Here is a 69,487-nt window from a genome sequence, read left to right as displayed (position 1 = left end):
GCCCATGGCCTGTGGAACCTTGCCATGAGAGTGTTATCACGCGCTTAATTAACTGAATCAAAGGACCAATTAGGGTGGTATGCTTGAGCTACCCGTAATACTAATACTTAATTAATCACTAGTTTGGCCATATCTTAATATTAAAATATCCACTGACATGGTAGATTTTCATATGTGGTGATGAAGGAATAGAAGCTCTCAGAATATTTAGAATAGAGATGGCATTTTTGGATCCAGGGATGTTATTTCATTATTTCCTTAGATTAAAACCTGAAAAGGGGTCTATTAGTGGCCCATGACCGGCTTCATTTCACAAAGAAATATTATTGGCCACCATTTTTAATCAAAGTTAAAAAAAAAAAAAAAAAAACTCGCACAGCGGGGCTCTCTGTTCCATCCCCCATTTTTAGCACAGAGAAAAAAAGTAACTTGCAAAAGCCGTTGGGATGGATATCGACATTGCTCAGAATCTTCAGAATTTGAATGAGCAAGTATAAATCCGTTTTTCTCATGATATAAACAAATTTTTTGAAACTGTACGTTGTTTATTTTGAAAGTACGTAGCGCTAGCTTGAAGCTTCAGTCATGGAACTTGGCTGACGATGACCAAGGTCAGCCGCTTCGGTTCGGCGACTGCAAAACGTGCGGTTCTGCGTCCGCGACTAACCAGCTGGAGCTCTTTAACTAACCAAGTCATTGCCATGACGCTTCCTCCATTTGAAGTTAAAATGATGTTTCCGAATCTAAAACCGAACCGCCTCCGGATCTTGACGGAATCTGTTGATGTTGTCTTCACTTGAAGACATAGCAGCCGAAAGAATTGAAGATTCTTTGGCGTGGGTAGCCACATGTTTCCTTCATCCTATGTGTGCATGCATGTGCAAAGTAATTATACACATGCAAACAAACAATGGAATATAGCAGCCGTATGAAGCCATTGAAAGAGAAAGAGAAAAAAATGTAAAAGTATAAAGGAATGAAGGGAAAGTGAAAGGAAAAGTGGAAAGTAAAAGAACAATTCTTTTCCCTTTCACCTTTTCTTTTTGACTTCTCTTTCTCTTTCTCTACTTTCTGCCAACTTCATTTGTAGCTGGATGAAGAAGTAGAAGTCGAGAGATAGACAGAAAGGAGAAACAGAGAGAGCAGAGTGAAGAGAAGGGAGAAACATAAATTGAAAGCCATCTTTGAATACTCTGAGAGTTTTTCCTCTTTCTTTGGAGACTTAGCAATTTCATAGTTGAAGCTTCTTAAGCTTAGTTGTTGGTGTTGTTAAGTATTGTATATGAGAAGTAAGAATTCTTCTTCTTCTCTATTTGGCTAAAGAGAGAGTTAATAGGTTTGGGTGTATTGGGGATTTGGGTAGAGAGAGTTGTTCATAAACTCTAATTGTATGTTTCTCCAAATTGATCATAGTGGAATATCTTGCCGGCTCCGAAAGTGGATGTAGCTCAATCACACTGATTGAGTGAACCACTATAAATCTTGGTGTTCTTTGTGGTTTGTTTATTAGGTGTTTTTGCTTTGTTTGTTACTGTTGAATTCATATCAATACCTTGTTTGTTACGCTTCCGCACAACAAACTGGTATCAAAGCTTCGGTTCTGAATTCGGGAGTTGTGTATTGATTGGATTCAATGGTTGACACAAAGAAAAATTCGAGTTCGGGTTCATCGTCGACTACTAGGCCATCAATTGGCAATGCCAAATTTGAAGTTGAGAAGTTCGATGGAACAAACAATTTTGGCATGTGGCAGTGTGAGATGATGGATGTCTTGTGTCAACAAGAATTGGATATAGCTCTTGAAGACAAACCAGAAGATATGAGTGAGAAGGAGTGGAAGCAGATTAATAAGTGGGCTTGTGGTTCTATCAGATTGTGTCTTGCAAAGGATATGAAGTTCTTTATCATGAAGGAAACTTCGGCAAAAGCTCTGTGGAAGAAATTGGAAGACCAATACATGACCAAGAGTGCTGAAAACCGGTTTCACCTGAAGAGGCGGCTTTTCCGATTCAATTATCGGCAAGGTATTTCTATGTCTGAACACATCAGTGATTTCAATAAGATACTTACAGATTTGGCTAATTTAGATGTGCAAATTAGTGATGAGGATAAGGCTTTGTGTTTGCTAAATTCTCTCCCTGACGAGTATGAGCATTTGATTACAACTTTGTTGCATGGAAAAGAATTTGTGAAATTTGATGATGTGTGTAATTCATTGATAAATAATGAGTGTCGAAAGAAGGAGAAGCAATTGCAGAAAGTGACAGGTGAAGCACTTGTAGTAAGAGGAAGATCTGGAGATAGAAAGTTTGGTGGAAAAATAGGTAATTCTCGTTCCAAGTCAAGAGGCAAATTTCCTGCAAAAGATGAGTGTGCCTTTTGTCGCCAAAAGGGGCATTGGAAGAAAGATTGTCCCAAGTTGAAGACTAGAGACAAGAAGGGTTCTGAAGTGAATGTTGCAAAATCTGAAGATGATGAAGATTTTGGTTTTGCATTGAGTTGTTCATCTACCTTTGATGATGTTAAAGAGGATGAGATTGATTTTGCTTTGGCAAGCTCATCTGCACTTGATTATTCTGAGAAATGGATTTTGGATTCGGGTTGACACACCACATGTGTCCTAACAAGGAATGGTTCTCTACTTTAAGAGAACTAAATGGTGGAGTAGTTTTGATGGGAGATGATAGTCCTTGCAGAACTAGAGGGATTGGTACAATTCGTCTCAAAATGCATGATGGGGTTGTTAGAGAATTGACAGATGTTCGGTATGTTCCGAACTTGAAGAAAAATCTTATCTCTTTGGGAACTTTAGAATCAAAGGGTCTCACAGTTACATTGAAGAATGGAGTTGCTAAAGTTGTCTCCGGTTCACTTGTGATGATGAGAGGTACTAGAGATAGAAACTTGTATTTTCTACAAGGGAGTACAGTGACAAGTGAAACAGCAATTTCTGAGACTACAGATGATGCAGATACTACCAGATTATGGCATATGCGTCTTGGACATGCTGGTGAGAAAGCAATGCAGGGATTAGTGAAGCAAGGTTTGTTGAAGGGTGCAAAGACTTGCAAGTTGGAATTTTGTGAACATTGTGTATTGGGAAAGCAGACTAGAGTGAAGTTTGGTACTGCAGTTCATCAGACTAAAGGTGCTCTAGACTATGTTCACACAGATGTGTGGGGACCTACCAAAACTGCATCTTTGGGAGGTAAACACTAATATGTCTCTTTTGTTGATGACTTCTCTAGAAGAGTATGGGTGTACACCATGAAGCATAAAGATGAAGTCTTAGATATATTTGTGAAGTGGAAGAAGATGATTGAGATTCAGACAGGTCGAAAAATTAAGAGGCTCAGATCAGATAATGGTGGTGAATACAAGTCTGATCCATTCTTGAAGTTATGTCAAGATGAGGGCATTGTGAGACACTTCACAGTTAGAGAGACACCACAACAGAATGGGGTAGCAGAGCGCATGAATCGTACTTTACTGGAGAAAGTTCGATGTATGTTGTCTAATGCTGGATTAGGCAAAGAGTTTTGGGCTGAGGCAGTTACATATGCAGGTCATCTCATCAACAGGTTGCCTACTGCTGCAAATGAGGGTAAAACGCCCATGGAGGTATGGTCTGGAAAACCTGCTACTGATTATCATTACTTACATATTTTTGGTTGTGCTGCTTATTTTCATGTCAGGGAAAGCAAGCTTGATCCGAGAGCCAAGAAGGCTATTTTCTTGGGATTTAATGATGGTGTGAAGGGATTTAGGCTTTGGTGTCCAGATGTGAGGAAAGTTATTGTAAGCAGAGATGTGACATTCGATGAGGCTGTTATGGTTAATCAGAGTGAGCAGACTGATTCTCAAAAACAGGAGATGACCATAGAGAGTTTGAAGCAGGTGGAGTTTAAAGAAAAAGTTGATGAAACTCCAATTGATCCAGGTAGTCCCACAGTTGAGCCAGATGATTCAACAAATGAAGATTTAAGTATTGAAGTAGACGCTCAAGCTCAAGAGTCTCCACAGCAACATGGACCTATTGCACTTTTACAAAAGGAAAAAGAAATGCTCCAAAGCCAGCTTGGCTAAATGATATGGTAACTTATGCACTTCCAATTACTGAAGAAGAAATTCCTTCTACCTATGAAGAAGCTGTGATACATGCGGATAGTGTAGAGTGGGAAAAAGTAATGGATGAAGAGATGAAGTCTCTTCACAAGAACAAGACTTGGGAGTTGGTTCAGTTACCACATGGGAAGAGAGCAATTGGCTGCAAATGGGTATTTGCTAAAAAGGAAGGATCTCAGTACAAGGCTAGATTGGTAGCTAAAGGCTATGCACAAAAAGAAGGAATAGACTACAATGAGGTATTCTCTCCTGTTGTGAAGCATTCTTCTATTCGTATTCTTTTAGCCTTGGTTGCACAGTTTGATCTTGAGTTAGCACAACTTGATGTCAAAACTGCATTTTTACATGGTGAATTGAAAGAAGAGATCTATATGACTCAACCAGATGGTTTCAAAGTTGCTGATAAGGAAAAATTGGTTTGCAAACTGCATAAATCATTGTATGGTTTGAAACAGTCCCCAAGACAGTGGTACAAGCGGTTTGATAAATTTATGTTTGGTCAGAAGTACACTAGGAGTCTCTATGATCCATGTGTTTACTTTCGCAAGCTACATGATGGGACCTTCATTTATTTGCTCTTATATGTTGATGATATGCTAATTGCATCAAAGAGCAAGGTGGAAATTGAAAAATTAAAATCACAGTTGAGTGGTGAATTTGAAATGAAGGACTTGGGAGAAGCTAAGAAGATTTTGGGCATGGAAATTGAAAGAGATAGATCCAAAGGCAAGGTTTGTTTGTCACAAAAACAATATTTGAAGAAGGTACTACAACGGTTTGGCATGGTTGATAAATCTAAACCTGTAAGTACACCTCTTGCCTCTCATTTCAAGCTTAAATCTTCTATGTCTCCTAGCACTGATGATGATATGCAATATATGGCTAAAGTTCCTTATGCTAGTGCTGTTGGTAGTTTGATGTACTGTATGGTGTGTACTAGACCTGACATTTCACAGGCCTTAAGTGTGGTGAGCAGATATATGCATAACCCAGGTAAAAGCCATTGGCAAGCAGTGAAATGGATTCTACGGTATATTCTTGGTACTGTGGATGTTGGAATTGTGTTTCAGCAGGATAAGATGAGTCAGTGTGTTGTTGGATATGTGGACTCTGATTTCGCAGGTGATTTGGATAAGTGCCGATCTACTACAGCTTATGTGTTTACTCTTACTGGTGGAGCGGTAAGTTGGAAGTCGAACTTGCAATCTGCTATTGCTTTGTCGACTACAGAAGCTGAATACATGGCGGTAACAGAGGGTGCAAAAGAAGCAGTTTGGCTTCGTGGTTTGCTTGAGGACTTGGGAATAATTCAAGATTATGTGGATCTCTATTGTGATAGTCAGAGTGCTATTCATTTGGCAGAGAACCAGGTTACTCATGCTCGCACTAAACATATCAATGTCAAATTTCACAAGATTCGTCAACTGGTGGAGGATGGTGATATAGAGCTCCTGAAAGTTGGAACTGAAGAAAATCCTGTTGATATGTTGACCAAACCAGTTCCATTGAGCAAGTTCAAGCATTGCTTGAACTTGATTGGTGTTCGTAGCATTTGATCTTCCCTACGGGGATGTCGGAGCAGCAAATTGGTATGTGATATTCTACTTGTGATATTATTGTATCAAGTGAAGCCAAGGTGGAGATCGTTGATATTGTCTTCACTTGAAGACATAGCAGCTGAAAGAATTGAAGATTCTTTGGCGTGGGTAGCCACATGTTTCCTTCATCCTATGTGTGCATGCATGTGCAAAGTAATTATACACATGCAAACAAACAATGGAATATAGCAGCCGTATGAAGCCATTGAAAGAGAAAGAGAAAAAATGTAAAAGTATAAAGGAATGAAGGGAAAGTGAAAGGAAAAGTGGAAAGTAAAAGAACAATTCTTTTCCCTTTCACCTTTTCTTTTTGACTTCTCTTTCTCTTTCTCTACTTTCTGCCAACTTCATTTGTAGCTGGATGAAGAAGTAGAAGTCGAGAGATAGACAGAAAGGAGAAACAGAGAGAGCAGAGTGAAGAGAAGGGAGAAACATAAATTGAAAGCCATCATTGAATACTCTGAGAGTTTTTCCTCTTTCTTTGGAGACTTAGCAATTTCATAGTTGAAGCTTCTTAAGCTTAGTTGTTGGTGTTGTTAAGTATTGTATATGAGAAGTAAGAATTCTTCTTCTTCTCTATTTGGCTAAAGAGAGAGTTAATAGGTTTGGGTGTATTGGGGATTTGGGTAGAGAGAGTTGTTCATAAACTCTAATTGTATGTTTCTCCAAATTGATCATAGTGGAATATCTTGCCGGCTCCGAAAGTGGATGTAGCTCAATCACACTGATTGAGTGAACCACTATAAATCTTGGTGTTCTTTGTGGTTTGTTTATTAGGTGTTTTTGCTTTGTTTGTTACTGTTGAATTCATATCAATACCTTGTTTGTTACGCTTCCGCACAACAGAATCGCGGCCGTAGTGGGAAGAAGAACTGCATAGGAGTGAGGAAGAAGCCGTGGGAAAGCTAGGCTTTCGGCCGAGGTAAGGGACAGTTCGGGTTGACCCAGTGTAATCTCCAGTTTCCGAAAAGATCGAGGACCTGGGAAGAGCTGAGTAGACTTACATCCAACCATGTCGTACATCTTAAACGCCTCCCTCAAATCATTTCTGTCCATCGACATCAAAAAATAGTGCGTTTTGGGTTCGAGAAGAACAGAGCGTTCGGGTCGGCTTACAGAGGTACAGAGTTACAATTCTCCGTCGATATGAGTAGATGCAACTCTGGTCTACGGGTCGGGTTACAGTCGGTCGAATTCAACCGGTTGAAAACTATAGGGTTTAGCTGCAAGGGAGGGAGCCTCTGGGCGGGCACAAGTCGGCCAGGTCTTTGCTGTTCTCGGTACGCAGCAATTGGTTGCGACGGCTGAAAATTACAACTCTTTAAATTCAGCAGATTAATTCCGATGGTGCTGGAACTCAGATTTTTTTACAATTCAATAGTTTTTTTTTTTTTTTTTTTTTTCAATAGTTTAAATTTGGTCCTCAGTCGTCAAAAGAATTTTAATTTATCAGTCAATTGTTTTTTTTTTTCTTTTTTTTCTAAAAAATCTTTTGATTGGGGATATACAAAGCAATAAGAGAAAACTCTCTTACATTTGCAGGGAGGAGGTTCAAAGTTCTAAAGGGGCATTGCACCCATATATTTTCTCTTTAATCGCCATGCTGGGTTTGCTCCTTCAAGTGAAGCAGGCAGCCGGGAGTAAATCTCCATTTGACACAGATCATCTCACTATGCTGACCTTTATTGCTGTTTTCTTGATTTACATCGGGTCACTGGCAATTCTCAAGAAATTGCACCCTCCCAATTCAGATTTGGCTGAATTTCTGCTCAATATTAGCCTCTGCTTTGGATCCCTTGCTGCAGTCTTACTATTGCTCATCTTAATTAGTTCGAGCTTTTGGGTGGTTCACCCTCTGTTTGTGGATCATTTACTTTGTTAGAAACATTGTAACTAGGGAATCATACAGGAGGGCACTTCTTTATATGTGGAGCGAAGTGAAAAAGCGCTTTAAAGGCCAAAAACAGAACGAGGCAGAGAATGTTGTACCATTACAAGATGCAGGAGAACACTGTTATACAAATACAAGATGCAGGAGAAAAAAAATGTAGACGAAAACAAAATGGAGGATTGGAGGAGCAGAGTGTTGAAGGGAACCAAATGGAGGAGCCGAATGGGCTACAATGATTAAAGGTCTAGAGCATAATACGCACTGGGCTTTATTTTCTCCCACATTTCGAGTATTTTAGCTGTAGAGAGCATGATCTGTACTGGCCCCTATTGGATATGTTGTTATCTATTTGCAGTGTTGTGAAATTTGATTCAGCTGTCTTCCCGCTTTATATTAGGCAGCAAAGAAATTCATCTATATCTATATATATCGAGTTCCTCTACTTCAAAACAGAGTTGAGCCCTGATGACGCTATTTATAGTTGCATTAATCAATTACATAGGGTCATTGGCTAGTGTCAAGATACTCCAAGCCGATCAATCCAACTTGGATTTGGAGGAACTCTTGAATAAGATTAGCATCTCGTGTGGAACTCTTGCCTTGATTTTGCAATTGCTGATCCTTATTCCAGCTTTCAGATGGCTCGCCTTCATCTTCTGGGGCATATTTTTTGTGAGCGTTACTGCGTTACGACCGAGTCATACCAATACTTAAAAACTCTCCATGACAAGGACGTGATCATCATCATTAATGTTCCCACTTGAAACAGTACCTCATAAGAGAGTATTAGGTTACCACTGGACGACTTATTCATGCCTTTCACAAAATGTAGGAGCTGATCACCGGGAATGGCCACTCGACCGAGCACGAAGACATGGACCAGATCAATGGGCTAGCAGCAGTTTAATTTTCACCACACTTCGTCTTTAGATTCTTCTTCTTCTTCTTCTGTCTCTATTTAATATGTTAGATGGTACCACAGGTAAAAATCTCAATTTTGATAACAGAGAGACTGATCTCCAACCAAGACCTGAAGACCCTGTTGAACCACCACAACTATCACCACCAAGGCCCGCGATGTAAGAGCCTAGCTTGCAACCCAACTTCTAATTCACGATGCAATGAGTCGATCAATTTATAGCTACGCGACCTTACAACTTAATTCTAAACTATGTCCTATGGATTGCTACACATGTGAGTTTCTTTACCAACTTCAATACCAAAAGAAAACTAGATTTTCAATTCGAGGCTCAGGTAGATCAACAAAGGTGGCAACTGTTACGGTTCTCAAAGATGGGAATATTGGGTTCCAAATTGGACCTTGGGCTTAATGTGGGCTTGGTGGTATTGGATTCACATAGCCTCTAAGTAATATATTTGCAAAGGGACCAGAGTCACCAGACCTATGTAGCAACTGGGTCTGGTTTGTTTGGGGAAACTGGGAAAGGAGGAAGAGAGATACCATGCGATATTAACTCAAACGACGCGTCGTAGACATGCATAGAACTGAAGAGCGCCGGAGTTGGTACTGCATCTCTGTTTGTCACCAACCACAACACTGTATCAAAAAAACTACAAAACTTATACTAGCTTTCAGTTTCATTGTGGATTCATTTGTCTACACCGGCACATTATTGGCTCTCAAACATAGCCTAATTATTCAAATTAATTTGACAGCCGAATTCTAATAATAACATTTTAATTCATAAGTGAACTCAACCTAACAAAAATTTATTGACATACACTTTTTAGAGGGAGTTTTATCTGAATCAAGTCCCGGCTTGAAGTGATAACACAGTTGCCACAATTTAAAAAAAAAACTACAATACTTTACTAGCTTTTATTGTGGATTTATTTGTCTATACCGACATATTATTGGCTCTCAGACATACTCTGAACTCAGCCTAATTATTCAGATTAATTTGACAGCCGAATTCATTAATAACATTTTAATTCGTAGGTGAACTCAGTCTAACAAAAATTTATTGACATACATCTTTTGAAAATAGTTTTATCTAAATCAAGTCCCGCCTCGAAGTGATAGCACAGTTTGCTACAATTTTGAAAATATATGTCAAAAAATGTATTGACATATACCACGCAAGTTATCTGCTATCTTTTGTTTTGTTTTGTTGTAATCTATATTGTATATTTATGTTGTTGGGAGATTAGGAATGAGAACAAACTCGCTAGATAGACTAACAATCATTCATTTGAGTCAATTTCTATTAGAAAATACTTGAGCTTTGAAGTAGCAACGAGTTATTATCTTGTTTTGTGTTTAGGCTGCATTTGTTTTGTTTTTATATTTTGTATATGCTAGGAAATCTGTAGAAGTCATTCATAATAAAGTATATAGATTTTTATGAATCAATAAAAGTCTGTTGCTAAAATCAATGGTTTTAAAAAATTCATAACAGTCTATCGACTTTTTAACAGAGTCTGTGAACTTTTTAAAGAGTTTGTCATTCAAACAAATCTGCACAAATCCAAATACAATACACCCCCTTCATTGCCCTTAAATCCTTAATCTACTCTGCTCTCAACTTCAACCTCCTTCTCTGAATCTCAGTTGAAAATCATGTCAGACCTCCCCAACCCTCTCTACGATTTCATCATCCTCGGCGCCTCCGGCTTCACCGGAAAGCACGTCGTGAAAGAAAGCCTCAAGTTCCTCAACACCCCATCTTCACCTCTCAAGTCTCTAGCTTTAGCCGGCCGCAACCCCGCAAAGCTCTCCCAAACTCTCAACTGGGCCACCGGCCCAAACCCACCTCCCTCCATTCCCATCCTCACCGCCGACACCACCGATCCTCCGTCCCTCCGCCGCCTCTGCTCCCAGACCCGCCTCATCCTCAACTGCGTGGGCCCCTTCCGCCTCTACGGCGAGCCCGTCGTTGCCGCGTGTGTTGAGACCGGCTGTGATTATCTCGACATATGCGGAGAGCCGGAGTTCATGGAGAGGATGGAGGCCAGTTATTTCGATAAAGCGGCGGAGAAGGGCTCGTTGGTCATTTCGGCTTGTGGGTTCGACTCTGTTCCGGCGGAGTTTGGGTTGATGTTTAACTCGAGGCAGTGGGTGGGGGCGGCAGTGCCGAGTAGGGTGGAGGCTTATGTGAGCTTGGAGTCCGAGAAGAGAATTGTTGGCAACTTCGGGACGTTTGAGTCGGCGGTGTTGGGTGTGGCTAATGCGGATAAGTTGATGAAGCTCCGGCGGTCCAGACCTAAAAAGCCGAGGCCCGAGGTAATGAGTTTGAGTGAATTACCGAACTTTTTGGATTTGTTGATTGCTTGATTGGTTCTGTTGTTTGAACTTTGAAGTTGAAAACTTTGCTGCTATGTTCTGTTTTTGGGATAGTAATGTAGGGGAGAACAGAAATGAAATTTTATACTAGCTCAATTTATGTTATACTAGTCAAAACAATTATGGTTCATCAGAAAACAATGACAATTGAAGCTTATGTTTCTTTGTTTCTTGTTGTATCTTCCTTCGAATTTCTTACTCCGGTAATCAATGGTTTGCTTATTTATAGTGTAGTACTGTACTTCTATTTTCCACTGTAATTTTAGCCCTTTTGTTGTTACTAGCCAATAAAAATTTAAGCTCGCTTTTTTATTGTAAGTTTCTTTGAATTTCAAGTTTTCTCAGAAGCTAGCAGTACAATGGTATCCAAGACAAATGTTATTTTCTTGCTCAGCTAGCCAGAGAGGGTTTACTCATTCATTTTGTAGTTCTATATGCTGCATGATATAGGGGATTCATTGTTTATAGACTAATACCTTGGAGTTCTCCTTCAAATGTTTGCAGCTATAGACACTGAGAAATGTAGCGTTTTTGGTTAGAGCAGAAAGGAAGATTAGTATCTTAATGGGCAGGGAAGTTCAATAGGTTAATCTTTATTTAATTTTCTGTTTGCAGATTCCTGCTTCTCCTCCTTCCAAAGGACCGACTATTGAACACCAGAAAAAGATCGGCCTTTGGGCTGTGAAGCTACCTTCAGCAGATTCTACCGTTGTACGAAGAACACTTGGAGCTCTGACCGAAAATCCCGGCGGTCTTCCAGGGAGGAATGAGAGTGATGAACACATTAAAAAAAGAGAAGCCTTCTGGTCAACAGTGAAGCCAGCTCATTTCGGGATGAAGATAGGCACCAAGTCTCTGTTGGGCATTTTTCGGATCATGACAGTTGGAATCTTTATTGGGCTCTTGGGTCAGTTTTCCTTTGGGAGGTGGCTTCTCTTAAAGTATCCCCCATTTTTCAGTGTTGGATGGTTCAGGAAGCAGGGTCCCTCCGATGAGGAGGTGAGAAGTGCATCTTTTAAGATGTGGTTTGTTGGACGTGGTTTCAGCGACAGGAGTCTTGCTTCTCAGGGAAACACAAAACCTGATATGGAAATAGTAACAAGAGTTATGGGACCTGAAGTTGGCTACATAACAACCCCGATAATTCTACTTCAGTGTGCACTTACTGTTCTGAGCCAACGCGACAATCTTCCAAAGGGAGGAGTTCTCCCACCTGGGATTGTATTTGGCCCAACTGATCTCCAAGAAAAGCTACAAGAAAATGGAATTACTTTTGATGTTATTTCAAAGAATGTTATTTCTCATTAACAGGTACATACTTTCTGAGAAAATAAATCTATAGTTGGAAGTACCTATGAAACAGTAACTTATAATAAAAGAGTAGTTATTTTGCTTTCTTATTATAGTTTGGTTTCCTGATAAAGAGTGCTTAAAACTTGATGAGATTACAGTTCAATCTACATTTGATTGCGTAATTGTTTCTATTCTGATCTTAGTACTAGAGTCCATCTGTAAATGAAGATGGGTTCAGAAAAGGAAGGTTTAATCGAAACTATTTCCATGTCTCAATGAGAGCAGCGAGTCTCTTTTTATGTTACGAGGGATTCATAGGTTATTTTTTAAAGGTAAAAGTACAATAATCTTATAGGGCTGTCTGGGGCACTCGATTAGTGTTGATACAAACAAAATCAGTCCCAAGCCCCTACTCGTGTTGCTCTGCATCTTCTCTTTAGATCTCTTTTATGTTCATTACTGGAGTGTACTCTTCTATTTATTGTTTCTTAATTTCTAGTATTGTCCAATATGCTCTTTTGGCTGACCATAATTTTGTAGGGGATTGAGTAATATTTTGTCCTTAAAACTAGGAAATCTCTTCTGGAAGTTGTCGAACATTGGGACGTTCTTCTTAATTTTTATGATCTATATATATATAGTTCACTAAAACTCATAGTTTGCCTCTTAAATCGATTAGTTTTCTTCATGATGATAACAGAACAAGGGAGGAAGCTAGTCCTCCGGCTCAGGGCAGTTCTATTGGGCCATTTCACAAAGGGCTCGTCTCTGTCATCACCATCGTGGCCGTGTTCTTCAAACAAGAACCGGTAGAAAATACATCTCCAACTGTCACCGACTAGAGCTCCTATACTCATCCCGAAATCCCAACTTGGTGAATACAATTAGCACAGTGTTCAGAATCCATCATTGTCCCAGCTCTTAGATCCTATTGAAAGATAAAATCATAGCAATGTACATCAGCTTAAAGCAAGGTAGAGAAGTTTCAATGTTTCATCACTTGGTGGTGTCTGTGGAAAATGGAGGAGCAGATCAGGATTGGTGGCCGCGGGACAGAGCATGAAGCTCAGGAGTCAGGACCAGAGCCACATCAATGAGCTACCTCATGTTTGATTTCTATAGCTAACGCTTTTCCTTTGTTGCAATGATTTGTATTAGTTTGATATATTTCTGTTTGATTGAATTTGCTTCGATTGATTTTGTATATGGTCATATGGGGATGGAAAGGGAGACTCTCCGTTTCGCGGAAAAGAGCGGGAGTTATCTACTTTTGAGTTTTGTCCGGACCACGCTGGCCCACAATCGCCTTAACGGCCCACAACCACGATATACGGCCCGTGGTCTTGTTGATCGTTGTATAACTTGTATCCAAATACATCCCATGTCTAAAATACATTCGTATTGTTCAAAAAAAAAAAAAAAAGGTAACATACATTCGTAATTTTTGAGAGTAAGCGTTTAATGGGGGAACTGAGAGGGACCATCCGTAACTATGGTGAAAATTATAGGACGGTAATTTCTTTTTCAAGAGAACTAGTGGTGAAACTGTTGCTTGTCGCAAAAGCAATGCTTCAGTAAATTTGGCTGTGGGAGGTTGGGGCGAGAGCACAAGGCGTCCGCCATGCCAAAAGTTGTAGCACCATTAGTTCTCTTGTTCGAGTTGTTTCTGATAATCAAGTAGGGAGATCAGGAGATAATAAACATTATAATCAAGGATTTGCTTGGCGTGTTCATTTATTGGATAGATAACAAGGATTTTCTAAGCTTTTGGTTTCGACTGTCACTTGAAGACTTTCGTTTTTGATTTTGTCCCTCCTTCCCGGCCTTTTTTTCCTATACTGATATACAGTGTACATATTAAAATTATAAATTGAGAAATGATCCTACGAATTTGGAATGGTGTATTAAAATTTAGATGTGTAATGGTCCAATTTGCACATCCACAAATTGATTACGTTACAGTGTCGTGAACCTTTTTAGAATTGCAAGAAGAATAGCTTAACTTATGTCCTAAAGACACGCAGACATTTGAAGAACTAGAATGTTAATTAACAAGGTTTAAATATAGGGTTATATATATATATATATATATATATAAAAACAAGGTTTAAATCTGGCGGAAAACTTATAATTTCAAAGTGAGGTGAAACTGAATACTCACTCGTACAACCATAGATGGCTAAAGAAAATAGGACTAAGAAACAGGGCCAGCCTAGAGGGCTGCCAAGTGGGGCAGTCAGCTCAAGCCACTGGTTCCCGTGAGGCCTTTGTGGGAGCTTGAGCCATAGTTGTGGTGGTGGTTTCTTATCGATAACAGATCTGCTTATATTTTCCTAAATTTTTGTGCCTCTTAATCTTGATATTTATGTTTAGTTCTTATTATTTATGATTCATCTACTTAATTTATTGTTTTTATAGGTATGAAGAGCAAGGATGAGAAAAAGAAGCAAAAAAAGAGAAACAAGATTGCTCCTAGGTGGCCGCCCACACCAATTAGGCACCTGCCAAAGCTCTGAGCGATTTTCTCTATCGCCCAGCCTATAATCAGGGCGGTGAGGGTGCGCCCATCTCCTAGGCGGCTGCCTAGACAACCTTTAAGAACACTGAGCATAATGGACATTCTAAGAGCCAAAATATGTTTCCTTGGAATTCTAGAAGTGCCACGTTACTTTTATTTTGTGCCAAGCGATTAAGGAGTTTGATAAGCCTAATTTAAGAAGAAAAATTGTATCCTATAAGAGAGGAATGTGTCAGAATCGACAAGTACCATTCAATATCAGATTTTTGGCATTCTCTTGTGGTCAAGAAGTCGACAAAAGCTGCTACCACCACCATGTTAACCTTCCATCTCCATTCAAAAAGTTTCTTTATGTTTTTAATAATTATGCTAAAATGAAATTTTTTGTGTCCATAATTTTTTTATTTTATTTAAATATTTGATATCCCTCAAAAGGAGGTGATCCAGCAGCACCTTCCTATATGGCTACCTTGTTACGACTTCACTCCAACTTGATAGCCAAACTCGTTTTATAGGACTACGATGAGGCCCTAGCATGACTATTTACATACTTTGATTTTCAATTAATGGATTATTATAGTTTCTTTTTAGATGAATTCTTAATCTCTGCTGGAATTTTTGCTTATGATAAAGTTTTATTGATTCGTGACCATTAGAGCGTTGCATTTAGTAATTTAATTAAGAATTATAAATTACATTATTACTTGAGAAAGAATAATGTTTTGCTTGATTCCCTTATTTTCTAGAGCATAATGAGTCATGCATGTTAAATTTATACTTGAAAAGGTAAACTACATGGTTAGGATATACAATTTTTACGTAAGAGGGAGAGTCTCATGCACTTAAGAAAAACTATGGTCTAGAATATCTAAGAAGGACTTAGATACGTAAATCATCATCCAGAAGAACGAAACAATCCATTAGTTGTTTCAAAATGTATATAAGATTGCTTGTTGTTGATTCCTACACTCTAGGCTCCTCATTATCATATTCTTACTTTTAATCACTATCGACTCATTTATTTCAATTGATTTACATTCACCTCTTAAGTTTCTATTTTCAAGTTATTTTCCCATTATCATAAACCCTTTTCAAAAATCGTGAAAATCATAAGTGTTTGGACCCAAAATGAACATTTTGGCCTGACAAGGCACGTCTTGGAGAAATTGAGCCAATATCAGTGGCTCAAGCTATATATTGTCGACAAGCTCGAAATATATATTTAGAGGCTAAATAAAGCCTACTATGGAAGTATGACAAGTCAACTTTAGCATATTTTCCTACTTCGGCTAGGAAAAAACCGAGCTAGACAAGGAAGGAGGGGTGGCAGACTAACCAAATGAAATCAAAATGTGCTGAAACTTTCCAGATCCATTCTAGACAGCCCAAGGATCATTTCTTATGAAGAGTGCCAGAGATGTTTTTGAGTGGAAGGCCTTCAAACAATCAGTCCAATCTTTTGCAGAAGCAAAACTGGAAAACTGGACCTGTAAGAGGTCCAGCAGCGTTTTCGGCCCAACCACTATACCAAAAATTCTGAAATTTTGCCAGGGTGATCTACACTCATAATGGAACATTTTTTATGAAGAGGTCATAGTGAAATTTGGAATGCTTGTTGGAGAAATAATTGAAGGAATAAAGGGGCAGAAACTGACCTAAAACCAGCTCAATATTCACATGTTCATGTTTCCTACCCACATGAAGAAAGCTAGATGCTTTTCTTCTTTTCCTTGGATATATTTTTCAAGACAATCTCTTTAATAGATCATCATCACTTCCATGTTGTTGCACCTTCATGCCTTGCTTTCATTTCATCATTTCTCTATCTTTTCCATATTTTACAAATCACTTTCATATTCCACTTTCATTATTTTTCTTCCACTCATCATTTCACTCTTCTTTTTCTTCCCTATATAAACACCTTCTCTTCTCATTCTAAAACACACATTCACAACACAACAACAACATCTCTAAGATGATCTAAGTTCTCTCTAGAGCAAACCTCTCTAAGAGCAACTCCTCTCCTTCTCTTTCTCTTAGCGGTGATCACACTCCTAGTCCTAGTCTTCTCAGAAGCCGACTTTCAGTGCCACCAAACCCTCTGTCAACGTGCTTCGGTCCTAGTCTCCTCGGGAGCCGACGGTAGTGCCGCGACCACAACGGTTACAGAACCAGCCAAGCAAGGGTAACGCCCTAGCAACCCAGCCAAGCTAAAGTCACGCTTTAGCAAGTTCTCCTCACTTCCCGGTGGTTCTCGCTCTGCTCGATCTACAACATCGAGTATCGATTGTGATTTTCAAGAAGCTCAGCAAAAGTCCTCACCACGAGGCAGAAAGAATCCCCATGACGAGGTTGGTGCTCTCCTCGTCCACAATTGCTTGAAAGAAGTCAGGTCAAGGGACACCCCCGACGACCGCACCCGAACGGTGCTGGCACGCCCGCGCAGAAAAGAGACTGTTGACCAGCTGCAGCAAAATTGGAGCCAAACATTTTGGCACGCCCAGTGGGACATACTGTGAGCTGTAAATCACACCACTATTAAGAAGTTGAGGTTAGTAAGGGGTTGTGAATCATAACGGAATAGGTGAAGTCTCTTTTGTTAATATTGACCTAAACTCCTTATTGGTGCCTAGTTCAGGTCCCTTAAGGTTAAGGGCGGTTTTTATTAACACTTGTTGAACTGTCTTCACACTTATGATCTTTCTCATCTTAGTAAGAATAGCCTATGTGAATTGGTGTCTAGAAAGGGGACAACGTTCATAACAGGTTATTGAATCCAGAAGTGCGTACAAATGGGCCTCAACCACTATGTGGGAGTAGTTCATGCCAAAATGGATTCTGCCTCTTTTGTTCGCCCTCCCCCACCTGGCCATTTCAGTAAGGTTGCCCAAAGGATTTGAAAGAAAGTTTGTGTCTAGGCGACTATACTTGGGCCGCACGTCTAAACCTTGATTCACAGTGTCTTATTGAATTCAGCTACTTTCAATTCAGACTTCCAGAAGCCATTGGGAAGTCAAGCGCAAACCCTTATCAAAAGGTTTACGTTAACTGCCCGAAACATAAGACCTCCAGTTACAGACCGCACTCGCGTGCAGACTGTCGTGGTCTTTTAGAAGAATTAGTAATTCAAAGATTTTCTCTCCACACGCCATCAACAGAGATGACGACCGAACGAGGAGAAGGTCAACAGCCCACTACTGAGGGCGAGGCAGTTCTCACCGCCCAGCCTAATGAGGCCGGAAAAGCGTCTGATACCACCAGGGTGGCTGAGGACGAGGTGAGAGCGGATGTTTTTGTACCCATCCCTATCCCAGAAAACACCAGCCTGGAAGTGCAACTTAACATCATGCGAAAAAACAATAGTACATTCTGGGCAAAGACGGCTAAAAGATTCGAGGAGCAGCGACGGATGTCCAACAATCTAATAACGAAAGTCCAGCTGGAGATGGAGCGCAATGCGGAGCTGTTGCAAGGGCATATAGACCACACGTCACGACAAGCCCAGGAGCAACATGAACAGCTCGTGACCTTGATAAATGCCCAAGCTGCGCAGACTAAGGTCGTTCTCACAGAAGTCGCGGCTATTCGCAGTGAGGGATCCAATACCGCGATCCAAGTTGCCATGCAAAAAACTGAGATGGATCAGGCAAGAGATGTCCTGAATAAGGTGTTAGGGGACCCCAATGCTATTCTAGGGTCCCTCGGCCAGCCTACAGGGTCAGGCAAGTACATACCACCAAATGCTCGAGAAAAAGCAAGCGGCGGCAGTACAGCCACATCCGTTACTGCTGTATCAGTCAGAGGTAAAGAAACTACTGTGGCAACGGGCGGGAAGAACAACGCCGCGTCATCAGTCACGCAAGGAACCAGGACTTTGAAAATCAATGAAGGGGCCTCTGTTGGTCATAGCCTGTTTCCCCAATATGACAGCGACGGAGTTGAATACGTGCACCACGATCCACGTCCAGCAAGCCATTATGGTATCGACCGGGTTGAAAGTCCAGCGAAGGTCACCACAGCCACAAAGGGTCAGCCAGCAGTGGGTTTTATGTCGCAGACGTCAACCCAACACAAAATGACCCATGGAGGCGGCATATCTTTGGTTAATCAGGCTTCACAGGCGCCACCGCTGATCTGGCCAGTTGATGATACAGTGGTTCACCCACCTCCTCCTGATCCAAGATATATAAGGAGAGAGGAGGTAGAAGCAATGATCAGGGCCGCGAACCAGAGGCCTAACCTGGAGGAGGCCTACCAGGGGCCCTTCCCACCGCATATTACACAGACACCTTATCCTAGGGGATATAAGAACATTACGTTCTCTACTTTCTCGGGAGAGGAAGTCGAAAATGCCGCGGCCCATTTGGTTAGGTTTCGAGTACAGTGTGGCCAATACCAGAACGATGACAATCTGAAGTGTAACATCTTCGCTACTTCTTTATCGGGATCTGCCTTCACCTGGTTCACTAAGCTGCAACCGGGATCAGTTGCAAGTTGGCCCGCGATGGAGAAGCTGTTCAAGGAAACCTTCAGGACTATCGAGCTGGAAGTAGATCTGGCTTCACTCACTCAGATGGCTCAGCAGCCAACTGAATCCGCTGTCATGTACCTTCAGCGCTTTCAGATCCAGAAAGGAAAGTTGAACGTGATTCTACCGGAGAAAGAACTGGTAAAGTTGGCAATCAAAGACTTAGAGCCCCGCCAACGCAAAAAACAGCATGGAAGCATGTTCAACTCTATGGGGGAACTGATCACAGAAGTAGGGAGCTTTGAGCATCTCCTCAGGGAAATGGACGCCATGAGAAACTCATCCAAAGGAACATACATGCCTGGGAAGCATAGAACTGTGGCTGCGCTCAGCCATCAATCAAGTTCCTATGATCCTTACTATAGGAGCGAGGAATCCGGCCTGGCAGAGGCTGACGAGTCTGAAGAAGACGAGATAGCTGCGCTGGAACTCACCGGGAAAAAGGCTTCAACGTTAAAGCAACTGAAACTGTGCAAAGAGCCGGTGAAGCTCAAGTCGGTGGTTTTCACCAAACCAGAGTTTGCAAGTTATACTTACGACGCGAACAAAGTGCATGAAATCTTGGATGAAATGATCGCCGCAAGGATGGTGAAAACTGACTTCGGCCCATTTCCCAAACCAGAGCAGCTAAGGGGGAAGAAATACTGCAAACTCCATAATATGTGGAATCATAATACAGCCGATTGTGTTAAGCTGAAGGATCAGATCCAAATCTGGTTAAATAACGGTAGTTTGCAAGTAGAGGCACCGAAAACAGCAGCAGCGTTGGTGGACCTAGATCCCTTCCCAGATACCGGCATCAACATGGTGGACGTGGCATGGGGTGAAAAAGATCAGCAGAATCAAAGTCCAGACAATGCGGCTAAGGATTTGAAAAGGGTTGGAGACAAAGTCATGAAGCGGGAATCCAAGACTCGTTTACCCATCGTCCTATGCTCTCGGTGCAAGGAAGAATGTGACACTCAAGCCCTAGATGAGGAAACATCCCAGACTGTCCGCTTTGGATCTCTGCCGCCAATACGGTTAGTATCATCCTCTAGAAACTTCCAACCATGCAGCCCAAGAGTATACAGTGGTTCAGAAACTCTTTCTCCAAGGGACTCAAACTTATTCAAAAAGTTGAAGACCGCGAGGGAAGAAGAGCAAGTAGATAAGCGGCAAGGGGTTTTAACCAGACCTTACATTCCGCCAGTGTCGACGTCCTCCATCAAAGAAGGGAGATGGTATACACAGAAGAAGGGCAAGGCGGTGGAGATGAGCTCTTCAAGGAAGAGAAAACTCCAGCGAAGGTTTGGAGAAGCAAAGCGAACCTTGGAAGCACTAGATCAAGGACTGATCAAACCATCGCAATTAGCAAAATCTCCAGAAGAGTATCAGAGACAAGTGGAGGCACTGGCCTCCAAGAGATTCGTTTCCCCGCGAGTTCAGAAACAGCAGCCCGAAGTATCGCGTGAAGAGCGAAAGCCACGGGCCCCCAAGAGCAGCGCTCAGGAGAAGTCCCTGGTTCCCGCAAGGCGGGAACCGCCGCCAGCTCGTAAAGTCAATGTTTGGCGGAGAATATCTCACGAAGGAAGAAATAGCGAGCCTTCAATCTTTGACAGGCTGGGGGGCAAAGACAATCGGTCCGCAACTGTGCAGTGGAGGCCTAAGAAAGTTCAAAGTTTGGTGGTCGCTCTCCCAGAGGAAGTGCCAACGGCGAAACAAATTTCAGAGTCGTTGAACCAGGTTCCCATGGTACAGGAGCACGAACAAGCCAAGGCGGTAATCCCCGCAGAGGAATCATTGGTTGCTTTCATGGCTAAACAGTTCAACACCGAAATCTCAGCAGATGAACCCAAGCTCAATCTTGATGATGACATGGACGAGACAGAAATGGTGGATACCTCTTGCAATATGGTTTATGTGCTCCCTGCTAAATATGCTTTACCAGTCGCTGCGCAGGAATGTTTAGAAACTGACGCGATTGGAGAACAGCAGTTGCAGATCACTTCAGCCGCAACAACGCAGGTGAAAAAAGCAGTGTTCCTTGAGACTGAAGATGCTAACAACAAGGGTTTGTTCATGAGCTTCACAAGACCCACACCCGCCATGGTGCAACACATGCGACCTTTGTATATCACAGCAGAAATGAATGGGACTAAGGTCAATAAGATAATGGTTGATACCGGCGCGGCTGTGAATGTCATTACTACCAGAACCATGCATCTACTAGGGATCAAGAAAGAGAAGATCCAATCCACTTCCCTTACGCTAAAGAACTTCGCGGGGACTGTGACCAAAACATTGGGTTTGATTTTCCTACGAGTCAAGGTGGGTCCAGCAGAAGGGGTTTACGCTTTCTTTGTTACAGATTGCTATGCGGCATATAGCGCAATTATGGGCCGCGACTGGATCCACAGGAGTTATTGTGTCCCATCCACCCTTCATCAGGAGCTGATCATATGGGACAGAGTCGCGGACAAGGCAGAAATTGTTAAAGCAGACCCGCGCCCTTTTTCGGTGTCCGCCAACTACTTGGACGCAAGGTATTACCTAGAACCAATCTCTCCTTTACAAGTCGTTGGTATTGATGATAAGGGCCGCCCCACAGGGGTGACGACCTCTGAATTGGCACAATGGGGGCTCGCGGTCGCAAAAAACGACCTCGAAAGGCCTGGATATGCGGTGCCATCTCCAAGTGCTGATTAATGGATCACGAACTCATGGAGGAAGAGGTGGAGGCCGTCCATTCCTTGTATGAGAGGCTATCCTCATACTTGTTGGAAAAAGAGGCCTATGATCGAGTCGCGACTTTAGAAATTGTTAATGAAGAGTTCACGGACCAAGAAGAGGAGGAAGAAGAGATTCAGCTTGCTCCAGTGGCATTGGATGACACACCTCCGAAGGTTAGGGACCCTACTGAAAAGGTCAATCTGGGAACAACTGATGAGCCTATAGAAGTGGCTATCAGCACTTACTTAGAGCCTAGCGAGAAACAGAGGCTCGTCGAATTATTGCTGGAATTCAAGGACTGCTTCGCGGAAAAATACGAGGACATGCCAGGCCTATCACCAGACTTGGTATGCCACCAACTACCAACGTTGCCTGATAAGAGGCCTGTGAAGCAAGAGCCGCGAAGAATGAACTCGGAGACCCAAGTTCTGGTCAAAGAGGAAGTCGAAAAGATGTACAAGTCGGGCATTATTAGGGTAGCTAAGTACAATAAGTGGCTGTCCAATATAGTGCCTGTTCGCAAGAAGAATGGCAAGATGAGGATCTGCGTAGATTACAGAGATCTTAATTTGGCTACACCTAAAGACGTCTACCCCATGCCTGTTGCGGACATGTTGGTAGATGCAGTTGCAGGGCATGAACTGTTGTCTTTCATGGATGGTACAGCGGGATATCACCAGATTCCGGTCATGGAAGAAGATAGACACAAGACCGCATTCCGCTGCCCTGGGTTTACAGGAGTTTTTGAATATGTGGTCATGCCTTTTGGACTGAAGAATGCGGGAGCAACATATCAGAGAGCCATGAACTTGATCTTCCACGACATACTTGGAAAGATCTTAGAGGTTTACATTGATGACGTCGTCGTGAAGTCTAAGAAAAGTGGAGATCACTTCACGGATCTCAGAAAAGTTTTCGAGCGCATGCAGCTACACAAGCTCAAGATGAATCCCGCCAAGTGCGTTTTTGGAGTTCAGGCAGGAGATTTCCTGGGATTCATTGTCCATCAAAGAGGCATTGAGGTCCCTGAGGATAAAGCAAACGCGGTCATCAATGCATCTCCCCCGCGAACGAAGAAAGAGTTACAGCGACTACTGGGTAGGATCAACTTTTTGCGACGATTCATTTCTAACTCTTCAGGCAAAATCCATCCGTTTTCACCACTGTTGAAGTTGCAAGGACAGAATGAGTTTGTGTGGGAACCTAAACATCAAGAGGCTTTCGACAAAATCAAGGCCTATCTGGTGAGCCCGCCAGTGCTTGTCCTCCTAGAGCGGGATTTCCATTAAAGTTGTATGTTTCAGCAGCTGAGGCTTCTATTGGCAGCCTCCTCGCTCAGGATGATGCAAATGGTGTTGAACATGCCATCTTTTACCTCAGTAGGACACTCACAGATTGCGAAACAAGGTACACTCCAATGGAAAAGCTGTGTCTTACATTATACTTCTCAGCATGCAAGTTGCGGCATTACATGTTGTCCTTTACTACTTGCATCATTGCTCAAACCGATCTAGTCAAGTATATGCTATCGCGACCTATCCTGAGAGGCCGTATTGGCAAGTGGGTGCTCGCCTTATCAGAATTCTCACTACAGTATGTCCCACAGAAAGCAGTAAAGGGGCAAGCCATCGCGGACTTTCTGGCACATCACCCTATGTTGGATGTCCCCGCGGTTAGAGATTTAGAGGTCGCTGCCACAACTTTAGATCGCCCAGATTTGGCGTGCGTACCAGAGTACGCTGTACTGCATCAAGGCACAGTCTCACTCCAGCCCTGGTTGTTATATTTTGACGGGTCAAGAACAGATACGCTAGCAGGAGCAGGGGTTGTCTTGGAAAACCCGGCCGGCGATCGATTTTCCTACTCTTTCCAGTTGGAGTTCCAGTGTACCAATAACCAAGCAGAGTATGAGGCCCTCATTATAGGCCTAGAAGTACTACTGGAAATGGGAATCGGAGATGTACAAATACTTGGCGATTCTCTCTTGGTTATCAATCAGTTGTGTAACGAGTTCAGATGCAATAGCTTCACGTTGGTTCCTTATTGGAACAGGGCATTAGACCTGTTGGACCAGTTTGATAACATACATCTTGAGCACATTCCTCGCGAGCGAAATTTTGCAGCGAACGAGTTGGCCCAGCTGGCAACAGGGGTAACATTGAGATATGGCGTGCGGGAGAGAATCCTTAAAGTCGAGCGTCGCACGCTTCCTTCATGGATGGCGAGAAGAGATCCTCCAGATCATACCTCAGTCGCGACCTTGGAATCCATTGACGTGGATTGGCGTATCCCTTTGATCAATTATCTCAAGCATCCTGATCAGGCCACGGATAGAAGGATTCGCTATCTTGCCCTCAACTACTTCCTCAGAGGTGATGAACTTCGCAGACGAGGAGAAGATAGCATGGATTTCAGATGTGTTTATGGCCACGAAGCGAAACAACTCATGCGCGAAGTTCATTCTGGCATTTGTGGCGCCCACCAAGCAGGTCCAAAGATGCGATGGTTGCTCAGACGACACGGATATTTTTGGCCCAGTATTTTGAAGGATTGTATCGCGTTCGCTAAAGGTTGTTTGGACTGCCAAGCTCATGGGCCGGTCCAGCATGTTCCTAATATTCCAATGCAGCCCATTATACAGCCTTGGCCCGCAAGAGGATGGGCGCTGGATTTAATTGGGATGATTCACCCACATTCATCACTTCAACACAAGTTCATCATCGTCGCGACTGATTTCTTTACAAAGTGGGTTGAAGCAGAACCTTTGAAGGAAGCATCTGGTGGCACGTTGCGACAATTCCTATTCAGAAACATCATCTGCAGATTTGGGATCCCAGAAGTTTTTGTTTCGGACCGGGGGGAAGCTTTCATGGGTGGTGAAGTTGATAAACTGGCAAGAGAATGGGGAATACAGTTCATCCATTCCAGTCCATATTATGCTCAGTCTAACGGTCAAGCAGAGGCCAGCAACAAGATCATTATCAATTTGCTGAAGAAAATGTTGGAAGTTAATCCACGACAGTGGCATGAGACACTTTATGAAACTCTTTGGGCCTACCGCACCTCTAAGCGGAATCCCACCGCGACAACACTTTATGCTTTGATGTTTGGCCATGATGCAGTTCTGCCGTTGGAAGTCAACGTCCAATCATTACGAGTTCAAGAGCAACATCATCTCATTGGAGAAGACTACGTTCAGGCTATGTGGCAGGAACATGAAGACCTTAGCGAAAAACGCTTGGAGGCTTTAGATAATTTGGTCATGGAAAAGCAACGAGTCGCTCGCGCCTATGACAAGCGGACGCGGGGAAGGAGTTACAGCGAAGGAGAGTTGGTTTGGAAAGCAGTTCTCCCGCTTGGCGAAAAATTAGATGGTCGCGGCAAATGGACTCCAAGATGGGAAGGCCCGTACATCATCTATAAAATCTTAGAGAAAGGAGCTTTTCATCTCAAGGACCTGGATGGAGATGTCCATCATAACCCTATCAATGGGAGATACTTGAAGAAATACTTTCCTAATGTCTGGGACTCGGAGGAGTCGTAGACAGTTTATTCGCATAAGACATGGGGGACAATTCTAGTGTTCCTACACTCGTAAAGCCCATTCATGAAGGCCTGTTTTTGAGGCCCATAATCATTTCTTCACTATGCCTACAACCTGCCCAAGTTTTGCCAGATCCATGGGGGGCAATAAAGTTGGCAAAGGAAGCGTCAGTTCATGACAAAGGCAATTCAATAGTGGCATTCAAGCTTTATGGCCTATTTAGAGGCCTATATGGCAACAGTCAAGCCAATACAAGTGGCTTTGGAGCAACGACATTATAAGAGGAGTGCTGATTCAAGACCTCTTCAGTCAAGACGAGGACCTTTGACTTCGAGGTCTGGGGGGCAATGTTTGGACCCAAAATGAACATTTTGGCCTGACAAGGCACGTCTTGGAGAAATTGAGCCAATATCAGTGGCTCAAGCTATATATTGTCGACAAGCTCGAAATATATATTTAGAGGCTAAATAAAGCCTACTATGGAAGTATGACAAGTCAACTTTAGCATATTTTCCTACTTCGGCTAGGAAAAAACCGAGCTAGACAAGGAAGGAGGGGTGGCAGACTAACCAAATGAAATCAAAATGTGCTGAAACTTTCCAGATCCATTCTAGACAGCCCAAGGATCATTTCTTATGAAGAGTGCCAGAGATGTTTTTGAGTGGAAGGCCTTCAAACAATCAGTCCAATCTTTTGCAGAAGCAAAACTGGAAAACTGGACCTGTAAGAGGTCCAGCAGCGTTTTCGGCCCAACCACTATACCAAAAATTCTGAAATTTTGCCAGGGTGATCTACACTCATAATGGAACATTTTTTATGAAGAGGTCATAGTGAAATTTGGAATGCTTGTTGGAGAAATAATTGAAGGAATAAAGGGGCAGAAACTGACCTAAAACCAGCTCAATATTCACATGTTCATGTTTCCTACCCACATGAAGAAAGCTAGATGCTTTTCTTCTTTTCCTTGGATATATTTTTCAAGACAATCTCTTTAATAGATCATCATCACTTCCATGTTGTTGCACCTTCATGCCTTGCTTTCATTTCATCATTTCTCTATCTTTTCCATATTTTACAAATCACTTTCATATTCCACTTTCATTATTTTTCTTCCACTCATCATTTCACTCTTCTTTTTCTTCCCTATATAAACACCTTCTCTTCTCATTCTAAAACACACATTCACAACACAACAACAACATCTCTAAGATGATCTAAGTTCTCTCTAGAGCAAACCTCTCTAAGAGCAACTCCTCTCCTTCTCTTTCTCTTAGCGGTGATCACACTCCTAGTCCTAGTCTTCTCAGAAGCCGACTTTCAGTGCCACCAAACCCTCTGTCAACGTGCTTCGGTCCTAGTCTCCTCGGGAGCCGACGGTAGTGCCGCGACCACAACGGTTACAGAACCAGCCAAGCAAGGGTAACGCCCTAGCAACCCAGCCAAGCTAAAGTCACGCTTTAGCAAGTTCTCCTCACTTCCCGGTGGTTCTCGCTCTGCTCGATCTACAACATCGAGTATCGATTGTGATTTTCAAGAAGCTCAGCAAAAGTCCTCACCACGAGGCAGAAAGAATCCTCATGACGAGGTTGGTGCTCTCCTCGTCCACAATTGCTTGAAAGAAGTCAGGTCAAGGGACACCCCCGACGACCGCACCCGAACGGTGCTGGCACGCCCGCGCAGAAAAGAGACTGTTGACCAGCTGCAGCAAAATTGGAGCCAAACAATAAGTATTAGTTGTTAGAACCGATTGGAATAGCTAGTGCTCCCTTATCCCACATAGGAGATAAGGCCATACTTTGATCTCTTTATATATGTTTCCACAAGAAACATATTAAATAGACAAAGTGAAGGTGGAGGCCCATTGAGTGGGAATCAAGACCTTTGCATTGACAATATTGGAAAATTTGATATATATATATATATATATATATATTCAATATATCAAAGAGGGCCTTGGGCCTTGGGGCACTTGGGCCTTGGGCCGAAATTAAAATTCCAATAAAACCATTTCTTTTATAAATTCGGATAAAGATAATATTTTTTGGAAAATCTGATCCAAAAACAGTTTTTGGAAAAACTGATCCCAAAACGGTTGTAACTGTTCAAATCAAATTCAAATTGATTGAACAGTTACGTCTCCTTCTTCTTGTCCGCTCTTTATAAAAGAGGCATGCATGTTCATTGGAGAATAAGAAAAAATCGTTTTCTGACATCTCTTCTCATAAAACACTCGAGAGAAACACAAGTGAAGTTCGCTAGGTTTCAAGGCAACGGTGCCACGCCTTGGAACGAGAGTTGTATCCTGCAGGGCAGTCGTCTACGATCAACCACAGCACCTGTGTGGGGACGAAATTCTGTCTTAGGACATTGCGTTGCATACGCAAGCCTCTCTCAACCAACCAAGTCAGTGATTGCATTTTTGTTAATTCAATTTGTTTTAGTATTGTGATCTTTGGATATATATTATAGTTGCGATTCTTTCATTTAGTTCTTAAATATATATTGTGTATTTGCGATAAAAGATTGATCAGGAGGGTACTCATACCCCACATGGTTTAACAATCTAAGACAGAATTTATTTTGTACGATTCTGTATTTCAGATGGATCAATCGGCGGTGGTCGCTAAAACCTCTCATGCTGAGAAACCAGAAAAGTTCAAGGGTGTCGATTTTAAGAGATGGCAACAGAAGATGTTGTTCTATCTCACAACCTTGAACTTGGCACATGTGGTCACGCAAGAGAAACCAGTGGCAGAACTTCCAGCAACTATGGAGACACTGAATGCCATAGACGCATGGGTCCATAGCGAATTTCTGTGCAGGAACTACATCCTTAATGGACTAGAAAATACGCTTTATGATGTGTATGTAACCTGCAAATCTGCAAAGGAACTATGGGAGTCCTTGGAAAAGAAATATCTGTCACAGGCTGCAAGTGCCAGCAAGTTCATCATCGGCAAGTTTATGCACTATAGGATGGTGGATCACAAATCAGTTCTCAACCAAGTTGAAGAATTGCAGATCATTATCCACGAATTGCACACTGAAGGCATGGATTTAGATGACAAATTCCAAGTGGGTGCGATCATTGAAAAGCTTCCTCCATCCTGGAAGGACTTCAAACAACAATTGAAGCATATGACGGAAGACATGTCGGTGGAGAAACTGGTTTTAAAGCTTCGAGTGGAAGAGGGCAACCGAGTGAATGAGAAGAATGATGTCTCATCTATGGAGGCCAAGGCCAACATTATTGAAGGAGACAACTCAAAGTTCAACCCCAACTTTCAAAAGAAATTCAAAGGCAAAGCCAAAGCCAAAGGCAAGGCAGCCTCCATTGCTCCAAAGGGAAAACATTTCAAACCTAAAGGAGGCTGCTGGGTATGTGGAAAACCAGGTCACAAGGCACAAGTGTGTCGCCACAAGAAAGAACATAATGCTGCTGGAAACCAAGGTAATAATAACCATGCAAATGTTGCTGTTGCTACTGAATTTGTTGGTATGGTTTCAGAAATTAACTTGGTGGGTGATACAAATGATTGGTGGGTGGATACTGGTGCAACAAGGCATATTTGTGCAGATAGAAATCTATTCACCACTTACCAAGAGATTAATGGCGAAAATCTGTATATGGGGAATGCCTCTACATCTACTGTAAAGGGGAAGGGCAAAGTGATACTCTCACTTACTTCTGAAAAGCAATTGGCCCTCCTTGATGTACTCCACGTACCTGATATTCGCAAAAACCTTGTGTCTGGTCCTGTTCTCGTTTCAAAGGGGTTTAAGCTTGTCTTTGAGTCTGACAAAGTTGTAATAACTAAGGGAGGACAATATGTAGGGAAGGGATACCTCACTAATGGTCTCTTCAAACTGAACATTAAGCCTATTGATGCTTGTACTACTATTACTACTACTATGAATAAAATATCTAATGCTTCTACCTACTTGCTTGAGTCTATTGATCTATGGCATGCTAGATTAGGGCATGTGAATTATCGCTCTTTAACTAGAATGGTAAACTTAGGATTGATATCAAAGTGCAATCCTAATAAAGCTGCTGCACACAAATGTGAAGTTTGTACAGAATCCAAATTTAAAAGACAATCTTTCAAATCTGTGGAAAGATCAAAAGAAGTATTGGGATTAATACATACTGACCTTTGTGACTTCAAGGCAACACCATCTCGTGGAGGGAAAAATTATTACATTTCCTTTATAGATGATTGCATCAAATACTGCTATGTATATTTAATATATAGCAAAGATGAAGCCTTGGATATGTTTAAAAATTACAAGGCAGAAGTAGAGAATCAACTTGACAGAAAAATTAAGATCATAAGATCTGATAGAGGTGGAGAATACGAATCCAATGCATTTTTGGATTTCTGTTCTTCACATGGAATTGTTCATCAAACGACTGCACCTTACACTCCACAACAAAATGGAGTTGCAGAGCGTAAAAATCGAACTTTTAGAGAAATGATCAATTCCATGTTAAATAGTTCTGGAGTTCCACACAATTTGTGGGGTGATTGTCTCTTTGCTGCAAATGAAATATTGAATCGAGTTCCTCACAAGAACACAAATCAGTCACCATATGAAGTTTGGAAAGAAAGAAAACCTTCATATAAAAAGCTGAAAGTGTGGGGTTGTCTTGCTAAAGTTCGAGTTCCTCTTCCAAAGAGAACAAAACTTGGACCTAAAACTATAGATTGTGTATTTATTGGATATGCAAAGAATAGTGCAGCTTATCGTTTTCTAGTATTCAAATCTGAGATTTGTGACATAAATGTCAATACAATAATAGAGAGTGATGATGCTGAGTTCTTTGAACATATTTTCCCATACAAGGAAGAAAGAATCAGCTTCACAAACAAAAGAGCACGTGATATAAATCAAAATTCATCTACAAGTGTTCAACAAAATGAACAAGGCTCATCGTCTAGTGCTCAACAAAATGAAGATAATGAGGAGATTGAACCTAGAAGAGCAAGTAAGAGGGCAAGAGTTGCTAAAGACTTTGGACCTGATTTCCTTACTTATATCACCGAAGGAGAACCACAAACTTATAAGGAAGCTATGGCATCTCCGGAATCTCCTTTTTGGAAGGAAGCAATTAATAATGAGATGGAATCCATTATGTATAATAATACATGGCAATTGGTAGACTTACCTCCTGGAAGTAAACCAATTGGTTTTAAATGGATTTTTAAGAAGAAATTAAAACCCGATGGTACTATAGATAAATATAAGGCTCGCCTAGTAGCCAAAGGATACCGTCAAAAGGAAGGGTTAGATTTCTTTGATACATATGCACCTGTTTCTCGAATTACTTCCATTAGAATGCTAATAGCAATAGCATCTGTATTTAATTTGGAAATACACCAAATGGATGTAAAAACTGCATTTTTAAATGGTGAACTAGAGGAAGAAGTGTATATGGAACAACCAGAAGGCTTTGTGGTTAAAGGTCAAGAGCACAAAGTTTGTAAACTTGTGAAGTCTTTATATGGGTTAAAACAAGCACCCAAACAATGGCACGAAAAATTTGATTATACACTATTGTCACATGGATTCAAAATAAATGAATGTGACAAATGTGTGTATGTCAAAAACTATCGAAATAATTCGTGTGTGATCATCTGTTTGTATGTTGATGATATGCTCATCATGGGTACAAACAAGGATGTAATTAATTCCACAAAGAGTTTTTTGAGCTCATGCTTTGACATGAAAGATTTGGGTAAGGCGGAAGTAATACTTGGAATTCAAATTCATAGAGGTAATAATGGTTATATCCTTACTCAATCTCACTATGTGGAAAAGGTGTTAAAGAAATTTGGACACTTCGATGATAGACCAATCACTACTCCCTTTGATCCCAACACTAGACTGGTCAAAAATGAAGGAGATGGAATTTCTCAATTAAGGTACTCTCAAGTGATTGGGAGCTTAATGTATATCATGAATAGTACTAGACCGGATATTGCATTCTCGGTTAGCAAACTAAGTCGATATACAAGTAATCCCGGAAAGGATCATTGGAATGCCTTAGTTAGATTATTAAGATATTTAAAGCATACCATAAACTATGGTCTACATTATAATCAATATCCAGCTGTGTTAGAAGGATATAGTGATGCTAATTGGATTTCCAATAGCACCGGATCAAGATCCACGAGTGGATATGTGTTTACACTTGGAGGTGGCGCCGTGTCATGGAGGTCGTCCAAGCAAACGTGTATTGCACGATCAACAATGGAATCGGAATTTATTGCTTTAGACAAGGCTGGAGAGGAAGCGGAATGGCTTCGAAATTTCCTAGAAGATATTCCATTGTGGCCTAAGCCTTTGACAACAATATGTGTATATTGTGATAATAAAGCTACCGAAGCTAGAGCCAAAAATAAAATTTACAATGGGAAGTCAAGGCATATAAGGCGAAGACATAATACTATAAAACAATTGCTCCATAATGGAACCATTTCCATTGATTATGTGAAGTCAAAGGACAATATAGCAGATCCTTTGACAAAAGGCCTACCAAAGGAGCAAATTGTTTCAACATCGAGGGGAATGGGTTTAAAGCCAATTCAATGAACTCACTCGGCGGAAACCTAACCTAGTTGATTGGAGATCCCATGGTCTAGGTTCAATAGGCAAACTGGTTGAGAAGGTTCAAGAGTTTAAGAACACACTATTTATTCATTCCTTTGATGTACCACGTGTGTTACCTGTCGACGTATAGGGTGAATACTATATTCTTAATGATACTAATATCCTTTGATTAGGAGGAATATGGCAGGATATTCTTAATTAGTGTCACCTATATGAGAGTGATGTGGGTCGCATCTATGAGAATTACATGGCTACATTCTCTAGAGCTCTCATGAATTCGGGATATGTTCAGGACCAAAATGAACACAACCGTAAGAACCGAAATGTGCTAGGTTCGGTAGGTGTGACATTTGTTGTCTTGGTTTACTATAAACGCGAATAGTTCAAGAAGTCATTTCACTACCTCGCAAAGTAAATCCGACAAGTGATCCCTAAGGAAGGTTCAAGTCCAAAAGACACCTCTCCTGATACCTATCGAGTCTTCCTTTCTCTCGGGTTACCAAAAGAGCTGTTATTATTTGTTCTTATTTTCTATTCAAATGTGGGGTATTCTCGGTGTTTGAATAGAAAATGTGGGGTATTGTTAGAACCGATTGGAATAGCTAGTGCTCCCTTATCCCACATAGGAGATAAGGCCATACTTTGATCTCTTTATATATGTTTCCACAAGAAACATATTAAATAGACAAAGTGAAGGTGGAGGCCCATTGAGTGGGAATCAAGACCTTTGCATTGACAATATTGGAAAATTTGATATATATATATATATATATATATTCAATATATCAAAGAGGGCCTTGGGCCTTGGGGCACTTGGGCCTTGGGCCGAAATTAAAATTCCAATAAAACCATTTCTTTTATAAATTCGGATAAAGATAATATTTTTTGGAAAATCTGATCCAAAAACAGTTTTTGGAAAAACTGATCCCAAAACGGTTGTAACTGTTCAAATCAAATTCAAATTGATTGAACAGTTACGTCTCCTTCTTCTTGTCCGCTCTTTATAAAAGAGGCATGCATGTTCATTGGAGAATAAGAAAAAATCGTTTTCTGACATCTCTTCTCATAAAACACTCGAGAGAAACACAAGTGAAGTTCGCTAGGTTTCAAGGCAACGGTGCCACGCCTTGGAACGAGAGTTGTATCCTGCAGGGCAGTCGTCTACGATCAACCACAGCACCTGTGTGGGGACGAAATTCTGTCTTAGGACATTGCGTTGCATACGCAAGCCTCTCTCAACCAACCAAGTCAGTGATTGCATTTTTGTTAATTCAATTTGTTTTAGTATTGTGATCTTTGGATATATATTATAGTTGCGATTCTTTCATTTAGTTCTTAAATATATATTGTGTATTTGCGATAAAAGATTGATCAGGAGGGTACTCATACCCCACATGGTTTAACATTAGTTTGAGTCATTGTGTTTGTCTTAGTCAATTTTTGTTACCTGTTTTTTGCGTTTTTATGTTTAATTAACTTAGATTTTTGAATTGCGAGTTGAATTAATATCCTTGTGGGAATGATAACCCTTTTTCTTCCATACACCAACGATATTCTTCCATACACCATACTATATCCACCTATATAGTTGCAGGAAATCCTTCAATAGTAAATATTATAAGCTTTTGCTTGGCGTGTTCAAAATCTTGGCCTCTTGTAAGGAAGATGTTCTAAGCTTTTGGTTTTGACCGTCGCCATCACTCTTGGCCCTATTGGATATGTTGTTATCTATTTGAATTTTGTGAAATTGATACCGATGTCTTCCTGCTTTATATTAGGCAGCAAAGAAATTCATCTATATTTAATTATTTATACTGAGTTCCTCTTACTTCAAAACAGTGTTGAGCACTGATGAAAGCCTTCGAGTTCTGCAAGTGGACTCCAACCAGGGCCAATTAATCTGGCATAAACGGCCCGTTAGAAAGAGTCATGGTCTCGCTCATAACACCGACTGAACATTCCTACTGATTTTTTTTTTCTTGATGACATCCTACTGATTAGAGTAAGTTCACCCGTTGGGTCACAAGGTCACCCACTATTCACTGCTTTTTAGTGTTAATTTCACCATCTGGGTCACGAGCACAGTGTATTTCGTGCTCTGGGTCACCCTGTACAGTGTTCTGGGTCACCATAGTGACCTGCACAGTGTATTTCGTGCCCTGGGTCACGGGCACAGTGTATTTCGTGACCCAGAGAATGAAAATATACACTAAAAAACAGTGAATAGTAGGTGACCCGGTGACCCAACGGGTGAACTTGCTCTTAGTATATATCGAGATAGTCTTTATTGATTACCTCTCTAAAACCAAGACTAATTTTTTTTTTTTTTTTTTGATGCGAACCAAGACTAATTATTGGGGCAAGCAAGACTAATTATTGGGGCAAGACTTTAGCTTTTAATCAAACCTCATGAATTGACCTGATGTTATGAATTACTGGATATAAATAAGACGTTGCGAGTTGCGACATTTCACGCAAACGTCTTCAACTCTGGAGGTCTTGCCATCTTGCCAGTAGCCATAGTTTTTCTTTAATTCTGTTCATAACTCAGAAGTCAGGCGTACCCTGTAGAATGGCAGCCAACAGTGGCGTTAACTCTTAAAGTTTACAAGGGTTAGTTCAAATTTACTTCAATAGATTCTACAAATTTGAGGAAATGGGGGACTCTGTTTTTACAGTTGTCTGGTTAATATCTATGGTTTAATCTGAACTTAATAACAACCAATTAAAGGAATTCAACAGCACAGCGGAGGAGGGTATTACTCAAATCAGTTCTCTAGGGGCGTTGCACAAATGCGTTCGCTCCCTCATCACCATGTTAGGCATGCCCCTCCAGCTCAATTTCACAGCCGCATGCCAAAATGACAATGCCCCTCCATTTGTGACAGAATACGCCACTATTGCATTAGTCATTTACATAGGGTCATTGGCTAGTGTCAAGATACTCCAACCCGATCAATCCAACTGGGATTTGGGGAAACTCATGAATAGTATTAGCATCTACTGTGGAACTCTTGCCTTGATTTTTACAATTGCTTATCCTTATTCCAGCTTTCGGATGGCTCTCCTTCATCTTCTGGTGCATCTTTCGTGTGACCGTTGTGACTAGGCCTGGCAACGTGCGGGTATAGTGCGGGTACGGTGCGGGTTCTTAACGGGCCGGGTTTTTAACGGGCCGACCCGGTAAAAACCCGTTAAGTTAACGGGTTTCGCGGGCTAAATCCGACGGGTTTGCGGGTTTTCCGTTGGAACCCGTTAAAACCCGTTAACAAATTTTTTTTTTTTTTTTTTTAAACAACTAGAACCGGTTAAGACTTATGTATATAAATTTTTTTTTTCCCAAATCCATTAAAATCCGTTAAGACTTATGTATAAATTCGAAATTAAAGTTCATTGTTCCGAGATTTCAATTTATTTTCTCTAGGCATCAGCCTTTGGCAATTTGAAATGGATAACTTATATGCCACAAACTATTTCGGTAAAAAGCTGGGAAATGCTCAGTAATCCAAATAACGATACACACTAGATTACAATTTCTCTAATCCACAAGACCCTATAGTATCAGCAGCTGTTCAAGTATAAAACATGCAGTCCCCAAGCACAGTACAGTCAAAATCCCATAGCCAGTTACAACTTACAAGAAGCATTACAGTCTTGCCTTACAATTCCAGTCTTCAGAAATCAGCAGCTTGAAAGAAGTAACTGCATTGAAAGAACGGTGCCCATCACTTGGCAAACAGCTCCATCACACTCAGACCTCAAGGTTACGAATGTTTGCCCTCAGAAAATGAGCTTAACCCAAAAGATTTAACAAACCAAAATAACACTTGAGTTTATATTGAAGATAAACATTACATCCAGAGTTAAATATGTTAAAATCACAAATCCATGTGAATTATTGAGAGGATTCAAAAGACTCAGATAGATAACTGCATTTAAGTCTTCTATTCACACAGAGATCATAGAAAAGTTCATGAGAATCAAAGCAATGGACTAAAAGAAAGTTGCAGACTTTGATGTACTCTGTTACCCTCAATCATTGAATTGGATTGTCCAGTACAAGGGTTCCATAACACCATGTCTTTCTCGTCAATTTCTACACAAATCAGCCCATTGCAAGAACCCACAAAAACAACCATATAAACTGGCATGGGTGTTCAATTAACAAAAACCCAGAAATCTATGACGTTAAACCCAGAAATCTATCACAACAAAAACTCCATCATTCAAACCCAGAACACACTCAGATTTCAGATTATAAAATGCAATACCCAGATACAAAAACTGTAAGGAATCGAAGAAAACCCAAAGCAAAAGACAGATCCATGCAATACCTTGAGAAATTGGGCGCGCAGAGAGAGATGAGAGATATAGAGAGAGAGAGAGTTGGGATTTGGGTGACGGAAATGAATTCACTGTGCTCAAATTGGGTTGCGTTCCAGAGAGAGAGTTGCGTTTTTTGTGGTTGCTGAATGACGGAAAGGGTCGAAAGTGGGTTTGTTTGGAAGTAAACGGGTTCCAATGGGTTCCAGTGGGTTTAGCACGCAAGGCCCGTTAATTTGCGGGCTTTTTGCGTGCGGGCTTTTTTAGCACGAATTTAATAAATGGACGGGTTCGTGCGGGCTTTTACCGTGCGGGTTTCGGGCGGGTTTGCGGGTCACGGGCTCAAATGCCAGGCCTAGTTGTGACCAAGTCATACCACTACTTGAGAACTCTCCAAGAAAACGACTTGATCCTCGTGACTGTAGCCCACTTAAAAGAGCACCTCAGAAGATTGTACTATGGTACCACTGGAGGGGGTTATTCATGCCTTTCACAAAATGCAGCAGGAGCTGATCACCAGGAATGACCACTCGACCGAGCAGGAAGACATGGACCAGATCAATGGGCTAGCAGCAGTGTAATTTTCACCGCACTTGATCTTTAGCTTCTTCTTCTTTTGCTCTCTCTTTAATTTGTTAGATGTACCATATGTATAGATCTCAGTTTTGTTCCCGCCCTGTCTGGTTTGGATTTCTTCTGTGAATTGCTACACATGTAAACTTCTTCCGAATAAGTACCAACTTCAATACCTTTCTTTTTTCTTTTGGCCTCTCTTTTAGGTAAAGAAATTAGATTTTCAATTCAAGATCCAATCTTTACTACTTCACCACCACCTCTGATTCACTATTTGCAGTTGTCAGCGATTGTACACAGTGCACCACGTCGGTTAGTCCTTTTACTAAACAGAATTACATGGTCTGTTTTTAACTACATCATGGTACACCGAACACGTACACGTACCATAACTACTGTACTTGATAAAAAGCAGACTGACATAGGTTTCATCACCCAATAGATCTAGTCAACTCTCGTCTTCAACCTCCTTCTCTCTGAATCTCAGTCACTCTCAAACATGTCAGACCTCCCCAACCCTCCCTACGATCTCATCATCCTCGGCGCCTCCGGCTTCACCGGAAAATACGTCGTGAAAGAAGCCCTCAAGTTCCTCAACACCCCCTCCTCACCTCTCAAGTCTCTAGCCTTAGCCGGCCGCAACCCCACAAAGCTCTCCCAAACCCTCAACTGGGCCACCGCCCCAAACCCACCTCCCTCCATTCCCATCCTCACCGCCGACACCACCGATCCCCCGTCCCTCCGCCGCCTCTGCTCCCAAACCCGCCTCATCCTCAACTGCGTGGGCCCCTTCCGCCTCTACGGCGACCCCGTCGTCGCCGCGTGCGTTGAGACCGGCTGTGATTATCTCGACATATCCGGAGAGCCGGAGTTCATGGAGAGGATGGAGGCCAGTTATTTCGATAAGGCGGCGGAGAAGGGCTCGTTGGTCATTTCGGCTTGTGGGTTTGACTCTGTTCCGGCGGAGTTTGGGTTGATGTTTAACTCGAGGCAGTGGGTGGGGGCGGCGGTGCCGAATAGGGTGGAGGCTTATCTGAGCTTGGAGTCTGAGAAGAGAATTGTTGGGAACTTCGGGACTTTTGAGTCGGCGGTGTTGGGTGTGGCTAATGCGGATAAGTTGATGGAGCTCCGGCGGTCCAGACCTAAAAAGCCGAGGCCGGAGGTAATGAGTTTGAGTAAATTATCAGACTTTTGGGATTTGTTGATTGCTTGATTGGTTTGGTTTGAAGTTGAATACTTTGCTGGTATGTTCTGTTTTTGGGATAGTAATGTAGGGGAGAACAGAAATGAAAGGTTATACTAGATCAATTTATGTTATACTAGTCAACATTCCACGACAAATGTTATTTTCTTACTCAGCTAGCCAGAGAGGGTTTACTCATTCATTTTGTAGTTCTATATGCTGCATGATATAGGGGATTCATTGTTTATAGACTAATACCTTGGAGTTCTCCTTCAAATGTTTGCAGCTATAGACACTAAGAAATGTAGCGTTTTTGGTTTGAGCACAAAGGAAGATTAGTATCTTAATGGGCAGGGGAGTTCAATAGGTTAATCTTTATTTACTTTTCTGTTTGCAGATTCCTGGTCCTCCTCCTTCTAAAGGACCAACCATTGAACACCAGAAAAAGATTGGCCTTTGGGCTGTGAAGCTACCTTCAGCAGATGCTATCGTTGTACGAAGAACACTTGGAGCTCTGACTGAAAATCCCGGCGGTCTTCCAGGGAGGAATGAGAGTGACGAACACATTAAAAAAAGAGAAGCCTTCTGGTCAACAGTGAAGCCAGCTCATTTCGGGGTGAAGATAGGCACCAAGTCTCTGTTGGGCATTTTTCGAATCATGACAGTTGGGATCTTTATTGGGCTCTTGGGTCAGTTTTCCTTTGGGAGGTGGCTTCTCTTAAAGTTTCCCTCATTTTTCAGTGTTGGATGGTTCAGGAAGCAGGGTCCCTCCGATGAGGAGGTGAGAAGTGCATCTTTTAAGATGTGGTTTGTTGGACATGGTTTCAGCGACAGGAGTCTTGTATCTCAGGGAAACACAAAACCTGATATGGAAATAGTAACAAGAGTTATGGGACCTGAAATTGGCTACTTAACAACCCCGATAATTCTGCTTCAGTGTGCACTTATTGTTCTGAGCCAGCGCGACAATCTTCCAAAGGGAGGAGTTTTCCCAGCTGGGATTGTATTTGGCCCAACCGATCTCCAAGAAAGGCTACAAGAAAATGGAGTTACTTTTGATGTTATTTCGAAGAATGCTATTTCTCATTAGCAGGTACATACTTTCGGAGAAAATAAATCTATAGTTGGAAGTATCTATGAAACAGTAACTTATAATAAAAAAGTAGTTATTTTGCTTTCTCATTACAACTTGGTTGCCTGATAAGAGTGCTTAAAAACTTGATGAGATTACAGTTTGATCTACATTTTATTGCATATTTGTTTCTACACTGACCTTAGTACTGGAGTCCATCTGTAAATGAAGATGGGTTCAGAAAAGGAAGGTTTAACTAACTCGAAACTCTTTCCATGTCTCAATGAGAGCAGTGAGTCTCTTTGTAGAACTACCAGTATCTCCTACTGCCAGTCTAGCCTCTTCTTTAATGTGTAGTGCTTGCAATCTCAATGAGTCATTTCCCATCATCTCCTTAACCCTCGCTGCAATATCCTCTGCTTTCACCACCATCTCCTCCTCACCCCAACCCCAACCCCAACCCCAACTCTTAACCCACACTCCCAGCCCAATTCTCTCCACCAAGTCGGCATTGATTTTCTGGTCCCCATGTTGCGGCCATGCTAATACAGGCACACCGTTCCACAGAGCCTCACTCAATGAATTCCAGCCACAATGACTTAAAAAGCCAGCGATTGCAGGATGCCTCAATACCTCCTCTTGGTTCAGCCACTTCTTCACTGCCAATCCCTTTTCCTTCACTCTTTCCAGTAAACCCTGTCCAAGCACCTCAGTCAGTTTCTCATCGTCTTCCATGTCAACTTTTTTATCCTTCACGACCCACAGAAACCTGCACCCACTCCTCACCAAGCCCTCACCCAACTCTCTGATTTGCTCCCTTGACATTGCAGTCCTACTCCCAAAGCTGACATAGAACACTGAGCCAGTTGGTTGATCATCTAGCCATGCTAGTTGATGGTCTGTCTCAGAGTTACATGGTGGAAGTGGTCCAATGGCAATTGCCGATGGTAGCCCTTTTAATACCCTGCCCTCATTTAGTGCAGCCACTGTCTCATGCTCTATACTCTCGAATGTGTTGATCAGAATACCAGTTGACTCTGTCATTTTCTTACCATTCTCTGTGAAAAAGCTCTTCAGGAGATTATTACTGTCCTTGAGAAGTGGTGGAGGAATCCATGCTTTTGGTATTGGCTCTAAACCTGAAACTTCGAGACCATCTTTGATTTCTTGGTGTGGGCCGAGCATGGTGTGGAAGGACACATAAAGTGTCAACATTTTGGCAGATGATGTGAAGAAAATGTAGTTAGGAAGTCCAAGAGAATCGGTTATGGGAATAACAGTGGAGGAGAAGCTCATATCTGTGATCATAGCTGAGAGAGGTGGAGAGAGTGAAGATAGAAGAGGAGGGAGTAGGTGAGAGGAGCGGCGAATCAACTCAAAATGGTAGTAAAAGGGGTCTTCTGAATTGGCCAACGGCTCATCAAGTGGAAGGAGATGAAGATGCTTTTGAGTGATCTGAGGGAAGGTGGTGGACAATTGAGATAAACTCTGCGACTCTGCAAGTGAGACGGTTGGAATTGGAGTGATGAAGGTGACCCGAACATTGTGTGCTGTGAGTAAAGCAGCGAGTCGAAGGAAGGGCGTGAGGTGACCCATGCCGGCGCTCGGAAGGAGAGCGACATGAACAAAACTTTGATCACCGGAATCTGACATTTTAGAGGAGAAATATAATGGGTTTGGTGTGGTGAGAAACCTTGATTAGTTTCAGAATTATATATAGATGAGGCATGTGGATGGGTCAAGGCAGAAGCCGGAATCTATGACCAGGAGTTGCATGGGATATCAAATAATAGGAAAAGGCTTAGAAGAAAAGGACAGGTAGAACAAACTTTTCTTGATTGCCAAGAAAGTTTGAACCTTATGTAGCCTCTTTGATTATTTTTTGTTTTGTTTTTTTGCCTGCGCTTACTACTGGAGCTAGGTGGGTTTCTATATGGACCCAGATATTTGCTCACCACCACCCATAATTTAGCCTTTCGGGATGTCTAGTTTGCCGACACAAAGTCCCACTCGAAGTTTCAGAGATGATTTACCTTGCGAGTATATTCATTAGCCTAATGTACAGTTAAAGTAGTGTTAAACAGCAGCAAAAAATACAACAAAAGTAAGTAACACAGCTAATTAATCGAAGCCCCCCGGCTACCATTTCAATCTTGTTTCTAGCTAGTAACGAACTTGAGATTAGACCCTTAAAAAATGAAGAGAAATTGAGCCAGTCATATTTGGATTCTTTTGTGTAATTAAGTGGAATACCGACACCGATCATGTACTTTTAACTTCATGGAAAATAAGGCTCTCCCAACTACGTACACAGCAATGGCATCACGCTACGTACTTAAAGATCATGTGGGCTTCCCAGTACCTACTTTGCTTCTTGAAATAGATGTGTTACATATCTAATGAGCAGCGAGTCAGAGAGAGTTTCGGATAAACAAGACATTGAGTGAGCAAGAAAGAGGATTGAACATATCTTCTGCATGTGAGTTGATGATCTCATCGATGACTGTTATGCATTTCTTTTTTCCCATTTTGAATTTGTGATCAACAGGATTCAATGGATATTTTACCCATCTTTCTATCAGTTTCTGCCTTTTCCCCTCTAGCTCATAACACAACTCTCTGCTTCTGGATCATCTAGCTAACCCCCACCACAGAATAGTGAGAATACCATATAACCGACTAGCTCTTCCTTGGTTTTGGATGTGGATTTAACCCAATTTTGATTCTGTCCAACCCTTGGTCTTTCCTTCTTCTTCCTCCTCTTCTTTTGATCATAAAGAAGGAACCAAATGATTGGTTGGAATCTTGATTCCCGGTCTCTATTACTACTGTATCTCATTTTCATGAAGTTGCACAAGGGTATATCCACGTGTAACTCTGACCAACAAGATAACTCGGAAGATTGGAGTCCATCGCTTACTAGACGAGTCTCGGGTGCTCATGCACTGCTGATGAAGCGTCTCTTTACCTCCGCCCTTTCACTCACCTTCAATTCACCATTTCTCTCAGCACCTCATGCAGTTGAAAATGCAGAGGAATAGCCGGCAGGAGTGGTGGCGTGGGCGGTTGGGGGCAGTGGAACCAACTGAGGAGGTTCCGAAGGGTCGATCAACAAGTGGCCGCGCATAACCACACTCAGCGATGGGATCTATGTGGACAGAGAGTTGGAGAAGTTTATTCTAGATGCCTATTGAAATTTGTTTTCTTCCTTAATTTTCATATGTATAGGTGAATTGATTGATTCTTAGAGAATTCTGCATTTCAATTTCCATATTCCATATTCCATGTTTCCCTGGACTCCGCTATATATTTTTGCTTGCTAGTTAGCTAGCTAGGTTGGATAAAATTGTTATGAAAATGAGTTAGACACGCACCTCATGTGCTACCGAGTGGACTTCCAGTATTTTTGATGATGATATGCTCATGTTATTTATCTATTGGCCAAAAAGGAAAGCAAGATTAGGAAATACTCGATCCCTTCGTGGTTGTGTCTGGTTTAGTTTTGTTTGATGTGTGTGTGTGTGCCGTTAGAGTGTGAAAACTCAATCTGCTAGCTGTTGCACATTGCTTTGTGGATTAATAAATCTGGGAACTTAATTAATTAATCCACAAAAGTAATGTACAATAAACTTGATGAAAATTTCGTCAATGAAAATTTATGTCAATAAAATGGAGAATATGTTTGCTGACGAATATGTAATTGCTTAAAAATTGTTCCCAATAAAATGGTTATAGCTTTTGACAAGAAAAAAAAAATCATATGTGGAAGTTGTCTTTAATAAAATGAGAATCCTACGCTTAGTTCATCTAAGATAGTTGTTATTAGGCCTGGGATCAGTTCTGAAAACGTCATATTTTCCCGGAACCGGAACCGCTAATATTGTTTCGGTTCAGTTACCATGTTATTTATATTAGGAACCGTTCGAGAACCGAACCGTTTAGTTCGGTTCGGTTTTGATCTATTTTGGGTTCCTGTAGCTAACAACAAATTGAAAGAATATTACAGTTTCCCAGCTACACAAGACTGCAGCACAACACATATAAACTCAATCAACTGATGAACTTCAATAGTTCAATGTTCCATCTCCAGAAAGTACAGAAACAAAGAAAAAGAAAAAGAAACAATGAAACAAAGATTGTTCCAACAATAAACTGATGCAGTACAATCATTACAATCTTTGAATGAAAAAAGAACCAATATACTGAAATCGATAAACCAGTTTACTTCACATTCCAACTTCCAAATTGCATTCATTCTTTGATCCACACTTCCACAGTCCATACTTCATAGAGAGAGATGCTTTAAAACTGAATTCCTGCATTAATAGTACAATTGAACATGAGACCAAAACATGGAACCAAAACTAAAGCAAAACAGTCCCAAAATATGGACCAAAACATAACCAACACATTCACAACAACCGTAGATCTTACCCAATTAACCTACTCCGACCACGCCAAATACTGATTCTAATCATTCTATACCGAACCCTTGATTCAAGTGCTACTTCTTTCTCCTCTATGTTCTCCTGAATATATTCTGGTTCTCTCCTTGCTTCTTCTTCCTCTTTTCTTTTATTCATCAGGAACCAATTAAATGGAATTCCCCCATGTCGGCGTCCAGTTCCGGTGCTCAAGCTATCTGCCCATGGGCGTTCATGGGGTTCCTTGACTCGACTACTCCTCCGCCCACAGCTCCTCCTCCGCCCAAGGCGAAAACTTTCGCATCAATTGTTTCAGATTCAATTGAATCATCGGTGTCTCTTAGCCAACTACCTGCACCGATTGTTCGCGGAGATAAAACATACATTAAGATCAATGAGGCTCTTTATCAGGAGCAATTGAAAAGTTTCAAAACCAACCTCCTTGGTCGTCTACTACTCCGTAAAGGCTCTGCACCTTTGAAGACTGCTGATCTCAAGGGTATGCTTAACACTCTGTGGAAGCCCTCAGCTCCATGGCGTCTTGTTCCGCTGGGGAAAGGATACTTCGACATTCACTTTTCAACAGAGGATGATTTGCGAAGAGTTTGGGGAGGGGGTACATGCACCCTTGCTACTGGTATTTTCAGATTGGCTCAATGGAAGCCAGATTTTGTGCCGGGAGACGTTCTCCCACAGACCCATGCTCAACTTTGGGTCAGATTTTATGGTTTGAGCCAAGACTATTGGCATCCTCAACATCTAATGGAGATTGCTCATGGAGTGGGTACTCCATTGCAATTAGACCGGGCTACGAAGGAGCTTGAGTTTGGCTATTATGCCAGAGTTTTAGTAGATGTGGATCTTGCCAGGGAATTACCATCTTCGTTGATGATCGAGCGTGAAAATCATTGTTTTCCCATTGAAGTGGTCTATGAAAATTTGTGCACCCATTGTGGTTTGGTTGGCCATACTGCTGATCGTTGTAAGCAACTAAACGACAAGGAACAAAGGAACAAGAAATAGCGTGAGAAGCCTTCTCAGCCTTTGACTACTGTAGTGCGTCAAGAGTACAGGGTAAAGCGTAATGTGGTCACTTCTGATATTAGGCATGATATGCAGATGGTCTGTGCTTCTCCACCAAATATGACTAATGAAATTGTTACAAAGGATCAACATGCTGCTCCAACTCTGACAGTTGATGACGACTCTCCTAGGGTCCAATCTTCTGAAAGGGAATTGGTAGAAATTGCTCAGTTTGCACAAATCGTTATTGAAGAGGCGGCTTTGGGTGACATGGAGACTATTGCCCAGCGAGTAATAGAGGAGCCATTGGAAGCAACTATTGAAGTTGCTAATGCAAGGAAGGATGACTTGAGCTCCTCGGAAACGACTGAACAAGTTCTTGAGGAGCATTTTTCTCTGGAAAATGCAGCAGGTGAGTTGACAAAAGGGAAAACTAGTGGCCATGACTTAACTGAGGAAGACCAGTGCACAACTGGTATTGATGGAACCCCTCCTAGGGGGCAATTTGAAATGCAAGCAGTGAATTCTATGATGGGGGGTGATACAGGCCTTAAGAATATGACCCTTGTTCTTTCTAAAGGGCAGAAAAAGAGACTCCGCAAACAGCAAAGAGAGGAAAAGCAGCCAGCAGAGGGCACTGTGGATCGTTACCCCGCAAGAAATAGGGGTCCTCCTCATAAGCTTAATTTATGAAGATTATTTTTTGGAATATTCGGGGATTAGCTAATGCTCCTACAAGAACTGCTCTTCGTAGTTTGATTAGAAAGCACTCCCCTGATTTCCTTTGTTTATCGGAACCTATGACATCTTTGACACGTGTTCCTGATTCTTTTTGGAGATCTATTGGTATGCAATTGGTCGGTGTCAATGATAGAGGTCAGTTATTTCCTAATATTTGGGTTTTTCATTCAACAAACATATCCTCTCCTACTATGATATCTTCTTCTAGTCAACATATGTTTGTGCAATTTTCTGTTGGTGGTATTGCTCATGGTCTGATATTTGTCTATGCGGCAACAACTAGTGTGGCACGTCGTCCTTTATGGTCTGCAATTGAGCAAATAAAGACAAGCTTCTCGGGTCCTTTGCTGTTAGTTGGTGATTTCAATGCGATTTTAGGAGCCCATGAAAAGACGGGTGGTAGACTACCTACTCGTGTTTCTTGTGATGACTTTCAGCATATGGTGGATGTGTGTCATTTGACACAAATTGATCTTAAAGGGTCACCGTTTACATGGACAAATGGTCGAGGAGTTGGATCACATATTGAAATGTTGTTGGACAGGTGCTTTTGTTCTATTCCATGGTTAGACTATTGGCCGATGACTAGTTGTTCCACTTTGGTTCGACACTCTTCTGATCATAATCCTCTCTTGATTTCATTCACCAAATACATTGCACAAGGTCCAATTCCATTCCGTTTTCAGAAGCTTTTGTTGGGGCACTCAGATTTTCTTAAAATTGTTCAAGTAGCATGGCAATCCTTTGAGGTATGTGGTTGTCCTATGTTTATTCTACAAAGGAAGCTTAAGCTTTTAAAACCTATTCTGAAGGAGTGGAATCTTAATGTCTTCGGTAATGTTCATTCTGCTGTGGATAGTGCACGCGCTGCCCTTGAAAAAATTCAACTAGCCATATCTCTTGATGGGTTTACTGATGTGCGTCATGTTGAGGAGCTTTTAGCCCAGGATGCTTTATCAAATGCTTTATTGGTTCAGGAAAAATTCTGGGCGGAGAAGGCAAGGGTGAGATGGGTTAGGGAAGGTGACAGAAATACTGGCTATTTTCATACTTTGGCAAAAATTCGACGAGCACGCTCCTCTATCACTTCTCTTCGCATTGGGAATGACTTGGTGGATGATGTTAATATTTTGCGTGATCATGTTGTTCAGCATTTTACAAGTGCCTTTTCAGATGATGGAAATATTGCTGATACAGGTTTGGTTGAAAATATTATTCCTTCAATGGTTTCTGATTCAGAAAATGGCTCTTTACTTGCTATTCCTTCTGATGAAGAGGTCAAAAATGTTGTATTTTCCATGAATGCTGATAGTGCCCCAGGTCCGGATGGTTATTCTGGTCACTTTTTTCAGGTTTGTTGGGATGTAGTTGGGTTGGATGTGGTCCGTGCTGTTAGATCTTTCTTTCAGTCAGGTTATATACTGCCTAATCTAAATTCCAGCTTTGTGGCGCTTATTCCCAAGGTTCAAGAAGCTGATGTTATCACTCAATTTCGGCCCATTGCTATGGCTAATTTTTCTTTTAAAATTATTACTCGCATACTGGCAGACCGTCTTGCTCCTATTGCTTCCAGGATTATATTGCCAAATCAATTTGGTTTTTTGAAAGGAAGACAAATCTCTGATTGCATTTTTCTGACTTCTGAGTGTGTTAACTTGTTGGATAATAAATGTCGTGGCGGGAATGTTGCCATTAAGTTTGATGTAGCAAAGGCATTTAATACTCTGAATTGGGACTTCCTTCGAAGGGTTCTTAATGCTTTTGGTTTTCATGCAACTTTTGTTGAATGGATTAGTTCTATATTGGCATCAGCTCGGCTCTCTATATTATTTAATGGCTCTCCAGTGGGATTTTTTAGTTGTAGCCGTGGAGTTCGACAAGGTGATCCACTGTCTCCTCTTCTTTTTTGCCTTGTTGAAGAGGTTCTTAGCCGTGGTATCTTGCGTCTGGCTGATATGGGGCATGTCCAAGCTATATCCTCTCCTCGTGCTGTGAAAGTCCATTCTCATGTTTTATTTGCTGATGATATAATGGTTTTTTGTAAGGGAGATAAAAGAAGCCTACTAAATCTTATGGCTTTCTTTGAGGAGTACGGACTCAACTCGGGTCAATTGGTGAACAAAACCAAGTCTCATGTTTATTTGGGGAAGTCAGCTCTTCATCGTCGTACTCTAATATATTCTTGGTTGGGTGTTTCAGTGGGTAAATTGCCTTTCATGTACCTTGGTGTGCCAATTTTTGTTGGCCGTCCAAAGCGAATTTACTTCCAAGTCTTGGCTGATCGAATTCGTAATGTTATGTCTAATTGGAGAGGGCATTCTCTTTCCATGGCAGGACGGGTAACTCTGGTCAATTCTGTGGTGGTTAGTATGCTTTCCCATAGTTTCACAATTTATGCTTGGCCAAGGACTGTATTGCAACAAGTTCGAAATTGGATGAGGAATTTTATTTGGACCGGCAATGTGTCTTCTAGAGCCCATTATCCAGTCTCTTGGAAAAAGTGTTGTGCTCCATTGAAGGAGGGTGGTCTTGGAGTTCGTAATATTATGGCTCTTAATAAGGCTTTCCTCCTAAAAAAATTTTGGGATTTCTTAACTAAGTCTACACCAGCGGCTGCTTTTTTTTCTGCTCGGTTTCTTCAACGTTCAGGTCAGCCATGTTCTTACTATAAAAAATCATCTATTTGGCCTGGCATGCGACCCTTGTTTATGGATATTTTCTACAACTCTAAATGGTTAGTGGGCAATGGTCGATCAATTGATTTTTGGCATGGTCATTGGCTTAATGGTTCAGTTGTTGATAGATTGGGTATTGTGCATCCGCTTGGCAAATTATTATGTGCCAAAGTTTCTGATTTCATCAGAGATGGCTCTTGGTATTGCTCTACAAATTTGATTGCTGATCTTTCTGCACTTTGGTCAGAAATTTCAGCTGTTAGACTTCCTTATTCAGACATGGAGGATAAGCTGGTGTGGTTGGATTCTTCTGATGAGAGTTTATCTTTATCTATAGCCTATGAGCTCAAGAGGAGTAAACAGGCAATTGTTCTTTGGGATAGATGGGTTTGGCGTCAATGCTTTCGTCCTCGAAACTCTGTTACTTTATGGAAATTTCTTCATGGTAAGCTTTTAACAGATGATCTCTTACTTCAGCGAGGCTTTTCTTTTGCTTCTATGTGCTCTCTCTGTCATGCATTTGCTGAGACTGCCCACCACCTTTTTTTTGAGTGCTCTTTCTCTATGAAGGTATGGTCTGCAGTTTTATCTTGGTTTAAAGTCAGTATTCATTTCCTGGATATATATGATTTCTTCTCTTACCCACTGCAACATGGTTTTGGTACTCAATTGCAATTGCTATGGTGGGGAATGATGGGAGCTGGCTTCTACTCTCTTTGGGAGGCTAGAAATTCTATCCGTTTTGATGAGCGTCGCTTAACTACTGATTATTTGATTCGCTCTATCAAGCAGCAAATTCGAGAGGTTGATTCTTGGGGTTTAGGAATTATGCGTAACTCAGTAGATGAGCTTTGTATTTTCAGTGCTCTTAGAATCAGCGGTAGAGCCTCAAGATCACATCAAATTCGTGAGGTAAATTGGCATGCTCCTTGTGCTTTTCAATTAAAGGTTAATACAGATGGTGCTGCTCGTGGGACGCCTGGACTCGCAGGCTATGGAGGTATTTTTCGTGATCACTTGGGTAATTGTATGGGTTGTTTTGCTGGTTCCTTGGGTATTGCTACTGCCCTAGAAGCAGAGCTTCAAGCCATTATTCATGCAGTTTCAATAGCATCAGGAAAAGGATGGACTTCTCTCTGGATTGAGTGTGATTCAGCGGTAGCAATTCACTTTCTTGCCAATAAAAATTACTCAGTCCCTTGGCGTCTAAGTGTTGATTGGGTCAATTGTTGTACCATTCTCTCCTCTATGCAGATTTAGTTTTCACATATTTATCGAGAAGGGAATCAAGTGGCTGATTGCTTAGCTAACTATGGGGTGGATCATGAGGGGCATTATTGGTGGGACTCTTGCCCTCCTTGTGCATCAGCTGCCTTTGTTCACAATCTGCAAGGGTTACCGAATTTCGGTATTAGCTAATTCTGAAGTGCTTGATTGATTTCATGCAACGGTGGTTTCTGCTGCATGATTGCTCTATTCATTAGTTCGTAACTATTTTAGCTCAGTGCTCACTTTGAGTACTTTATTTCATTTTGTTTTCAGAGAGGTTTTGGTTTTTGTCCCCCTCTCTCTTCTTGTGTTTTCTTTTCCTTTTTTAATAAAATAAAATAGAGGGATGGGCGGTGGGTTCCCGGTTGCGATGGCCCCCTTTCTTTCGAGATTGTGGGTGGGTGCCAGTCACCCCATATCGGCTGTCGCAGAGGAACTAATATCGCCTAATCCTCTATTTAATTGCTAAAAAAAAAAAAAAAGGAACCAATTAAATGGTTTATGGGGATCTTGATTCCCGCTCTTTGTTACTCTATTACATGATTCACATCATGGAGTTGAACAGTATTGGCAGTTTCACATGTAACTTTGACCAAAAAAAAAAGTTGGTGATTGGAGTCCATCGCTTGCTAGACGTGTAGGGGCCGTGAACGTGAGACGCCGAAGACAAGGGGTTAACAAAAGCGAAGCCATGAAACACAAACTCTCCGCAATAGCATCAAACGTCCCATACTCGTCGCCGGTGCAATCTCGGTGCAATCACTTCCAGCCATCCATACTCGTAGCCGGTGCAATCGGCGTATTCTATCCCCTTTTTTTTTTTTTTTTTGTTTTCTTTATAGCATCAAATCCTATATAAAAAAATAATTCGGATGATGATATGTGAGAAGACTTTTTACCCTCTCTCTCCCAATACCTTACTCGAGGAAGAGGAAGTTATTTGATTATCGCTTCTCTCGTATAATTAATGAGTGGATTTCTGATAATCATCGTCAAATGTGATGTTATTTGTTTATTAGCCAAAGAGAAGTGGAAGGAAGATTGTTTGTTAAATCAAAGATGCATATATTTCATAAACAAATTTAGCGAACAAACTGTTGACTAAGTACTCCAATTCCAAGGTCCTGCTAGTTCCTCTTCTGCATCAAAGACTCCATGAGTTCCATGACTACCTTCTCTGATTTTCCATCAATCCCACTAGCTTTCCTAGCCTTTTCCCCAACATTTCTAGAAAATCCCCTCACCTTCTGATTTTCCATTAACTCCACAATCTTATTTCCTATCTCTTCACCACTTACCAACCCTTCAAGTCCCCAACCCCATTTGCTCTCCCATATCCCTAACCCTGCCTTCTCCACAATCTCAGCGTTCACGCTTTGATCGCCGTGTTGCGGCCACGCCAGCACCGGTATCCCTTCTTGGGCTGCTTCCATAACCGAGTTCCACCCGCAGTGATTCACAAACCCTCCAATGGCTGGATGTTCCAGAATGTCCTGTTGGCTTACCCACGCTTTTAATACAATCCCCTTGTTCTTTGTTCTTTCCAGAAATGACTCTCCCACCATATCTTTCACCTCTTGTATATCATCTTTATCAACTTTACTGGTCTTGAGTACCCACAAAAACCTATATCCACTTGTCTCCAACCCCTTTGAGAGCTCTCTTATCTGTGAATTTGACATAGCTGTTCTGCTTCCAAAACTCACATAAACTACAGACTCTTTTGGTTGGTTGTCTAACCATGAAAGATAGTACTTGTCTTGGTCGTTCTTGAGCTCAAAAGCTTGTAACGGCCCAATTGGGAGGATTGGTGGGAGATTAATGTTGGTTAAAGCTCTGCCATCATTGATAGCAGCTACAGTGTCTGACTCAAAATCATGGAAGGTGTTCATTAGGATCCCTTTCGCGCTAGAAAGAGCTCGAGAGCTTTGAAGTATTAGTGATGTGAAAATATGATTTTGATTCCTAAATGGGGGAGGAATGCTTGTCATTGGCAAAGGGGTGAGGCCTTGTATGTTGACTTGAGTGAGAGAACTAATATCTGAAGTGTTTGATAAGAGAGTCGGAAGGTAAGCCATGAGACTGAAGAACTTACATGAAGTGGGGGAGAAGATGTAGTTGGGAATGTTGAGTTGGGCAGCGATTGTTCCCATACTTGATGCTACTACAAAGTCAGAGAAGATCGCCGAGAGAGGCGGCAATGAGGAAGCGAGTGAGGGGTAGAGGAGATGGAGAGAGCGGTTGGTGGATTGCCATTGGAGAAAGAAAGGGTCGTCCATGGCGGTGGTTGTGGGATTGGAGGGAATGAGTTGGAACTCAAGATGGTTGACTTTTGGATGTTGAGAAAGGAACAAGGAAATGTGGGTGGACTCTGCTGCAGACACAGCAGGGGAGGCTGTGATCAAGGTGACCAGACAGTTTTGGGAGGAGGAGAGCGTGGAAGCGAGGCGGAGGAAGGGGGTCAGATGGCCCATTCCGGCGCATGGGAATAGAGCTATGTGAGGAAGAAGAGGAAGTGCTTGAGAATCTGTTGAGTTTGACATGGTGAGTAGACTTTGTAAGCTATAGAATAGCAGATGTGTTTGTACTTTGTAAGCTACAGCAGTATTTATGAGCAAATAGTATGTAGTGTTTGGAGCTTCCTTAGACGCACGCTTTCACCAAACGTTCTCTAATCTCAAGCAAACGAGGGTGGAAATGAAGGATCAGGAGCTAATGCTAGAGTATTATACATTATTTGGTAGAAACGAGTCGTTAGATGTGTGCATTATTTCGGATTATTCAGGAGCTAATCCGAAAGTGTGCAGCTCAAGAAAAAGTTGACCACAAGGGTGGGATAGTGCCTTTAGATGTGTGCGCTAGATGGAACTCAACTTATTTCATGTTAGACATAGCAGTAAAGTACCGGAAAGCTTTTCTAAGGTTGGAGGATGAGGATTCACAGTTTGAATCCTATTTCAATGAGAGGGTTGGTGGGAAGAAAAGAGATGGACCTCCAATTGGTCTTGATTGGGAGAAGGCTGCAAGGCTGGTCAAATTTTTGAAGATATTTTATGATGCAACTCTCAAGTTTAGTGGGACACTTATTGTCACCGCAAACCAGCCATTGCTTTGGATGTGCACCATCATCGGAGAGTTGGACAAATGTATTCAAGGTAAATTACTTCATTTATTTCTGTTTTTTAATTGTTAAATTTTCTGTTTGTATAAAGTAGCATAACTAATTGCACGATTTCTGTTTTACAAGGTGATGATCCATTGCTTGTGAGCATTGGGATTTCAATGAAGAAGAAGTTTGACAAATATTGGGGGAGGCTTGAAGAGCTTAACAAAATCCTTTTGATAGCTGTGGTGTTGGATCCAAGGTACGGTTTTTATTTTGGTACTTGATATATTGCTGGACATGGAATATTTTTCCAGTTTTACACTGTTTTATGTTTTGTAGGTACAAGCTGCTGTACATGGAATATTTTTTCCCAAAACTGCAGCAAGACAAGTCCTTGGTGGGTTCGATGGTGAATGAAGTAAAGAGCATGTTTCTGCAGCTCTTCGTTGAGTATGCTGAAAATGATCCAGAGGCGGCACAAGCGTCTATCTCTGCAACTCAACCAAAGTTTGATGCTGAAACTGCAATATTGGTTGAACACGACAGCTATGCTGCAAGCATGAATGAGTTCATGAAGCTTAGGCAGGAAAAAGATGTCGTTGAAATCAGGAATGAAGTTGATAAGTACCTGCTGGAGCCATCGGAGGACCCTTCAAACCCAAGCTTCCAAGTGTTGGATTGGTGGAAGGAGAATTGTGCTAGATTTCCCATTCTATCGCAAATTGCAAGAGATGTTATGGCTGTACCTGCATCAACAGTAGCTAGTGAAAGCGCCTTCAGTCTTGGAAAAAGGATTCTTGATCCATTTAGAGCAAGTTTGACCCCTAAAATGGTTGAGGCACTTGTTTGCTCAAGTGATTGGTTAAGGGCTACAAGTAAGCCACTGTTCAAGGAGCCCATTAGGGTTGAAATGGAGCAGTACGCCGAGCTTGAAAAGATGGAAGCAGGTAAATTACTTCAGTTTTGTTCTTGTCGTTTTAAAATTTGTGTTCTGTTTGATTGTTGAAAACTTGAAATTTGATATTGTGAATATGATGCAGATTCTGGTATAACAAATATTGGTGATCTACTCGAAGAGACTGTGTGATGGGTGAAAGCAGCTGCCTGTTCCAAACTAAGTTGCTGCATTTTTATTTGATTGGTTTAAAGACTTTTATTTGTTCTTGATGATGGACTTTTATTAGGATTTAAACTGATGGTGGACTTTTCTTAGTATGGTTGATGGAGTTTTATTAGCTTGCTGCACTTTTAGTCTTTAGTTAGGTTGATGCACTCTGATATTTTGTCTTGCTGCTGCACTTTTGAAATTTGGATTTTGTTGAAATCTTAGGTGTTCATAAATGGGCCTTTAGAATGCCCCAGAAAAAGTCTTACAAAGCAGGGAAATTGAAATATTAATGAACTGGGCCTCGAAAATGGGTCAAAAACTCTAAATCGGTTTAACCCGAAATCGACCCGACCCGACCCGAATATTCGGCCCAACCGAAGGTTCGGTCCATTACATTCTACAACCGGTTTCGGTCCTGAAAAATCCAAAACCGACAACTATGAATCGGTGTCGGTTTGGGCCTCAAACCGACCCGACCCGACTTATGCCCAGCCCTAGAAACGACTTGAAGTAATCTGTATGCTTTGCCCAAAAACAAAAGAAAAGAGTTGGCATTAAAATCATTAACTAGAGATGATGAGAAATGATTGGTTTTCCTCTGATATAATTTAAGCAATGGTTGAAATCATGTACACTCTGCATCCCGAGGGATTGACTTAGCATCTAATTCTTATATAATGTACAAGTTAGATTGTAATTTGGATTTATGTCTTTTTAATCACGATAATACTGTTTTTTTTTTTTTCTTAAACCAATTTTGGTTTGTCATCTTTAGATCGACATGTATACGCACAAGAATTACAATTACATTTTCTTTTATATACTTTACAACATTTATTATGCATATATCAAAATTGCAATCTCAGGTTCTTTATTTATACATCCAAAGGAAAAAAAAACTTTTTAATTTAATTTATGATTCGTCTGAAATTTATAGTGCAATTGATGTATTGATACTCATGTTATATGATGTTATTCTGGCTTGTTACTTGGACCGTAAGTCTATAACTAATAATTTATAATATTAAATAAAAAATGTTTATTGGAAAAATAAAATTATCGAATAAATATAATTTATACCCAACACTATGGAAATTGGCCTCGTAACTTTAAAAAAAAAATCAAAAAAGAAATTAACTTCTTTAAGATTATGATTTAGACTTAAAATTATGTGACTATAGCACACTATTTTTAGCCAAAATTGCAGAACTGACGAATCTCAAAAGATCAAAATGCAAATTTTTTTAAGAAAAATTCAAAATTAAAAAAACAATTATTCATTAAAACCAAATTCTTTCGATGGGCTCCAAACGTAACTGAAGGCGCAGCCCAAATAACAATTGCTCCGATATCTGACCCGGAAGCGACGTCGTGCTACCCCTTCAAATCAATCGTCCACCTCTATCCGAAATGAAAACCCCCTTTTGAAGCCTCCACAACTCACTACACTCCACTCTCTAGCTTCGCGCCAAAATTCTCCAATGGCGACCTGCAAAACCCTAGTCCACACTTCTCTCTCTTCAATCGGCTCCACTCTCCGACCCCAATTCATCCCTCTCCTCAATCTCCGCTTCTCCCCTCTCCTTTGCCCCAACAAAGGTACTCTCTCTCTCTCTCTCTCTACAATTTCTGCACCCAAATTCACAACCATCTGATTCAATTTTGTGCCTTTAATCAATTTAGGGCTCAGAGTTTCCAATGTCACTTCTCGGCCGTACGCTTCAATTGCAGCAGCAGAAGCCGCGGACTTCACAGACGAAGCTGCTCCGTCGCCAAACGAAACCCTAGATCCATCCGAGTCACAAGACACCGTGGAGCACCTCCTCACGCACCGAGACGACGTCGTGAAGTTTATGAAAATGGAACGCCGCCCTTTACGGTCCCCACTCGGCGGCGATAGGTGGTTCCCGTACCTCGACAGATTCAACTGCGGCGGTGCTTACCTCAGCAGCGGTGAGATACTGGAAGCGGTTGATCCGTACATAATGGATGTGAGGAAGGAGAGGTTTAGGAATGTGGTGAGGAATCGGAGCTACTCGGTGTGCTTGGTGGTGGAGGGATTGGGAGATTTCGGAAATGTATCGGCGGTGTTCCGGTCCGCCGACGCGCTCGGGATTCAGTCGGTTCATGTGCTCTCTTGTGACGCATCCAAAAGGTGCAACGCCATTTGAGGTGAAAAGGGTCTGGTTTTAGTTATAAAGACTGTGCTTTTGCCCTAAATTGTTTTCGACTATGTGGTTATTTAGTAATTTAGTTTTCGGGGTTTAGCTTTCGGTGAGTAAGTTCAGTTGAATAGTTTGAAGAGGAATGTTGCCGAGACCAATTTTTAAGTTCACGTTATGTACAATGTAGCATTTAGATAAGGCCATTTAACAAAGTTGTGACCAAATCATTCATTGGATATTTTAAATGAGTCGATTTAAATTATGACTTTGTTCTGTAATAAATTTCATTCTTGATGTGTGAATGACTTTGTTAAACGTAAGCTTGATCTTGTTTCAGGTACAGAGAAAATCGCCATGTCAGCATGGGAGCAGAGAAATGGTTAGATATTGAACTTTGGGACTCCACTCAAGACTGCTTTGAGGTTCTAACATCGCGTGGTTATCGAATTGCGACAACACATGTGGGGATGGATGCGGTAATTGTCCTCTTCTTTTCCTCCTGTAGAATTTGTTTGCATGAAAAATTTGTTGAAAACTGTAGTTATGAATTCCGGGAACTCACCCTGATCTAAAAGGTTTCAAATGTAGCCTTTTTTCTGCATTCAAGTGATTGATTCGTGTTGTATTTTTAGTTGTTCTGCATCTTGAAATTTGAAGCATTTGTCTGAGTAACCTTTCCATGCTATATAAGGTGTCTATTTACAACATGGACTGGTCCTGCCCAACTGCAATAGTAGTCGGAAATGAAAATAGGTACTTATACCTTTCCTATTTACTGTTATTTAAACATCTCAGCAATATGATATCAGCCCTGCTGTGCCATCTTTTAGCTTATTCACTTGTGCTGTGTGTTAAAAATAGTGTTCCGTTCCTTTTGTTAGTACCTAAGAAGGAACTTTTTACATTCAGCCAAGAAATATTACTAATATAAGCAAATCATACTTTGGATACAACCCTATTTACATGTTCATTATGATACACAGTTGTGATTGAGATCCAATGGTGATCATATAATCTGCTTCGGTTATAGTTAATGCATCTCTTATTTGTTCTTAGGTATTATAGTTTTCTTAATATTGAATTCCATGTGTGAATGTAGGGGAATAAGTGACGAGGCGCTGGATTTGTCAGATTTGCATTGCAGTATTCCAATGAAGGGCATGGTGGATTCTTTCAATGTTTCAGTTGCTGCAGGCATTCTCATGCACCATGCTGTTTGTGATAGAACTTCTCGCCTGGTAATGATAGTACATCTGTACATGATCCTTTACATAGGAATACATGAACTTCTTGTTTTCTTCTTTTGCACATATCATTTTTGTGTGGAAGATAAATATGAGGTTATGTTTACACTGATCTTTATTGATTTGATTCTTTTGAGGCATGTTTTAAGTTGCATCTTATGAGAATAAATGCAAGAAAATAAAAAAAATCATATATTTTATGCTGGCTATCGATGTTGTTTTAGAAACTCTTTACTGAAAATTTATTGCTAGAAGGGTGTAGTAACTTTTACATTGCATATGTAAAACCAAATTCAGTTTCAGTTTTGGTATGACGCTGGAATGTGCTCCTATGGGTCAGGACCTGTTTATTGGCTTTTCCACTGCTTTTCACTTTTTCTTTAGCTGGTAAAACAGCTAATAAAAAAATCTTTGAAAATTTATATCACCAAAATTGACATTATTTTTGGTGTTTACAGGGCTGTCATGGTGATCTGACATCTGAAGAGAACCAAATTCTTCTTGCTGAGTTTTCTCTGCGTCATAGCAAGAATTCAATTAGCATTGCTCATGAGTATGCAAAGCGGAAGGCAGCTCTGCTCACACCAAGGCTTTGAAAAAACAATCATCCAACTTCTGATTCTTATTGAGGAACGATCACAAACTATGTATCTCAAAATATATGGTATGAAAGCAACTATTAACAAACAGAACATGTCAGGTATCCTCTTCAACCTCGCAAACTGCTCTTTTGAGAACTATGCCCGATGGAAAGCAAAGCTCTGTAGGACTTTGTTCTGGAAGAAGCGGTATGATGGATCCCTAGTAACCGGATCTGGAGGATCTTGTCTTTTTGGGTTAATGTATGCCATTTGGTTGTGTAATTGTTCAATGATATCTTGATGTCTTGGTTTTATCTGTAGTACAGAATATTTACACTAACGAATATATTTTGATGCTAATATCATAGTTGAGAAGAATTTCGATCTGTGTGCCCTTACATCCTTGGATATTATTTGTAATTCCGAGAAGAGTGAAAAGGTGAAATATCCCCTAATTTTTCAGATTTGTATTGCAATGCTCAGTATTAATATTTCAGTTGCTGCAGGCAGGCCAGGCTCAAGCACCATGCTTGGTTGGTCTGTTCTGTTCTGTTTGATGCTAGAGACGACTTCCAGCGATATATCCACGATATAGTGGCTGCCATCCGAAAGATATTACATCAGCAGTTCACAATACAAAATCATGCGACCACCAGACCATTGAATAAAATTCCTAACTGATGTTGTAATGCTCATAAACTAATTGAAAAAGAAATTACATAACTTTACAGATCAGTAATAGTTTACCTACGAAAATATATTTATCCATATGATCATTTGCTCAAATCATGATTTAATCTTAGCCGCCACCCCAAAAACTAATATTATATTAACAATTTTTTTTTCTAATGATCTAATCAATTAGCATTTCACTAGATGTGGTTTGTATTGTTGCCTTATCACTCTGCATGCTAAGGCTTTCCCCGCGCTTCGACTGTTGCGACCTAATAAACTCTTGTATTTTTGCCTTCAAATCATTATCCGGTATCAACATGTCCGCAGTAAGATGGGAACGGTTGAATGGATCACTCTGCAAATCGTAACAGATATGTTAGCAAGAGTTGCCCGTATAACAGTATCAGCTGTATAGTAAAGAGGGGCCAATGATGTACATTATCACTAAGAAGATGCCTTTGAATGACAGGCCGGTCTACTGTGATTCTTGAAGAAGGTAAGATAACTGGATCCTTCATTAAAGTGTACTGCAAAGAAAAAAAATACAATCAAAGTGTGCTCCAAACTATCTATCATAAAACACAAAAGATATACCTGAATTGGGTCAAGGAATTCATCTGGTATATCCCCAAGAACAGCTTCAGCATCCATGGCCTCAGAAGCAGCAACCTTGGCTTTGGAACCAAGCTCAACAAACTCCTGTATGACCCTTCCATCTTCACCAATTCTCCTTAGGACATCTGCAGCAGCACTGAACAACTGCAGCCATATCCAAATATCGGGTTCTTCCAGTCAGTCAGGAGTTTTTAAACCAACAGACATAACTGTCGTTTGCATTCAATAGCCCTAAATTATAAAATCAAAATAACAAGTGCATGGAAATTGCTTTGCATCACTTGAATTACCTGCTCATTGTAAGATCGACCATCCTTTGAGATAGCAGCTGGAAAGATATTTTCCGTATCACCTCTTGCCAGATTAACATATATGTACACAATCTTCACAGAGATGAAGAAAAAGTTAGTCAGGTATCTTCGCTCTGTAGTAACAGCATTAACATATGCAAAATTAGAATCAAAGTATCAACAAAGTAATGCCATGCGAGTGCAAACATTTCTATAGGTCAACCAGTCAACTTTGTGAAACAATGTTGCATTTCCACGTTGAATTCACAAGCACAGGTACCATGGAATAATGTTAGGAAAAACGTCACTATGGAACAACATGTTCAACATGCGTCTTATCCCAAACTAGCCCACTATCTTTATCTCAACTTGCAGACAACTTGGAGCCCAAATCCTTTTTCTTTGACCAAAACTGGAACCCAGACCTTATTTCAACATTCAGTGATAACACACTGCCACCAGGGCACTTAAATGCAAAGGTCTCACAGTAACAATCAAACCCTAAGAGAGTGATAGGTATTTCAAGCATGGTACTACCATCTAACACAAATTCCGTCATAAGATTGGGATCCAGCTCAACTTGAAGTGATGGTAATGAACCAAAGCCCCATTCCATAAGTTATTCAGTCAATACAGGTAATTTCAGATATATATATCTTCCAGCAGGCATGAAAGATACAAGTTGAAAAAAGAGTTATTGCCAACCTGCTTAAGCAATTGCTTTGGGCGGAACTCATACTTCTCCGGGTCTTTCAGACTAAGAGATTTTCTTTGAGGACCTACTAATTGCAACAAAAAATAATTGAGCATACTTGCCACCCTTTCAACCTGGAAAAACAAATAACACATGGTTTTAAATAATAATATGGTAAACTGCTTGGGGAAACTGATTATCAAAGGGTTAATATCAGGAGAGAAGATTTTACCATCTCAGGAAGTAGGAAAGGAGCTGTAATTTGTTCTGTAGTAAATGCCAACATACTCACATCTTCATTTGCTAACTTCATATCAATTCGGATAATCTGTAAAAGCACAACAGTATTCATTTGATTGGGTCTCTTAATTCATGAAAAGAACACTTATGGTAATTGTGTGTGGAAGAACAAGACAAACATTTTCTTGAGAGTGGAACAGGCGGGTTCTCTCCTGCCTCTCTTGAGCCGGTCTACGCTCCCATTCTGCGGTGTTTGACATCTCAGCCTCCAGTTCTTTGTGTTCAAGAATCTTGTTAAGACTTTCATCCAGAAGATATATACTATCATTGATCAAGAAGTTTAAGAAATTCAAATATACGCCTTTCTCTTCTTCCCTAGCAATCTGGAACAGTATACAAGTTGGTGTAGTCAAGCACATGGCATAAAGATCAGGGTACACTGTATTGAACGTATAATCAATATTTCTAACAAGTCTTTCCATGAAATTGGTCTCTACCTGTTTCCAAGCATTTCGATGACTGGGGACTTGCCAAAGATATTCAAGAAGTTCAGCAATATTGTGGCGGATGTTGAACTTGTCATAGAACTACACAACTCAAAAGCAAAACGCCAATCAACAAGACCATAAATGATAACACAGAGTGGACTCATATATATATCCCATTAACACACATGAACATGAGAGTACTCACCTGTGTATGAGAACCAGTGAACTCAATGTCTACATATAGTTTCAAGAGATTCCTCACAAGATACTCGAGAGACAGTTGGTGCCCTTCGAACAGGCTAGCAGCAGCAGCTGTAGCAGCAGGTGATTGATGACTGCAAATGCAGTGCAAAATTCTATAAATATCTAATTGTCATCTTCAAAATGGATAAATCAATATAAAAGGGAGACATCAAACCACCTTGGACGGGGCATCAAGCAGTTCAGGACTTCAACCATCTTTGCTCTTAGATAAGGGTTCCTAATATATTCTGGACTTGCCATGAACATTATAATAAAGTTCATAAATTCATCCTGCAAAATAAAAATATAAAACAGGTCAAATAAAACAGCATATGAATATGAGACTAGCGAAAATAAGAACAAAATTTGGTAAATTGCTTTATGATAAGAACGTACCAACAAGATCCCATGAAATGCTTTTGGCATCCGGGAAGCGAATATAAGCAACTCCATGGCATCTTCCACAAAATGTTCTGGCATAGATGCAAATTCCACAGGGCAAGTTGACGGCAAAGGCATTTTAAATCCACCAACCAAGCGAACTAGCCACACCACCATCAACCGGTAGAAAGAAAGAGCACGCTCTAAAAGTGGTTCATCCTGAAGACAATGATTTTTAAGAATCAGTAAAAAAATCAAACTAATACCCATATGGAAAATAAACACAATCTGCACTGAAGTCTAATAGGTTAGGCAAACTAAGTAAGAACTGCACTTAACACGCGCGCCCACCCACACACACACAAAGTTTGGGTATACCGTGAGTATTTGAGCTTCATGACAGCGCTTTTCCTGTTTATACAACTCTAACTCTTTCTCAAGGCGAGCTATATCGATATTCAATTGAGGAGAAGGTGCCTGTCTTTTCAAGGCTTTAAGTGTATCTTCAGACCTCTGCATGTCCTGGATTGAGTAATTTTTATATGTAAATTTTCCATCAAATATAACAAATTTAATCAGTAAATAGTTTAAATTATATATAAGCCGTCACTTTTAAAGTGTAGTAATCCTTGTCCTCGAATAAATAAGCACACCCCAATTACCTGTACTAGATGCTTATAGTCAGAAAGTGCTTTCAATAAACCCAGGTTGAGCACCCTCGCAGTCATGAAGAAGCATTCACAAATAAATGAATATGTAGTTTTTTCGCCACTTGGCTTCACGCTAGAAGGTTGAGAGATATTACTGCCAGAACTGGTGGCTTCTTGCGATTGTGAAAGACGATTTTGACCATCACCACCACTATCTTTGTTAATCCATTCAGTAACTTCTTCAGATGATGCATGTAGAGCAGTCAAACCCCTAATGTGGGTCCATGAACAATTGTTAGACATGTACAAAACCTAGAAAGAAAAGAGACACCCACTACTAAAAAATCGTCTCACCTTAACTCCAGCCGGTCACCATAGAATACATATTTTGGATCAATTTTGTCCCTTTTTGTTAAATTTGGATCCAGAAATGGCTCGCAAAGTCGAAGCATGACAGCACTGAGATTGACAAACATGCCAGAACTTGCACAAGAAAGAGGATCGACCTGTGACCATGAACTTACTGAGGTCATTAATAATTACTAAATTTTTAGAGAATAAGAGACCAATAGATTCCTTATTAAAACATGGACATCAGTTATCACTAGCGAAAGATTTCCGACAACACAGATAATAGAAGTTAGATACCTGAATATGAGCCCTTGATGAGTTTTTGTTGATAACCTCAGCAAGATACTCACGAACACTCTCACGGGTCTCTGCATTTTTTAATAGTTTGAGGAGAACTTCTGCGAGGCCGTCATATAAATTATTCACATGTGTCTTTATTGTGATGTACGAAGATCGCAGATCACTATCCTTAGAATTTTCTGAAAAGCACTGCTGCCTGGTGTTCACAACATTCAAGAGAGAATCAATGCATTGAATATGAAACCGCACGCAATAGAAGAAAAAAAAAAAAACTGCTTACCAAGTAAACCATATGCACATAGATCTACCAATTGCATATGGGATACAATTCTTTTATTCAACTGAACAAGCATAAAATCACTAACAGTAGAGTCCTCTTATTAGATGCCAAAGTCGAGGAAAAAAATAGAGAGGCAACAAGCAAATTGACTCCGGTACTAACATAAATAGAGTAAAGCAAGTTCAAACAACCCAAAAGCAATACACTATGTTCAGCTAAATAGAGCTTCAGTCTCCAACAGTATTCAAAAAAGCAAACTAACACAGCATATGCAGCATTATGATTCTATTCTTTTCCTATATCAATATTCCACCAAACAACAACATGATCTCATGCACATTGCTAAACACAAATAGGTAACTCACCCCACATCCGGTTGGCTCTTGAAAATAGGATGATCAGGCAAAGCACTGACATGAAAAAAAGGACCCAAAATACTAGTCCTTTCGATAACCCTCCCATTCAAGTAAACACCTTTGGGAATCCACCAAGGGTGATTCACCAGACTCTTAGCCCCAGCAGGAAAGCTAACCAAATACAACAGAGCCCTCAATGGCTGCTGGAAATTCCCCAATGCCGAAACCTTAAGCACAATCTCCCTAAGCTCCTCATACAAACCCTTCAAAATTGGGTCCAAGCTATCGAAATCCGAGTCCCTAAAGAAGTCATCCAAAAACCCAGGAGGGCACTGAACTCCACTACTACTACTACTAGAACTCCCTCCAAACTCATCCACCGAGCCGCTCCCCACCTCGGAAAAAATCAACGGCAGCAACGGCGACGCATTTGACGCCGTCGCCGGATCCGAACCCGAACCCGGAAACGCCTCCGGGTTCCCTAAATGGATCCTACAATACGAAACCGAAAGCTTCTTCGCCTGCTTAATCACCGACTCCATATCCGCCCTCAAGTTCTTATCTTTCATGACGGTGATTTTCCGACCCTCGTCGTAGGCGCGTCGGTAACACCCGACTAGGTACTGAAACGGCGGCTCCGCGGCGGCGAAGCTACCCATTAAACGGTCGATCAGGATCGACTCCATGAGGTCGCGCGTGAGCCTCATCGGCTTGCCCTCGCTGAGAATCTCCGCCGCCGTCATCTCCAAGTAGACGACTCGGGAATTGGGCTCGGCCGGCTCCGTCAGCGAGACCTGGAAGATTTTCCGGAGGATTATGTCCTCCAGCTCTTCTTTCGACCTCTGCGGTTTCGGGGTCGACATGTTGGTCTTCTTTTTGTGCTATGTGAATCGAAATTTTTTTTGTAGAGAAAATAAGGTAGTGGGTTTTGAGTTTTGATTGTGGTGTGGTGATTTGGATGGAGCTAAGGGTTAGTGAGGGAAGGCATTGTGGGAGAGTCAAGAGGTTTGATTTTGATTGATGAGGTTTGGGAAAGAGGACGATGATTTAAGAAGACTTGGGAGTTCGGATACAACAAAATTATAAATAACAAGTAGGAATATCTTATATTATGGTGTTTGGGCCTGGTTGGTTGTTTTTGGTACTATTGGGTATTCTGGTTGCTTCCATTGCAAATTAAAGTGTGTAGCCTTTACTTCAAAATCTATAGAATTCTCGCTCAAAAGGATAATGTGGAAGAGAGATCAATATAAGAAGTTTGGATTATCTCGTTGATTTGTGTGTCTTGTATAGTTGGTAAAATACGGGATGTGTGCATGGTATGCGAAAAATCTTTCAGGTCTCGCTGACGGGATAATTCAGACATTTCATGAGATAGTTCGTTGAAAAGTACAGCAAAATATTTTTAATTGAATGCATTGGTAAAAATCGTGTATAATATTTTTGGCTTCAAAGTACGGGAAATTTAACAAGTCTCTTTCAAAAATGAAGTACAGCAAAATATTAATTTGTATTCATTTTTGTTCAATAATATGTGTAAAATACAAAGAAAAAAAAAAGGTAAAAATCGTGTATAATATTTTTGGCTTCAAAGTACGGGAAATTTAACAAGTCTCTTTCAAAAATGTGATGTACATAAATATTTTTGAAAAAAAAAACATAAATATATGTTTTGTTCGAGTATAATACAAAAAATTACTAACTATGGTGTCTTGTGAATCTTAATTATCTTCCTAAGAGTTTACTCTCTCTGAATTTATATAATAAATCTATGAATTCATAATCACTCAACAACATTAAATATGGAGATTGAAGCGTGTAGAGCAGGTCTCTTACTTGGTATCCACCAAGGTTGGGCGGAAGTAGACATTGAAAGCGATTCTATCTTTTGGTTGCTGCCCTGCAAAGTGGTGAGGAGGATTTATCGGTGGTGGAACGTGTGTTGGATGATTGTAAAGCATATATGTCTGCTTTTCAATTAGTCAATATTCATCACATCTATAGAGAAGCAAATGGTGTAGCTGATAGATTAGCGCACCTTGCTAGTGTTGGCTTGATTGAAGATGTTTGGTTAGGGGAGACTCCTGCTATTATTCAGGACGTTCTCTACGAGGATTATTGTAATGTCTTTACTGTAGCTCGGGGTTCAGGTTTCATGTCCCCCCCTCCCCCCGATGCAAAATTTTACTAGTAATATAATAAATGGAACCGGGCGTGGGACTGAGCCTCCCGGCTGGGCTGGGTTCCAAACCCCTTTCAAAAAAAAAAAAACAAATCACTCAACAACAAAATTAAATAGAAGATATCCGAGTTTAGTTCGAATATGATACATTTTATCTGTATTTTGTGACCCTTGTAAACCTATTAATGAGATCCTGGCCCAAATGCCCAATGTCACCAATATGAATTAGATTTGGTAGATTATTTTGATTACTTCATTTCGATTACCAAATCCACAAGTCGATTAGGTTACTAAGAAAAAACATGAATTAGATTCTATGAGGAGTTTTTTTTTTTTTTTTTTTTTTTGAAAGGGGTTTGGAACCCAGCCTAGCTGGGAGGCTCAGCCCCACGCCCGGTTCCATTTATTAACTCATAATTTTGCATCGGGGGGGACATAAAACCAGAACCCCGAGCTACATAAGAAGAATGACAAATATCCTCATAGAGAACGTCCTGAATAATAACAGGAGTCTCCTCTAACCATACATTATCAAGCATACCCAAACTAGCAAGGTGCGCTAAACGATTTGCGACACCATTTGCTTCTCTATAGATGTGTCTAATACTAATAGATTGAAAGGCCGTCATGTAATCCTTACAATCTTCTAGTACCCGACCCACCTCAAAAACATGAATTAGACTCTATGCGGAGTTATACAGTAGGAGTATTACCGTCCATCTGAAATTTTTTTCTAGCATTAATTTGTTAGGAATCAATTAGAATTTTAACAGTGCTATGAGTATTGAGAGATCTACCATATCTAAATAATTCCATATGAAAATGCTTAATATATCAATAGATAGGGATGCGCTCGATAGAATCCACCATGCAAAGAGGTAAAGATAGAGTACTTGAAAGACCAAGTTCACTATATGTCTTGAAATTTTAATTCAAAACTGATCCATTGTCTAACTGGATGGAAGGAACACTTAAATAAAACCAAAGTTCTCTTGGAACAACCCTCCAAGATTGAGTTACTTCTCAATTTCATTAGCCATTGAATGATAAGTTTCAATTTCAAACTAATGGATCCGTTTTGCAATTACAAAGGGAGCTGAAGTGCTTCACCTTCATTTAAGGGGAAGACATAGAGCTTATATCTTTCCTTATGGCATAATTACAGAATCGGGATCCGGGACTATAAAGCATTTGTTATTAGAGAGATGTGTTCTAAAACGACCCCCTCCTTGTTTTGACAGATTCAATCAGTTAACAACTCTTTGCTTGGATAAAGTTACGGTTTCTAGAACTCTTCTGGCGAATATGTTTTCTGTTTGCTTGGTCCTCAAATGCTTGACCTTGAAAAGTTGTAGGGTGGGTTCACGTTTGGTTGTTGCTAGTAACCATTCACTTTCTCTGAAGGATTTGAAAGTGCTCAAGTGTCACACACTAAAAGAAGTAGCAATTTCTGCTGCAAATCTTGTCTCCTTAGAATTCGATGGAAATATGCTGAGGAGTTTCTCAATGGAAACTCCGCGTTTAGAAAGAATTTTCTTGTGTGCCAGATATATATGAATATATATTACCCTTTGAACTAACCGAATTCGCATTATGTGATTATGTCCCGGGCTTAAGACTCTTCATCTGCAGATTTGCAGAGGTGTGGTGAGTGAATATCTATGTCAAACGTATTCATGGAAAGTATTGTTATTTTGCATGACTTTGAACATCTATATGTTAACTTTTATGTGCAGGTACTACCTCAAAGGCTACCGACATTTGGAAACCTCAAGCTACTTGACTTGGATTCGTGGATATTTGACATTGGGATTTGGGAGCCTTCAAGCTTTTTTATAGCCACACCTCTTTTGGAAGAACTTCTATTAACGGTTAGTAACAAAAAAAATAACTGTTGTTCAAAAGAAAAACAACTGTTTCTCAGTGAAGATTGTTTTACTCACTTGCCACTAGCTATTTGTTATCATTCAACCAAAAATTGATTAACCAGCTATTATTGGTATTGTTGTAGGTATATTCATCCCATTATCAGAGAGAGATAATTGATCTTACTGAATTCTCGCATGATCACTTGAAAAAAGTAAAGATTCAAAGGTTCCATAGTAATTTTCACATGATAAAGTTGGCCATTTGTATTCTGAAATGTGCAACGAAGCTTGAGACGATGATAATTGATCCAATTGGAAAAGTCTATATGGGTGGTGGAGTGTGGTGGGAGGTTTATCGAGACACAAATGAAGATGAATATTCAGATGATGATGAATCTTTTGATGGAGATGGAGTTGGCGTTGTAGTTGGAAATGAAGATGGAGATAGAGATAGAGTTGGAGTTGTTGTTGGAAATGGAGATGGAGATGGATATTGACGCAGTCGGAAAAGATCACCTAGGTTTACAAGCAATAAACCTAAAACAAAGTTTCTAGAGTCCACCAGAGATAAAAGAGAATAATCTCAATTTGATTGATAATATGATAAAAGATAGTTCTGCAGCCTTTTAAGGTTGCATATATATGAGAAAAGAAACCCTAGGGCGACTAACAATGAAACCCTAAAGCCCACGGGTAAAAATAAAGTAAAACAAACTAGAAAACCGAAAGTTATTAAAAAACAGTAAATTGCATTTTTGAGGCCCTAAACGACCCCGAAAGCCCGAAAAAGCCCACATGTCGTGGCGTAGCGACGAGTTTTGTTCCTGGTGCGATTCCATTTCCGGAAAGCTATGGCACGTTCCAATCGGACACCAAGCTATGGCGTGGCTACTAGTAACTTTCGTTTTCCTCCTTTTGCACGATCAACCTGCTCTTCAAATTGGACTGTCATCCGTTCTGCATCAGATATGAAGATGGAGATGGATATGAAGATGGAGATGGAGATGGAGATGGGGATGAAAAGCAATCATATATATCTTGGGAAGAAAAGGGTAGGGCAATTGTTCATGAAAAGTTGAAGAAAGTGATGAGTAATGCTCGAATTAAAATTCTATGAAATTCTATGATGCACTTTCGCTCCTCACATATTTATCGGGAAGGAAATCAAGTAGTCGATGCCCTTGCAGGTTTTGGCACATCATCTTCTGGTATGACTTGGTGGGACACGCCTCCGGATTTTGTTCATTCACTTTATAATAGAGATAGGTATGGGCTTCCTAATTTTTGTTTTCGATAGTTTGGGTTTCACTTTTTGTATGAGAGGTTTTGGTGTTTGTCCCCCTCTTTTTTTTATCTTCTTCAATAAATAACCTCGTTCTTACGAGGGTTAAACCAAAAAAAAAAAAAAGTATGAATTTCTTGTTGTTTCATCTAACTAGGTAGCTATAATTGCAGGAGATTCATCTATATCTTACAACTCTTAACATGGTTTACTATGTTAAATATGTGGTATTAACTGATTATATTTTGCAATCGACCAATTGATTGATGTATTGGAATTCTCTCCTTCTCAAAGCAATATTAATTCTTTAGCCTCCTAGCTTGACTGGGTTCCTTACCTCATTAATTTAGAAAAATTCTTCTATGCACCGGCGGTGCAAGTAAACGAGCAGATACAGCAGATCTTAGCTGTTGATATTTATAGACATCAACTTTTTTTAATAATCAAAATATGTACTTGATGTCATCCAGCCCTCCATTCTTGTTAGTGCAAGTGCACGTCAATATACTAAATACTCTCTTCTTTATTTCAAAAAAAGAATGGTACAGCAAAACGATGGAAATGAATAATCAAATGTTAATATCATATGTACCTGTCACATCAATCTCTTTATATTTCAATTTGTTTTATTCTACAACAATTTATTGTCATGAGTCGAACTTTGAACCCCACACTTATAAAAGAAGACTCTCTCTATAGGCCATATATTTCTTACATTTTATTTTTTTGGTCTGAACCATTATTTCTTACATAAAAAAGGAGTTCTCGTCACATAATTAAGCAAAATGAATAATGAGTAGTCTCGTATAATATGAATTTCGATCCATAATACATTCAGAAATCAGTTAGTGCCTTAATTAGTGGTCATTTCCCTATGCACAATAATGCATGGATTGATATATCTGATTTCATTGGCATCCACTTGGTATATGGTTGCAGAAATAAGCAACTGTTTGCACTATGAATATATTCCTAAC

The 69,487-nt window shown here is 40.8% G+C and overlaps 8 protein-coding genes across 8 annotated transcripts; 4 read left to right on the top strand and 4 right to left on the bottom strand.

The window, feature by feature from the left end:
- The first annotated feature begins 10,015 nt into the window (after positions 1 to 10,015).
- LOC133726324 (probable mitochondrial saccharopine dehydrogenase-like oxidoreductase At5g39410) lies at positions 10,016 to 13,411 on the top strand. The gene is made up of 3 exons (XM_062153852.1): positions 10,016 to 10,858; positions 11,534 to 12,229; positions 12,912 to 13,411. Exons 1-2 carry the CDS (start codon positions 10,196 to 10,198, stop codon positions 12,224 to 12,226), a joined length of 1,356 nt encoding a protein of 451 aa, XP_062009836.1. The 5' UTR covers positions 10,016 to 10,195; the 3' UTR covers positions 12,227 to 12,229; positions 12,912 to 13,411.
- A 24,008-nt stretch (positions 13,412 to 37,419) lies between these two features.
- LOC133726323 (probable mitochondrial saccharopine dehydrogenase-like oxidoreductase At5g39410) lies at positions 37,420 to 39,389 on the top strand. The gene is made up of 2 exons (XM_062153851.1): positions 37,420 to 38,186; positions 38,605 to 39,389. Exons 1-2 carry the CDS (start codon positions 37,524 to 37,526, stop codon positions 39,295 to 39,297), a joined length of 1,356 nt encoding a protein of 451 aa, XP_062009835.1. The 5' UTR covers positions 37,420 to 37,523; the 3' UTR covers positions 39,298 to 39,389.
- A 139-nt stretch (positions 39,390 to 39,528) lies between these two features.
- Positions 39,529 to 41,320, bottom strand: LOC133726322 (UDP-glycosyltransferase 708G1-like). The gene has a single exon (XM_062153850.1). It carries the CDS (start codon positions 40,930 to 40,932, stop codon positions 39,532 to 39,534), a length of 1,401 nt encoding a protein of 466 aa, XP_062009834.1. The 5' UTR covers positions 40,933 to 41,320; the 3' UTR covers positions 39,529 to 39,531.
- A 3,145-nt stretch (positions 41,321 to 44,465) lies between these two features.
- LOC133733635 (uncharacterized) lies at positions 44,466 to 45,419 on the top strand. The gene is made up of 2 exons (XM_062161287.1): positions 44,466 to 44,685; positions 44,761 to 45,419. The coding sequence occupies exons 1-2, from the start codon at positions 44,466 to 44,468 to the stop codon at positions 45,417 to 45,419; spliced, it is 879 nt and encodes a 292-aa protein (XP_062017271.1).
- Positions 45,420 to 50,528: 5,109 nt separating this feature from the next.
- LOC133745799 (UDP-glycosyltransferase 13-like) lies at positions 50,529 to 51,965 on the bottom strand. The gene has a single exon (XM_062173938.1). It carries the CDS (start codon positions 51,952 to 51,954, stop codon positions 50,539 to 50,541), a length of 1,416 nt encoding a protein of 471 aa, XP_062029922.1. The 5' UTR covers positions 51,955 to 51,965; the 3' UTR covers positions 50,529 to 50,538.
- An 868-nt stretch (positions 51,966 to 52,833) lies between these two features.
- LOC133733619 (uncharacterized) lies at positions 52,834 to 53,636 on the bottom strand. The gene is made up of 2 exons (XM_062161265.1): positions 53,146 to 53,636; positions 52,834 to 53,068 (listed from the first exon to the last, which is right to left on the bottom strand). Exons 1-2 carry the CDS (start codon positions 53,415 to 53,417, stop codon positions 52,834 to 52,836), a joined length of 507 nt encoding a protein of 168 aa, XP_062017249.1. The 5' UTR covers positions 53,418 to 53,636.
- A 1,400-nt stretch (positions 53,637 to 55,036) lies between these two features.
- Positions 55,037 to 58,001, top strand: LOC133726321 (uncharacterized). Its single transcript, XM_062153849.1, has 6 exons — positions 55,037 to 55,224; positions 55,309 to 55,780; positions 56,128 to 56,266; positions 56,482 to 56,543; positions 56,890 to 57,028; positions 57,493 to 58,001. Exons 1-6 carry the CDS (start codon positions 55,107 to 55,109, stop codon positions 57,628 to 57,630), a joined length of 1,068 nt encoding a protein of 355 aa, XP_062009833.1. The 5' UTR covers positions 55,037 to 55,106; the 3' UTR covers positions 57,631 to 58,001.
- A 279-nt stretch (positions 58,002 to 58,280) lies between these two features.
- On the bottom strand, positions 58,281 to 64,232 carry LOC133726320 (probable ubiquitin conjugation factor E4). The gene is made up of 16 exons (XM_062153848.1): positions 63,188 to 64,232; positions 62,540 to 62,738; positions 62,246 to 62,397; positions 61,904 to 62,162; positions 61,620 to 61,763; positions 61,257 to 61,460; positions 61,039 to 61,151; positions 60,823 to 60,952; positions 60,627 to 60,716; positions 60,309 to 60,512; positions 60,122 to 60,217; positions 59,901 to 60,023; positions 59,196 to 59,288; positions 58,885 to 59,049; positions 58,728 to 58,817; positions 58,281 to 58,645 (listed from the first exon to the last, which is right to left on the bottom strand). The coding sequence occupies exons 1-16, from the start codon at positions 64,039 to 64,041 to the stop codon at positions 58,469 to 58,471; spliced, it is 3,093 nt and encodes a 1,030-aa protein (XP_062009832.1). The 5' UTR covers positions 64,042 to 64,232; the 3' UTR covers positions 58,281 to 58,468.
- Positions 64,233 to 69,487: the final 5,255 nt, after the last annotated feature.

This window comes from Rosa rugosa, chromosome 1 (genome assembly GCF_958449725.1).
Source record: "Rosa rugosa chromosome 1, drRosRugo1.1, whole genome shotgun sequence".
Lineage (NCBI taxonomy): Eukaryota > Viridiplantae > Streptophyta > Magnoliopsida > Rosales > Rosaceae > Rosa > Rosa rugosa.
The sequence above is the reverse complement of the archived record's forward strand: the minus strand, read 5'-3'. Positions and strand labels throughout refer to the sequence as shown.

What these genes read in the sequence shown, in the direction of transcription:
- LOC133726324 (XM_062153852.1), top strand. Translation starts at nt 10,196, where the DNA reads ATGTCAGACCTCCCCAACCCTCTCTACGATTTCATCATCCTCGGCGCC. An exon ending in CTAAAAAGCCGAGGCCCGAG is followed by an intron (nt 10,859 to 11,533) that starts GTAATGAGTTTG and finishes TTCTGTTTGCAG; the next exon opens with ATTCCTGCTTCTCCTCCTTC.
- LOC133726323 (XM_062153851.1), top strand. Translation starts at nt 37,524, where the DNA reads ATGTCAGACCTCCCCAACCCTCCCTACGATCTCATCATCCTCGGCGCC. An exon ending in CTAAAAAGCCGAGGCCGGAG is followed by an intron (nt 38,187 to 38,604) that starts GTAATGAGTTTG and finishes TTCTGTTTGCAG; the next exon opens with ATTCCTGGTCCTCCTCCTTC.
- LOC133726322 (XM_062153850.1), bottom strand. Translation starts at nt 40,932, where the DNA reads ATGTCAGATTCCGGTGATCAAAGTTTTGTTCATGTCGCTCTCCTTCCG.
- LOC133733635 (XM_062161287.1), top strand. Translation starts at nt 44,466, where the DNA reads ATGGAGATTGCTCATGGAGTGGGTACTCCATTGCAATTAGACCGGGCT. An exon ending in TGGCCATACTGCTGATCGTT is followed by an intron (nt 44,686 to 44,760) that starts GTAAGCAACTAA and finishes TGACTACTGTAG; the next exon opens with TGCGTCAAGAGTACAGGGTA.
- LOC133745799 (XM_062173938.1), bottom strand. Translation starts at nt 51,954, where the DNA reads ATGTCAAACTCAACAGATTCTCAAGCACTTCCTCTTCTTCCTCACATA.
- LOC133733619 (XM_062161265.1), bottom strand. Translation starts at nt 53,417, where the DNA reads ATGGGCTCCTTGAACAGTGGCTTACTTGTAGCCCTTAACCAATCACTT. An exon ending in TCCTCCGATGGCTCCAGCAG is followed by an intron (nt 53,069 to 53,145) that starts GTACTTATCAAC and finishes TCATGCTTGCAG; the next exon opens with CATAGCTGTCGTGTTCAACC.
- LOC133726321 (XM_062153849.1), top strand. Translation starts at nt 55,107, where the DNA reads ATGGCGACCTGCAAAACCCTAGTCCACACTTCTCTCTCTTCAATCGGC. An exon ending in TCTCCTTTGCCCCAACAAAG is followed by an intron (nt 55,225 to 55,308) that starts GTACTCTCTCTC and finishes TAATCAATTTAG; the next exon opens with GGCTCAGAGTTTCCAATGTC. An exon ending in TCTTGTGACGCATCCAAAAG is followed by an intron (nt 55,781 to 56,127) that starts GTGCAACGCCAT and finishes ATCTTGTTTCAG; the next exon opens with GTACAGAGAAAATCGCCATG.
- LOC133726320 (XM_062153848.1), bottom strand. Translation starts at nt 64,041, where the DNA reads ATGTCGACCCCGAAACCGCAGAGGTCGAAAGAAGAGCTGGAGGACATA. An exon ending in ACTATAAGCATCTAGTACAG is followed by an intron (nt 61,764 to 61,903) that starts GTAATTGGGGTG and finishes TACTCAATCCAG; the next exon opens with GACATGCAGAGGTCTGAAGA. An exon ending in CAAAGCAATTGCTTAAGCAG is followed by an intron (nt 59,289 to 59,900) that starts GTTGGCAATAAC and finishes ATCTCTGTGAAG; the next exon opens with ATTGTGTACATATATGTTAA.